Raw genomic sequence first — 70,398 nt, 5'->3', positions numbered from 1 at the left:
CACATGTCCCAGAGAGGAGCGAAGTGCTTGCAGGAAACACTTGCTGAGATAACAAGATAGTACGGAAAGCAGGGCCACTGAAAGGCCATTCAGAGGGCTGCAAAGGTGGGGGGGCCTGGCTTTATGCTGACCACTATAAGGCTGAGAATCACGAGCGCACGTATGCACAACGTCAATCTGGATGCATACGTCCCGACTTTCTTCATAAGAATGTTCAAGAGCGAAACAGTAACCAGCCACTTTTAGAGCGACACTGGTTTCTTAAGTAAATTTCCCAATATCCACTATCCATTGATGTTTAAAAAAATATTGATTTAAAAAGAGTTTTAAGGCTGAAACCAAGTTGACCAGCAACAAAATGAAAAACCAAGAACATTTGATTCAAAGCAACAACACAAATTTGAATACCCTAAACAATTTACAAGAATGTGTACAGAATTTTCGGGTAAAACACAGTTGATAACATTCAGACTAGTAGTTTCTACAGAGGATCATCACACAGTCTCGTAGCTTGTGAGTCTAAATTCGATGATTAAAACATTATGGCTGATAATCAAAATCTCTATTCAGAAATACTGGTAACACACTGCTGAGCTCTAATAACTGTAGTACTTAGTACAGGACCGTTTTACATATCACAGCTGGTTGACATGAAATTATGAATATTGTTCTAATGTCTGATTCACTCAGCTGACCATCCGTCTGTGATGTGGGAATCTAAAGCCTTGCCAGGACAAACAGAGCTTGACTGACATGATGGGGTGGCTTGGTTACGACCCCTGCAACCAAGGAGGGAGCCACTGGTGTTTGTACGGTTGTTTTTATACTAACGCTCACTTCACTGCTCCCTCCCCTGCTCCCTCCCCTGCAGACCCCAACACACACAATGCTCAGCTCTGCCTCCTGGTGAGAAAAAGCATTTTATAAAACCATGTGCATCGGCAAAGGCTGATTTTAAGTATTTAGCCGTAGATAATCATTTCTCCATCTCGTGCACGCCATTGAGTAATTACAGACGGCACCTGTGCCTGGCCCACCTGCAGGTATCACCCTTAGTGCTGAGCAGCTAATTTAACTATATTTAAATCAACTGGGGGAAAAAGGAAACATTCACTATCCAAAAATGCAGCTGCGTTTTAATCACGAGAGGAAAATGCTATTTCAGTTGGATTAATGGAATAACAAACTACCAGACACCAGTGCTTGAAAACATTTCAATACCCCGATAACCCCCCAAGGTAGATCAGTGGTTAAATCTTGCCAGCTGGGTTGTAGGGTTGAGCAATACAGGTGACACGCAGGACAACGGGATCAAGGTTATCAGTCAGGCTAATTGATGAGCCCACTTGTTTTCCAAGTATAGGCATGAGGAGGAAAAGGAAGGTAGTCGTCAAGGCTGCAGTGTTTTTGTTGTAAGGACTGAGGTGAGGGGTCAGGTGGCGCATGGTGGTTTCAGCTTATTGACTTCGCGGAGGGCGAGTTTACTTCTCTCTGCACTCATTCTGGTGGGAAAGGAGAAACGGGGAAGTGACCAGCCTTCTTAAGATCAATGGATGTGGTGAAAAAGGAGGGGCCAGGGTAAGCCAATAGGGGCTGGGCCACAGGGAGCTAAGCGGGGTGATAACGTAAACAAGGAAACCACCTGATGTGAGCGGGGGTCAGATAAAAGCTCGGCCCTCCACGCAGGCAGGTGCTTCCTGAGTCCTGCTCGCTCAATCAGTCGAGCCTTGCTGCCCTCTCCTCCTTTGCTCTCCTCCTCCTTTCTCTGTTTTCTCATTCAGTCTCAAAGAGCTTTCCTAAAAGTGTAATTCACAGCATGATGGCAAAGGTTTTAGGATCAACCCACAATCACTGCCCGTGGGGCCTGTGCTCGCAGGCAAACACTGAGGGACAGTAAAACGCTGAGAGGACGGAGAAGGTCCTACAGGCAGTAAAGATGAGACCAGCTGGCTGTTTGTTGCTGAGATAACAGTGCACAATATTAATGAATTGTCTGCAGGGGCCTGTGTGTGCAGATTAAGCACCTTTGTACCTTTTTCAGGGACAGTCAGGTGAATGCTGGAGATTCCAGCCGCAGACACACAACCCGCACAGAGTGAGAATACCCAACCGCACCTCTCCTCCTACTCTTTCGCCTTCTCGCTCTTTCTTTTTCGCTTTGCTGGTTGGTCTGGGATTGTTTTGTGCTGTCCAATGAGGAAGGAAGTCGGTGTGAGAAAGTGCCTGTTTTTTTGGGACCAACAGGAATTGGCCTCATCACAAGCGGTTCCTTTTTTTGCCGCTGGAACAATGCACTGGCGTCACACCCCTCGACTGGACCTCGGCATTTCACATGGAAAAATGTTCCCAGAATTCCGCTCCCAGGCTTCGGGGTAAGGCTGAGGATGGGGTTAGGGTGAGAGGGCGGGAGGTGGAGGGCGGAGGGTGACGGCTGTTTCGCGGAGCGGGTGACTCAAAGTGACCGATGGACGCTCGTCACCACCGCAACCAGGGAAAGTAGAGTTCCAATTCATGGCACGTCAACAAAAACAAAACAACAAAATTGATACTAAAGTATAGCAGAGTTGCTGCTGAAGACTTCACAAGACAAATTCTCTATTGTCCTTCACACAAACTGGTGCACATAGTTCCAGCAGCAGCTTTTCAAATGAAAACTTTCTAAATTAAAACCCAATCCCTTCCACTGGCAGAATTTCTTTCAGTCCACTTTCCTCCCTGAGTGACACTGCACCCCATCAGACCTCACCACGTAGCGTCGAGCCATGTCCGACCACACGGATGAAAAGGCTCAGTGAGTTGTATTGTGTGACAGGTCAGCTGAATGCTCCTCAGGGGTTACATAAGCTTCTCATAGCACCGTGTTTGTAATTACCGTGAGAGGGTACACGCTGCTGCTCTCTCAGAGCCTTATCAGCCCCAACGCATTATACAGCATTTCTGAGAATTGCACTGCATAAAAAAAATACTGTTGAAAATAGGATCTAATTCATAAAAGTTGGAAACTGATGAATAAACATTTATAATTTAGTAGCTGTTTTCTTGGTCAATCTGTTGAATGTCGTCTTTCATGCTTGCACTGATCACAGAGTAGCACTGACTTGGAAACCAGACTAGTACGACTCATTATGCTCCATTTTTCCCAGGAAATCAGGATTATGAGCCATTTTAACCCCTGAAAACATTATTTTGAAATGACGCTAGACGTTTATGTTGCGACTTGCAGACATAAGAAACCTATGTAATTTGGCTGGCATCAGTCTTTAGTTCATCTCCTATACAGCACATGGCTGCTATATAAACAAATTACTGCTGCTTAAATGTGCTAGGTCTGCACTTATATTATCAGTGTCATTCATCACCCCAACCAATAAATCAAAGTCGAGTGTGTGAGAACACAAACTCTGAACAGAAAGATTAATTTTTGCCATCTAAATCCATAAGAAATGTTCCAGCTTTGAGAGAAAAAAATCTAAAAATGTTTGCATCTAAAAGCAGCATAGCAGGCATCGTCATGTCGCTCCGCCACTGAATGGCGATGAGGAATCGCTTCTCTCACTCACTCGTTGTGCACAGTTATTCCACATAAGGAAGAAATGTGCTGTTGAAAATGCGACGTTTGCACATTTTTACAATGATGGAATATTAAAAGTATGACTATGGTCTGGAGAGTTCTTGAGAGATGTCAAATATTGGACAGAGACATGAAAATTGCCCATGAGAGCCAAGTCAAAGGATAAAGAACTGAGGCAACTGGGGACTGGTGGGGTCAAGCTGGAACAACACGCCACAGCCATTAGGCCTGGCAGCGAGGGATCTCCCCCTGCGTTACAGACCCGACTTCAGAAATTAGGCCGAATGCTCCCCTGCTGCGGACTGCTAGTTAGGCCCTGTGAGAACACATTCATCACTATAAACATAAAGGCCTGCTACATGAAGATCCAGCCTCAATGAGCCTTCACTAGACAAACAGGCTGCACCCAGACTCCTCACCACTGGGAGAATCAATCAAACGGCACCCAGGCAGCCCCTGTTGTCTCAGCGCGAGGCTTGGTAAGCATGGACAGAGGCTTGAATGATGTCAAACATGGCGTGAAGCCCACCAACTCATTAGCCACAGGAACACAAACTGGCAGTGGAAACGAATACATCTTCCATCTGTGCAGCACACTCCTGTTAACATCATGTCCAGGCCCTAAGTCGACTTGCATAACAATAACTCTGCACAAAAGGGTTTATATCTGTTTGTCCTGCAGAGTGGAGATCGGCTTGTGTGTGTGTGTACACAATCAGCAATTGTGAGGTCGGCGACAGTTCAGCTAAGTACATGGAATTCAAACAAATGGTCACATTTCACTCCGATTGCTGCTGAAAGCTTCTGATGACTCCTTGGTGGGACGATGAAGAGAAAAGTGGATTTCTGACAGTCTTTGCACTTCCAGATCCACGTGCATAGTCCTAAAACATTACTCTCCTACACCACAAGAACAAATTCACAACAATCTCATGAAATTGGATTCTTAGTTAGGAAACTGCATGTAAATAAATTAAATCATTAGATTTTCAAATGGTTTTAGGAAGAAATTATAGGCCTTCTTAAAATTGGTTTATCCATTTATATAAGTAAGACTAGAAAAGCACTCACCTAATTTTGTTTTGATTTTGATTTAATTTGTTTTAGAGATTTAAAAAAAATCCTGGCGATATCCATGCTGAAATTGACGAGTTCTTTTTTGGCCTATGTCCCATCCTTCCAGGTTTCATGAAATTCAAGTCAGTAGTTTTTTTGCAATCATGCTGACAAGCCAACCAATCAGCCAAAGAACCGACCAACCTGTACAACCAACCAACAAATCCGCTGACCAATAACTAACCAACAAACTACCAAACTGACAGGGGTGAAAACAAAGCCTCTTTGGTGCTGGTAATAATATAGTATTATGTGCTCTGGGTCATGTGCCTCTGGTCAGGAAGTGGAGGAAGAACAGCGGATAAGAGAACATTAAGTGTCTGGATAATTAAAGCAGAATCACAGGCTCTTATCAAACCAAATCACAGCATCTAACAGTGGGGCATGCCGAGGTGAAATTACTAGATGCTAATCACGATGATGGTGTTCAGTGATATGTTGAATTTCCCCTGTGGTGACACTGAGGCCAAAACCCCTTGCAACTTTGAAGATTAATATTTGCGATTACTTTGAAAGAGTCCCTGTGATTCACAAAGCCGGGTAACTTCAATAAAAGACAAAGAGGAGCCATTTAGAAAAACTCCGGCTGCGGCCCATCTGTGCTGCCTGAACCACTTGAAGACAGCAAGACACTCAGGGTGCAGCACTTAAAGGGCATGCACCTGTTCACACCTCATATTAGCAGGTAGATTAGTGTGTGAATTACTGTGCCAGTGAGGCCTGAGGATCTCAGGATGTTCCTCCTGATTGGCTGGCTGGAGGGCTCTTCACACCAGCACGCCCCTCCCCGTCCACCATTTATCTCTTTTCCTTTTTCCTGCTGTGAGGTTTTGTCTTGCGTAAACCAATGATGCTTTGACTCTGCTGAGGGAGGATTTCCTCAAGGCTACAGTCGGACACTCACGCACACACACACACACACACACACACACACACACACACACACACACACACACACACACACACAATTAGCCTTGCACTGGTAATCACTCAAGAACTGCTCAGACACAAAAACATGTTTGGCTTTTGTGCTGGGAGTGCCCTTTATGTGTTTATTCTCTGTCCAAGTGCAAAACAAACGGCAATAGCAGAGGGACAACGACATTGAGTAACTCTGGACACAGTGACAGATGTGGTGAGGCCTTTGGTCCCTGCTGTTAGTCCATGTGTCAAAGGTGGAGCTGCTCCGTTAGGATCAATACCGAGTATTGAACAAGCAGTTGTTTCTTGCTGTCCACCACAGTCCCTGAATGGTGGGAGGGAGGCATGTACTGCTGACTCCTGGCACACTGGCACACAGACAGCCATTGCACACATGGCCTCAGATCACCCTCGACATGATTTACACACTACACATGTGCCAGAAGCAGATGAAGTCATGATGCAACCCTCCATCAGACATCTTTATTCTGCTGTAGTGACACCTTGCAGGCATCACAGCATGATGCCGGTAACCAAAGTGTGTTGTTGGTTCTTTCGTAAGGGTAGAGGCGTGCTGACATGGCTGTGTTGTGCCAACAGTGTGGCACGAGGGCGGCTGGAAAGTTCCACAACAGACCACAGGCTCTTATTACCCTGACAACCGTAACGTCAGGAGCCCGAAATCCCAGCTAATGTCGGCTGAAGTTAGGGAGGTCGAAACTGAGTGAAGACAGACGTCCAGGGCAATTTTCTACACTAGATAATATATGACATATGTTTGAGAGCTTGAGCACAAGTCAGTTTTAATTTTAGGAAGAACCGTGACACATGAACTTATATTAACTGAACTTTCTGTTTCATACAGATGTGCTCAAACTTTGTACTGCAGCCAACTATGAACATACAGGCACATGTTCTCCTTTGCAGTAAAGAATTCAACATTTAATCCTCGACTCGAACGCATTAATTCTTTCTGGAAGTATTGGTAGAAAATGTCGACAGAAAAAACAAATAAAATCTCCCATTTACATATGTTCTAGAAACATTATCTCTGGATGTGGACTCCGTCTTGACATGGGAACAGCACCGTGCTGTGAGAAGAGGAAAACCCCTCGGCTCTTCTAATTGGGGCAGCAGGTGATCTCTCCTCTGAGGGCGACATGCTCCGATCTACTGGAAGCCCACATCAAAAGACCCATTGATTGGCCCGGACAGATTGAGGCATAGAGATCAACTGCGCTGTAAAGAAGAGTTAAACTGCCACGCATTTAACGGGGCAGCTTTCTGGACCAAAAGGTGCCATCTGTTTGCATTGTGGCTGAGTTCCTATTGCACTTGCCCACAATCAGGCCACACAACCCACTGACACTGGAGGCCAGAGACAGGGGAGCATGTGGTCTGATCAATCTCAGTGCATCTAAACAGACTCATACAGCTTCTCCACCAGGGCAGTTCAAGGGCCGGCTGGGAGCCAGTGCTTTCTATCTCCAACCAGATTTTTTTCTGTCTTTCGGCCAGAAATAGTGGCTCCGGAGTGGCACTTACTCGTTGCTGGTCTAGAAGAAAGAAGGCCTTACGTAATGGCCGGGGAGGGGGATATTGTGAACAACTAGACCAACCAAAACTTTGTTGTACCAGTCATTTATTTAAAGAACCTTGAGCTTTTGCTACATACAGTGTTTTCTGCAGAGAATTACGTATAACGTTATGGATGCCAAAGCTAAGCAGCAGTTCTCCTTGGAGGAAATGCCCCCGACTCCTTATTGTCGGGTCATCCACTGAGGTCCAGCGTTCGAACTTGTACAGAGTCTGAGGGCGACAGCAGGAGATGAATTGACTTAAGGGCAATTCATCGGATGTCACGTTACCTTTCCCTATTTTTACTCCAAATCATCCTAAGTAGGCGAGGGAGCGAGTAAAACTCTCTCTTACGATGACAAGGGAATCTGGAGTGCGACTTCACGTGGAGTTAAACTTTGGTCAACTTTGACCCACGACATTCACCTGCATTCGAGTATATGTGGCTGTGCCCTTTGACCGATATCGAGCCAACAGTGTATGAGAGAAGGCAAAATACTACAGAGAAGAAAAATAGAATAAAGGATCTATCTGGATTTGACAGTATAAAGCTCTTTGATATTTCTCTTTCAGGTAAATCATGTTATCTGGGTCACTGTTTAATCAAGTTAGTGTCCACCATATAAATGAACAGTAAATACATATTGACATTTAACAGGGAACAGTTCAATTACATGGTCTTTGATGCCCGGTACATTGATGAGGGAAACAGATAATTCGCATGTGTTTTGGAAATGATTAGTATCAACAACGTGTGGACTGTATTTTGAGTAAATATGTAGTGAGTCAGTCGCTTACAAAGTCCAGGATCAAACATAGACAAAACAGCATCAGCATTTTTAATGGATTAAATCAATAGTATGGAATTATTTGTATTTATTTAGCATTTTTGAGAAAAAATGTGATAAAACTATCTAGAGAACAAGCAAACAATTCCAAGTAGCCTCTTATGAATACCAACTTGCTTTATATTTCAGAGTCACTTTCATAGGCACTTTCATACCTCTTTTTTTTTCCGAATAAAAATGTTATTCTTAGGATTTGGATACGAGCTGAGAGACCATACAACAATCAGAAGTCATGCTTTACAAAACACTGTCACAAAGCAAAATGATGTCCTACACAAGACTGCAGATGAAACTGGTGGGTCTGTTTCCAAGGCCGTGTTTATCCAAGAGCAAAAGAGTGTGTTATATTATTGTTTGCACGAGCCAAGACCAGCTAACTCATACAGCTCAAATTAAATCCGACTGTGGTTTCTGTGTATTTATATACACAAACATAACAGGAGCAATAAAATCAGGAGATGAATATTAAAGCTGCGGGTGCTTCTCCATGTTCCAGTTCAAGCATCGCTGCTGGTTTAGGGCTTTACAAGGACTTGCAACCTGAGCTGCAGTCGGAAACCTTAACCACGGTCCATCAAATATTAAAGTGTATGGATGTTTTGATGTGTATCAAGGAAAGGTTCGATACACTTCTCTCCACAAAGCAGATTGATGAGACTCTAAGTATCAGATAAACCAGTAAAATGCCTTATATAAGTGAATTAATGTAATTTCTAATATGTGATCAGAGCAGGAATAATAGGGTTGAGTCACAGTACGAGGCTTCACTGATCCGCCACAATATCTGTGCGATTTCAATGGTGGGAACTCCGAATTGAATACAGCAGAGCTGTGAGATGTCTGGGCCTCTTACTCACACTGCTCCAGACTCAATGGTCTATTGTCTCTGCCCTAATGTGGAACCTCAAACCTATAAGTCAAAGGTGGGGGGTTAGAGATGAAGTCATCTCTGCAGGAGAGCCCTTCAGCCAGACACCTTCGCGGCCAGGGAACGGCTCCTGAATCCTGTTCCCTCACTGTAAATCCTCCCAGACATGTTGGCCTGCTGCAGCGGCAATAAAGGTAACAATGCCTGTGCCCAGCATATGGCTTTTGAATTTATTTGCACAGCAGCCTTTATATACTGCTTTGAGTTCATTTTTCTTTTCCCCCTTTGGAACAATTATGCATGCACTTGAAAGGAGGAGAGAGTTTTCTCAACTGGCCCGAGTGGAAGTTAGTTCAACAAACACTGTTCCGCTACATGTGGGATACAATCTGCACTTTAATTCATACAAATGCGCTTTCAATTGAGGGTATTATGAGTTGTGATTTTAAATGAAGGGCCTGAACAGCTGGGTGCTTGCACTTGTTATGGTATTTCACTCAAGAATAATAAACAGTAATGTAAAGTGAAATAATGGTCCCTTTTCCTCCCTGTGTGTAACGTGAATGAATGAACATCTCTACATGTGTGTGTATGTTTGTGTGTCAAAACTCACAAGCATTCCTAATGATAACAATTCAAGTGTTTGTGAATATGAAGGAAATATGTAAAAATGATCTTTGGAAACACAATAACTTAAATATTGATTTCAGACTCGGATGATCTTTTTTAGTCTTTAGGAAAATGCGGGCTCCTCAGCTGATTTATGAGTAACACCATATCTTTGCAACAATGTGACTCCATTATCATACAGCTGTGGAGTTATCTTTCCATCCTTTCTTTATCTAAAATAAACACAAGTAACAAGAGAGAAGGATGTAAAACCAGAAGCGTGAAAGGAGCACGGTACGTCCTGGCGCGTAGAGACCCGCCGAGAAACCGTGATCCCTGATTTTCTTATTTTCCTAATTGATTTTATATTGTTTGGATGTTTAATGTCTCTGGTAGCCAACAGCGAATTTACCAGCACGCGCCGCCTGTATGTATCTATCTATAATATTACAATAAATTGCTGTGCAGTTATAAATTAGCCAAAGAGTCATCTCTCCATTTTGTCTCTTTATCAAAATTAACACAAGAAACCAGAGAGAAGGTTGTAAAACCGGAAGAGTAAAAGGCGCACGATGCATCCAGGCGCGTAAAGACGCACTTGCTTTTCCTACTCGTAGAATTTTTCCCTTATTGTTATAATCGATAATATTACATGAATGAATATTGTTTTGCAGTATACTTTAGTTTTAGGGATTAACCATCTGCTGTAGCGCAGCAAATTGCGTTTTTTCTTCTGGACCAGTTGAATTAAAAACACGTTCTCCCCCAAACGTTATAATGACTGTTTATGCACGCTTCAAGCAAAAGGAAGGTGGAGAGGAGGGTGGGCGGTGTTTGCTGACCGACAGTGTCCGTATAATGACACCACACCGCGGTATATAAACTGGGAGGGACGTCAGACACCCTTCACTGCAGTCGCTATGCGCTGATGCTCCGCCACGCTCTCGCATCACAGTCGGCAGCACGAGCCTCGCATCGGCACATCAGCAAACTCAGAGCACGTCTGACCGCCACGATGGATGGGCAACGTAAAGACCGCAGAATGACTCACTTGTGGATATTGACGTTACTGATACTTGTCTAACCTCTGAGCACTGGATAACTCAACTTTTTTTCTGCTGGATACGGATCGTGGAGCTGGCTCTTGTCCCGCAGGCTTTTGGAGGATTATATTTATTTTGCCATCACTCCGTTTTGTGCCGTCACACTTGGAATAGGAGCGTTTTGTTTTTGTGGGAGGACTCACTGATTTTTTAGGATACGCACATCATACTCTAAAGAATGGCCGTTTGGTTCACCTCTATCCTCACAATAGTTTTATCATTATTTACTCAGGTATTCTTTTATATTTATAACTTAATATGAATTATTTCGGAATATGAAAAAATGCTGCATTGCTTTAGTTTTGCTCACAATTCGTATCTTTGTATAGGTTCTGGGATCAGGTGTGTTCGAGCTGGATCTCCATCACTTTCAGAATACTAAAGGTTTGCTGGCAAACGGACTCAGCTGCAGCATGAGCGGCTGCAGGACTTATTTCAGGGTTTGCTTGAAGAACTTTCAGAAGCCGGTGTCAACCGGACGCTACATATTCGGCCAAGCTGCCACACCTGTCCTGGGCACCGACTCCTTCAGCATCCGGCCAGACGCCAGGCTGCGTCTACCGCTCAACTTCACCTGGCCGGTAAGAGAGCACCAGCCCCGGCGCAGGGACGCATGGCTTCACACACACAGAGACAAACATATGGAGATTAATCATGGTATAATATAAATGATAATGATAATATAAAATTAATGATATAGCAATAAGCTGAACGATATGCGAAATAAATAACCAGGCGTCCTCGCAAGGTCAAGAAGTTCCACTGAAAACTCATTATTCGATTAAAATACTGGATAGTCTATTTTTTCAAATTAACATAAAACAACATGCACCACAATTAATCTCAACGTCTGTGTTACATCTCATAGAAATACATACTTATCAAAGCCAAATGTTGTACATCAGACGAAACGTGGTTTTTTGTGCTCCAGTGTTGTGCGTAAAAGTCAGATGGCAGATTTAATTCTCATATATTCAAGTATTCAGTAATCAACTAACTTATTAATAACTTTTTAACTATGAATACAACTTATATATATATGTAAATATATATTCATTTAGGTTGATGTTTATTTCTTGACTTTTTCCCCGCAGGGTGCGTTCTCCCTAGTTATTGAAGCCTGGTATTCTCCTACAGCGGACCAACCTGGAGGTGAGGACTAGTTGCACAACTCTCAGTCCACCAGTAGAGGGAGATATGCAGTATAAAGCCTATACATTGCCTATCACACATTTTAATCTGTAGCCCTCAATCAACGCATTTAAGTGCTGGCAAGTGCATCTGGCGTGTTCAGCGTCATGGATCCGTGTTTGTTAGGATGCTTTATGAGTCACACGACAATTCCTCCCAGTCACATCTGTCCAACACAATCACACTTCCCCTGTTTTATTTTTGGCCTGCATGGGAAAGTGTGCAGGCCCGAGTGAGAATGTGAAGCCCTGCCAAAAAATCCCATTGATAGCCCTTTCCTGGATCTTACACCTTTTTTTGTTTGGATGCTTCAGTGGGGGGGAAATAATGGTCACAAGTGAAGAGAAGAGGACATTTCATGAGTTCCCACGCTGTTAGATTAATACAGCACTGATTTGAATTTATAACAGCATCTTCTTCCTGTAATCATAACCTTTCTGTTGTTTTTCTTCCGAAGACCCCTCCAACCCTGATTTCTTGATTGGCTCTTATGCCATCCAAAGACAGTTGGGAATAGGGCATGAGTGGTCCCAGGATGGGACCACTCACGGGACGCAGACGGAGCTAAGGTACTCATACCGGTTCATCTGCAATGAACATTACTACGGGGACACTTGTTCCAAAATATGCACACCGAGAGACGACCATTTTGGCCACTACACCTGCAACCCTGATGGGCAAAAAGCCTGTCTGCCGGGATGGAAGGGAGCATACTGCCAAGAACGTAAGCAAGAGTAAAGACACACTATGAACACTTTCTTTTCTTTGTTTGTGATAAAGAAGATCAAGAGTCAGCTTTTGGTCAAAGGGTCCACACTGCTGCTTCATGAAGTGAATTAGGCCTGAAATGAAACTGAAACACAATGAGATCAATATAAATGACATCTTTTGTGTCTCTGATTCACATCAAAGCGACATATTTTGTAAATAAATTGTAAGCATCACAGTCCTTTACAGTTTTATTGTCGTGACCTCAGGTGTTTGTTTCCGGTAGAGCGGGCGTTCAATTGAAACACGCACGCGGAAGTGCACAGCTTTTGGCGCACTTTCTCTGCGGGCGCGCGCAGATTTAATCCGGGGCGGTGGTCGCGCAGCAGCACGCGCCGAGGTTAATCGCGGCATTATCGGTCGCCACGCGCCACTAAATTGCGGCCCTCCATTGTTGAGGCGGTGCAGAGTGGCAGCTGCACGCGGGGCTCGGACAGCCCACCGATAACAATGGGGCAGCTGTCCTGCTTTTTTTTTATTTATCTGAAAACAAGCATCTGCTCCACAACCGAGCTGCCGTTTTAACACTAGATATGAACCCATGAAAAATCACTGGCACGTAAACACAGAGCAGAGCAGTAAATTATATTTGTCCAGTGATAAGGTCAGGTAACAGCAGGGTTTTATTTGATTGTGCAAAGATAAACATCATCAGGTGATAAAATCCTTATCAACTGCCTGTTGTAAATGCAAAGTGTAAAATCGCCAGGTTTTAATAGCCATGTTGTTTTTTCCAGCAATCTGTCTTGATGGCTGCAATGAGAGGAGTGGAAACTGTACATTACCCGGAGAGTGCAAGTGAGTATTCTACTTTTTTAATTAAGATTATTGAATATTCTGTCATGGAGGAATCCTCAACCATAACATACAATGATCAAAATTTAAATTTACTAGGTCTTGAGAATATACTAAGAACCTATAAACAAATATTTAATATATTAATATTATTAATATTAGTTTATTGTTATTGGAGTTTACCTGTTTATCTGGTATGATTGTTCACACGAAAACTTTTGTTTTACAGAATAAACTATGCATAAAAGATACATATTTATTTTTATAAGTTATGTAAACATGTTTTTTTTTCTTACTTTAAATTCCATATGCTTAGTTATATCTCTTTCTTTTTATTTACAGTTATCGAAATAAAGCTTAGAATTAAACAAGCCTCACTTATACTTCTCTAATGAGTATTGCATATCATTTCCTTATTTTGTATTATGTATTTATCGGTATTAACCAGTAAGAGCCTATGTAATCATGGATAAAATATGCAACATGACCATGGGTGTGAGTCAGTGTGTGTGTGTGTGTGTGTGTGTGTGAGCCTTCAGTCATGTTGAACTGTTTAATGTGTGAACAGGTGCAGAGAGGGCTGGCAGGGACTCTTTTGTGATGTGTGTAAACTCCATCCGTCCTGTAAACATGGTACCTGTAAAGAACCGTGGCAGTGCACCTGCAAAGAAGGCTGGGGAGGCATCTTTTGTGACCAAGGTGTGTAACTATACTTTCTCTGAGCTGCAAAAATGAATGAAAGCTAACTAAGGAAACGGCATGAAATGTTTGTACTCTAAATAAAAGCCTCATTATAGCCCCTCTGCTTCCTTCAGTGATGTTTCCACGCATTTGTTTTCAGATCTGAACTACTGCACCCATCACAAACCCTGTGCCAACGGGGCCACGTGCATGAACACGGGCCACGGCAGCTACACCTGCACCTGCTTGCCAGGCTTCAACGGGGTCAACTGTGATTTCGAGGTCAGGGAGTGTCACGGCCAGCCCTGTCAAAACGGAGGCCACTGCCTGGTGAGTGCGGAAGTCTCTCTCTCTCCTTTCCCACAACACAGGCTTTCCTGTTTTTGTTTTCGCCTCAGTATATCTGCTTGTCCAGGAGGATGCTATCGATTGTCAAGTCACTGGTTGACCCAGTTCACAGAGCGTGTTCTGAAAATAGATGACAGACTGAGGATAATGGGGTTTGTTTGGGGCAGTCTGGAACAGGATGCGATTAATAAAACATCTTAAAGGGAGCATTTGGATAAACTTTATATCCTTCTCCCTGCAGGACTCTGAGGACGGCTATAGGTGTGAATGCCAGCCGGGGTTTGAAGGGACTCGCTGTGAGAACAAGATGCTGACCTGTGCAGACGCACCCTGCTTCCACAGTGGCAGGTGCAAAGAGAGGGATCATGGGAATAGCTACATTTGTGAGTGTCAAGCAGGATACACTGGACTCAACTGTGAGATGAAGGTGGATAAATGTACCGCACTGCAATGCGTCAACGGTAATACATCATTCCCTCTACATGACAATTTTTTCTTGTCTCTATGATTATTTGTGTTAGAAATAATATATACGAGTGAGGCGTCTACAATAATGTTTTGTTTTCAATAGGCGGACATTGTGTGACCCAAGGTAACCTCCGACTGTGCAGCTGCCGCTCAGGCTTCACAGGACACCGCTGTGAGATCAACATCAACGATTGCGCCCGAAACCCCTGTGCAAACGGGTCCACCTGCATCGACCGCATTAACGACTACACCTGCAACTGCCCCCCGGGGTACACGGGTCGCCACTGCGACAAGCCCACAGACCGCTGTGCCTCTTGGCCCTGCTTGAATGGAGGGACCTGCACCACGGGAGCCACAGGCCCGCCGGCCTGCATCTGCCCTGTCCATTACAGCGGACCCCAGTGCCAGTCCAGCGATGTGCCTTTAGCCAACACCCCCAGCCCAAACATAGGCTGGGAGTCCAATGACAAGCTGAGCCTGGCAGCCATCAGTTTAGGAGCAGGCCTGGTGGCTGTTCTGGTGCTCGTCTGCATGGTCGCGGTGCTCATACGTCACATCAAGAAGCAGAGAACCAAGGAGCGGAACTCAGAGACTATGAACAACCTCTCCAAGGTGGACTTTCAGAAAGACAACCTCATCTCTTCTCTAGACCTCAAGAATACTAATAAAATGATAGATCAGGAGGTGGAATGTCCCAGGGAAAAGTCGAATCACAAACAAATCAACCACTACCACCTGGACTATAAAACATCTCTGGGGTACAAGGATGAAATGTCCCTTCTGGACAAAGATGAAAACTGTGAAAAGACGAGAGAAGACAAAAAGCATCAGAGTAGAATGTACAGGTGAGTGGAGACACATTTTCATTTCAGTTCCTTTTCGTTTCAGTTGTGTTTTCTGGAATATGTATTTGTCATTGAGTAGTCACGAAGTAACCGACACAAAGATTTGAAAATGTTGATGACAGGAAAATCAATGTTCAGTGTAAGACACATACTCAGTAACTGTTCTGATGTATCTTTACTTTACAGTGAAAGACCAGAGTGTAGAGTATCGACAATATGTTCTTCCAGAGACTCGATGTACCAGTCCGTCTTTGTAATAGCAGAGGAGAAAAACGAATGCATCATTGCAACTGAGGTAAGTTTTTTTCGTAATTCATTTCATTCAGCTTGTGACCTGCATTGTTTCTGCTTGAGTGATTTTCACCTTTCATCTCATTTGTCTATCCTCTCCTCTCTCAGGTATAATACATGGAAGACATTATGTATCATCCACGTTTGGAGTTCCTTTGGACTGTTTACACGTGTGGAGAGACTGGGATTTATTTAAATGAAAGTTGCTGCTCTTGAAAAAACTTGATAACTGGATGGAGCCGGTGTGCTCGTCGAATGCAATAGTACTAAAAGCCTCTAAGCTTTGTGAGAATGTAAAGACTGAAAAAAAAAAGACGACTGCAGGAAATAATGAGCAAATCTGACTTGTGGATGCGCCTTTGATGTTTTTCCACTCAAACCCTTGTCGGCTCCGTCCAAGTTCGTCCGAGGGCAACACACTGAGACGTTCATGCCTGCGTGTTGATTGAGAAGAAAAGGACTATATCTTCACGTGCTCCTCCCCACCTTGTTGCAGTAATCAGCAATCAACAAATCAACTTACTGCCAATGAGCCTGTGGAGGAAGCCAGCCTTTTCCATGTTTCTGTGGCCTGCAACGCGCTATGCAAACAAACTGGGGGGGGGGGGGGGGAAATCAGCATTTTGCTAAATGAAAAAAGGGAAAAACAACTACTGAAAACGGTTCATTTTTGAAGAATAAGGTTAACAGTTTTCATTTTTTGTAAATCAAATCTCTTTTTTAAAAATAAAGATTGTATGAAGCCTAGATCAGAAAGCCTTATATACATGTTGAAAAAAAACATTGTGCCCCGCCTTATCTTGATTCCTTTGCACAGCAACGTGGAGATAAATGGAAGATCAAAAGATGCAATACGCTAAAGCGCCATGCAGAGAAAGTCATGATAGGGCCTTGTTTTACCTTATGCAAGATCACCCTTAGATAAAGACAAAGAAATACATGAAGTGACTATCGTACCAAGGACGCCTTCAGAGGAAATTACTGAACTAATAATGTTGTTTTGTAAGATTAGTATTCCATTAGTAATTTAAGATTATGAAGCACTGATCTCTCTCTATGTTTTATAAGATTATTTTGTATATACTGTATATTTATATGTGGAGATTAGAAGTATGATTTGTACATCTGTTTTTAAGTGGATGTCCCCAAAAAGGTGAATTTATTTTTAAAGCGTCTGTTGGTGTTTTATTCTATTGTTATTATTTTTGGGTTTTGTTATATAAAAGAAGAAAACAATGAATACATATCTGGTACACTGCTTGTTTGTTGGTCTTCGATGGTTGAGTGTACATGTGGTCAGATAGCGATCCTAATTTCAATGTTGGAATCATCTAGAAACCTTACATGTGTGTCAGCTGGTGTGGAAGTGGCTTCCACAGCGTCTATAGATGCAGTCGTATATACTGTATTCGGCCCGTTGGCAGTTCTAATGACTCCGTGCCTACTGCATGTCCTGTGTCAGTGTGATGTGAAATCAAATGTGCTAACAATCATTCAGTGGACAGTGTTGTAATTGGCCTGGAAATGTAAGGAAATACACACAAAAAAAAAAAAGATATATATTTAAAAACAATCTGTATGTGAACATGAAGAGTCTGTGTGATCTTTCTACTTTAGACTGCTTCTCGGAACATCTTTGAGTGACCGTAGCTTTTTTATACACCAGAGATGAGATATGATGCCTGGCGATAAGTGATCGGCCTGGTGCGTCTAGAGTTTTAACCAGTGAGAAAATCTGTGTATGCCCTTAAGATAAAGCATGAATGAGAGAGTCATAACAAACCAGCCAATCCCTGTCACTTTGAACACTGTGTTCTTTATTCACTTGACCCCTTCCAACTAATGTCCCGGCAAGAACAGAGCTATGTTTCTACCCACCACATGGGGGCAGTGAGCTTTGGGTGGAAGTACTCCACTGTAAAATCTTAGCTCATCAAATATCATGCACAGTGAGTGTTAGGCCGTCGGGGTCACACCGGTGGACTGGACACGTCCATGCAGAACACAGACACCTAATGAGCTTACGGGAGAACAGATATAACAGTCCCTGCTATTAATAGGTAATGTGATTATACCTGCTGGACCATCACCGACTGTTTGACCCGAGGGATATAACAGGTGCTCCCGCATTAATAAAAAGGAATAAGATGGTAATGAATTGGAAAATGAATGTTTGTTATGAGCTGGGCAGTAACTACTGTGCAATCTGCTGACTAAGGCACTTGATATTAATTTGTTTGGATCTACAGTGGGCTGCTTTCACTGCATGAAATAAGATAAGACAGGACTTTACCTGATTTCAAGATTATTGATTTTGCTCCAAAGTTTGAGTAACATAGTAAGAGGAAACCTGTGCCTGAATAAATAACAACACAGGCAAGTTCTTAAAAAAATATACAAGAATAAAGTAAAACTACACTAAAATAGTAATAGAAAAAGTACTACACGAGATAGGAAGTAAGTATTGCACATGGAAATTAATGTAAAGTTAAACATGCTATAAGATAATCCTTTAAATATCCCACAACCAGGAAATTTACTAGAATACTATACATAATTGTAGAAGTGATATTGCACATGAAATAAAACTGTAATATTGCACATGATTATTTATGAATTTCTTCGTTAGAACTTCTGTGAAACCTTTATGCACTAGAAGAAAGAAGGAAAGAAAGAAAGAAAGAAAGAAAGAAAGAAAGAAAGAAAGAAAGAAATAGAGCTGGTAAAAATCCAGTTGAACATGAAATCTCTCCTCTACTTTCCCCCAAAAAATTCCCAGCTTCATATGCTAATAATACCTGGCCCTACTAAAACGACACTGATTGGTTCATCCGTTATCTGAGCCCGCCTTTTGCGCAATTTCATTGGTCGAGACCGCCTCGCTCTGACGTCGTCTGAACAACAAATACACGTGTTATTGTAGCAGAAGGTACAGTCAGAAGAGAAACTCCTCTCATCCCGGCAGCTTTTAAACGGATCTGTGTCCGGTAACCGACTCTGCCCTCTCTAAGAAACACTAAGAAAGGGTTTGTTAAAAGGTGATTACAGACTGTGTGATGTGCTGGAATGTGTAGGGCAGCAGAAAGAAGAGTAGAAACACCACAGAGCTGCTGTCTGTAAAACACAGCCCACAATGAAGCCTCGGGACATCATGAAGGAGAAGAGCAGCCTGTGGATATTTGGATACGGATCCTTAGTGTGGAAACCTGGGTTTGCTTATAAAAGGAGCAGCATCGGTCACATTAAAGGATACAAGAGACGATTCTGGCATGGAGATGATTTCTACAGAGGGGACAAGGCAAAGGTGAGATACATACTTCATTTACCATTAAGTAATATTTTCTGATTCAATGTGATTTTCCTTATTATTTTTCTACTTATCGTGTGTTGTTATGAAGTGAATCACTTGTTGGTGTTGTGTGATTTTCACTGTGTGTGTGTCCTTGTCGTCCGCAGCCAGGCAGAGTGGTCACACTGGTGGAGGATGAGGAGGTAAGCGTGAAGCTCTCAGTCTATTTTAATACCATGCACACGACATCAGGGCGTAGAAGTGAATTCTATCCCTGTATATCCCGTCTGTAGCTTACTACATACTATTCTATTTATATTGCCTTCTATACCATTATTCTTCTATGAAAAACACAAGAGAAAGGGGATATTTCTTTAACCCCAGTCACTGGAGCTGATGAAGTTTTTGTTTTGAAAACTTCCTCGGTTCAAGAATGTCTATTTACTATAATAGCAAAGAGTTCCTTCATGAAAGCCATTTTTTACTTTGGTGTGCCACATTAAGATTCTAGATAGATAGATTAGATAGATCAGATAGATTAGACTGATCAACTTTATTGTCCACATCAGTGGAAAATTGGTTTCTCCCAGCACAGAAGTAAAAAGTACATGAAGAAACATACAAAATATTTGATGTACAATAGAGCAACATAAAAAGTGCAATGGACAGGTGGCAGATCCTTTTCAGTGGCCTCCACTGGTCACCACGATTTACAAAAAGAGGGAATCGGTACCAATCGGTGAAATAATCACTTATGTCATGAAACATTTTAGTCAAACCATAGCTATAAAAATGTATAATCAGTTTCGTTGAGTCTCAGTGATTCATCCATGCCTCTTTTATTTGTCTTTTTTTCTACCAATGGTTGTTTGCTTAATATTTGCCTGAGGTGTTTGCACAATACTCAGATGAGTTGTCCTACATTTGACTGACTCTACACGCCTCCACTACTACCATTTCATCATTGTGTGCTCTCTATTGAATCTCTTCTCTGTCTGTTCTCCCTGCAGGCTTGCACATGGGGCGTGGCCTACGAAGTCACAGACTCCCAGATTGAAGAATCCCTTCAGTACCTGAAAATGAGAGAGGTGGTGTTTGGCGGCTATATAACACAGATGGTGGAGTTCATCCCCAAGGACAAAGGCCAGGCTCCACTGCTGGCCCTCGTCTACATCGCCACCTCCAACAACCCCATCTACCTGGGGCCGGCCTCGGACAAGGAGATCGCTGCCCAGATCACCGTCTGCAGGGGCAACACGGGCCACAACATCGAGTACCTGGTCCGGCTGGCCGAGTTCATGAGGCTGTCCTGCCCCGAGGTGGAGGATGAGCACCTCTTCTCCATCGAGGCAGCGGCTCTGAACATTTTCAGTGACTGTGGGGGGATCACGCCCCCAGAACAGAAACCAATACTGTTGGGAGCCACATAGAAGAACTCCACAAGGCACTTCACAGTGTAAGAAATGGTTTTATACTGGGTTAAAGGGAAATCAGGTCCCACCAAACATGTTGAATCGGTGCTTGAAAACGGGAAACACCTGATTTGACATTTATATTCTAACTTTCAAATTTTTCTGCAGATAATTAAAAAACGTAAGTTACAAAGGTTAAATACACTACTTCATACTGTACACAGAATCCATAATCATGTGATGCTTTTAAAAGTAAGAGATTACGTTCTATGATTTACACCTTTGTTGTAAAAGGACCTCTAATGCAATTTTGTGCATAATGTATGTGTATTTAAAATAAATGTTTTAATAAAAACTACAAAGAAATCTACATGACGAATACGTGGTCTTGAATTTCCTTGGCTTGCACGTGAGCCTGAAGGAGTCTCTCGTACTTCTGTGTTTGCGGCTGACCGCTCGATCGCATACGGACACACACTCCTCCCTCATCACATGTGAGTGATGTTCAGCAGGTTAATGGAAAACGCTCACTTTACCTTGTAGATCTGTAAACTGAGCAGGCTGAGCAGCATTGAGATGTCTTTTTTTGCACTTTCACTTTTCTAACGCATATTTATTCTGGAGTCGCTGTTATTGAGTTCATGTCAGAACAGTTGCTTTAAAACATGTCCTTTCACGCCGAAACTTCTGCCATACACAGTGGTGGGTCCAGCATTTTTTAATTCCTATGGAGCTACCAGGCATTCCTCAAACCGATACGTTTTAACTTTCAAATACAGAGTGGATAGATATATTCCCAAAGACAGCAGCTATGTTCATTGTAAATTATCTACATATAAAATGATGTAGGATCTTTAATTTGATGCCATTTACATGATTTACCAGTGTAAAAAACAATAAATCCTGCACTGGATGTACAGTGCTGCTGCTGCTGCTGCTGCTGGGAGAAATCCTTGCTTTGTGTGCTGACTGTAGAGGAAACCAGAGGCCTTGGAGGACTGCCAGCTCTACAGAGTCTATAGGGGCTTATGGCTGGGAGGTGGGGGTGCAGATAGCATTTCTTTTCGCCGCCTGAACTCTGATCACATGGCAATAACATGCGCACATGCGTTTCCTCAGTGGATAAACAAGCCCACTTTTCTTTTTGCTGTACAGCTCTGTGCTCTATTTTCCTAGAAACCCGCTGAAAACTGGGTCAAAGGTATGTGGGAGCTGTTTGAGCAGCAGAGAGGTGGAGGAACAAACAGTTCACATGTGCAGAGCATGTAATGCGGAGGGACACACAAAGAGCTGTAACCTGTCATGATACAACTTAACAGAACAGTTTCCAGAGGTTCTTTACTCACAGGCAGAAGACAAACCAGCAGTGAGTCAACAACAAGGTTGGAAGTCTGTGGCCTCTTGCAACACAGAAAGGTAACATGTGGTAAAGTGGCGTCACAAACACTCGGGTATTTTGATGACTCAGAACTCGGTGTGCTTTCTGCTTCCCAGTCCACAACCTGTCATCTGTCCTCTCCTTTCATTTTGAACTGCTGACGTTGAATTATCAATAAAGTACAATAGCACTTAGGAGAGCACATATCAACAGTCCTTCCTTAATTCAATCAAGCTGCGACTAATTTCCTGTGCACAAAAGAAGAAAAAAAACGTCATATCTCGCAATCTCAAAGACAGTGAAAAACTATTTCTGGATCCAACCTCTGATCTGGATATGCACCAAAGTTGAATGGTTTCTTTCCTGATCCAATCCACATCCTTCCTTCACGTTTCGTTGAAATCTGTCCAGTAGCTTTTGTGTAATCCTGCTTACATAGAAACCAACAACAGACTAACAGACAGAGGTGAAGACTTCTCCTGATGGCTATTTTTGATATATGACAGAGAAAGTTCTGCACATAGACCCTGTGCACACTTGGTATTAACGTGGTTTTTTTGTGGTTTAATCACAAGTGGACGGCCCCGAGATCGAACAGGGAACCGATCATGCCAGACCACATTCGGAGGTGGTGTGGGCCACATGTATCCACATTCTTTTAAATGTCTTGGCCACGATGAAGAACCTCCTCCTCAGCTGACGTCCTATGCAATTTGAAATATGTGAACATGCCGTCATTCAAAACTGAAGCAACAGGCAACAGCAACAGAAGCGATTTGCTCTGCCCTGAGTGCGCCGTCTGTGGGTTATTCTGATTTCTTCTTCTTCAACTTGCTCCTTCCCACCATGCATTGCATCTTTGTGAGCGGAAAAGATTAACTTGTATATTTGCATATAGTTCGGGGGAAGTGAGATCCTATATAAATACGGAGCATTTATATTTTTAGGTAGTTTAATAGATCTTCTGTTCATTTAGTCGGCCTTTATTCTGCCCCCATACTTCACCGTCACATACCAACAACACCAAAGCTCATATTATCGGTATAATTCAACGAGATATAAAGACACAAATTCAGGGCCTTGCTAAACGTTGTCAAACAAAGTCAAAAGTCCCACGGTGTGGAGGAAACCCCATCTGCTGCTCTATATAAAGCCTCTTCTCATGTGTTAATGGGGTTGCTATTAGCATTTATCTCTTCATCTATTTTGAGGGAACTCTTTATGATTTACATCTCACTCTGGCACCTCTCATTAGGGCTCTAACAATAAAGGCAAGTCAATCAATACATGCCCCTTACCTCACTGTTGGGATCCTTGTGGGGGATGCAGAGAGGGTATGAGACCCCTGGGTCTACCAAGAAAGAAGACACTTTCTCACAACGCATGTGTCTGATTCGGTCAAATTTTTTGTGCATCCTCACCAAATATGCTATAAAACCCGTCCAAAATCATATGTCGAAACCATGTGAAATCTAATATAAAATCTCATTATGTTTGCTAACAACACATAGACATGGATAGACTGTGATCCCTGTGCACTTTGAACCCCTAATCAATATCAATACCGCTCCTGAGGTCCCTTGCACTCCAGGAAAAGATGTCAGTCATTATCTTCTCAACAGGGACACAGATTATGAGGAACACACACTACATGCCGCAAAGTGGGGGCGGAGGTCATGTCCTCAGGATGTGGGATTGCCCTACCAGCACCCAAAGCAGTGGCCATACACTCCAGAAACAATAATGCTGCTAATGCATTTCGAAGCCCCCACGCACCTGCATGCTAATGCGCACCCGGCCCGAACCCTGACCCTTGACCGTGGCTCGGCCAGTGCGGGGCTGAAGGTTACCCTGGAAGTGTGTTAAAGAGAAAGTGATTGGGCCGCTGATGGAGGCCATCCACTTTAAAGCCCTAAAGCCCCCTCAGAGAGAGGGATCAGCTCCGTCCGCAGAGGGTCACCTCACCCCTCTCTGTGGACATGAGTGCTGTGCGGTCATGGAGGCCACTTACACTGCTCATTAATGAGGCACAAACAATGGCTAAAGATTTGGCCGTAAAGCACATGCTTTCTTTCTTTCAAGCCTCTATCAATCCACGAAGCAGAAACTGAAAGTAAAGCTCCAGATGTTTTATATTTTATTAAAGGAACAGGTTTCAAAGGAGTCAGATCAAAAGACTGAATCTGGTTTCTCGCTGAGACATGAGATGCTCGTCTTGTTTCAGCGATGACGAAGGGAAACCATACAGCTCTGACTCATCCATCATCTTAAATGATAAACACTATTCTTTAATCAATTCATTCATCAACTGTGGCTAATGTGAAAACTGTTTCTTCTCGTCCAAACAGAAACATGACTCACGTCCACTGGATCTTTTAATTCAATCTGTTCGGAGCTGAAACCAGGCCTCTCAAAATTACAGCTCCGGCCAGAGAGCTGCCTCCTGCTTCATTTACATCTTCTATCCCTGAGGAATGACACTTTGGCTGCTCTTAATTTCATTTCCCTTATCTCATTTACACTCCAACCCACCGCAGCTGCCCCGGCCTGGTGGAGGGGTGTCAGGCTCTTGTGAGATCATCTGTGGGTGAACTATTTTCACCTCCACCAACTTGAAACGCTACAAACTCGAGGGTCATTTAATGTAAAGCCTGAAGGTGCAGTAGTTATCAAGTAGTGGCATCAGAGAGACATTTGTAACTGTCATTAACAAGCCAGGTGCAGGTTCAGTTTAACTTCTCTATGTAAACCACCCGACAGAAGTAAGTAAGGATGTAAGTTGATTATCATCACAGGAGCCCAAAAGGCAACAAAAAAAAAATCTAAAACAATCCAACCCCCTGTTCGCTGGCAAAGTTCATCATGCTGAGACTACTGCAGCTCAGGGATTCTTTCATTCCACTTCAGTCAGGACCCAGTTCGCCAAAATGTATTTGATTTCACGGCATCTATTGCACTTCTGTCAGTCCTGGGGAGAGAGGTCCCTCACATGTGCCTTTTGGGGTAGTTTGTCCTTACTCTTGTAGGTTAAGAGAGGATGTCGCACCTTTCTAAGCTCTATGAGACAAATAATGTGAATATGGGCTGTACAGCTAACTGCTCTGGAACCTACCTGCCCTTCCACGAGCCTTCATGGAAAGTGAGGCAGGGGGAGCAGCAGCTGAAAGACCCCGGCACAGAACAGATAAGGGACCAGTGTCAACACATGACAATGGTTAGGTTGGTTTCAGGATGAAAAGGAGGTGCAGGGTGGAGGCGGGTTGTGAAGTGACTTGCAGTGGAGGCAAGAAGAGTTGGCAGGGTTCTAACACTGTGCTCAATTAAAACCTTTGCTGTAACTAAATTTAAATGAGATTGGAGAACGTCCTTACCAGCCCAACTTTGAATGCATGGATGAAAATTACAATGACATTTACAAAGTAACAGTTTATATTTAGTTAAGGCTATAATTTGTGATGCAGAAATTAATGGTTATGTCGGGAATAAATTATCAATACCTACTTGTAAGCATAAACCTATTACTTTGAGTCTTGCAGATAATAGGAATTCATGATATAAACAAAGTTTACCTAAAAAAAACTGTTATGATACATGCAAAAAGCACACAAAAAAGAGCAAACACTGATGGTATATTGATAAATGTATTCTATGTATTACATGACCTGATTGTATGTTGTCGTCATGGAAATTATTAGTAGCCACGTATCATACGGTGTGACATACACTAATAAGACGGGAATTCCCGGTTGCATGCTACTGCTTTGTTTGCTGAAGAGTCGTCACACCCTGGAGGATCTTCCTGTTGTGACAGATTTATCCTGGGTGTTGAAATCTTCCCAGGCGTCTGTTGTGTTGTTTGAAATTAATATTTGACACAATATGAACCAAACCTTTAATTAAAATCATATTAGATTTGACAGTGGTGACGGTGGAAGGAGTGTTGACATGGTGTGGACAGGGCGAGCGCCTTTTTCGTGTTGGCTACATGATTATCACATGTTGTTGAGCCAAATCAACCTGTTGTGGTGTTAACTTTGTGACAGTCGGGGGAAGCAGGTGTCAGTGCCAGTGGCAACACCTGAGGATTTTAACCATTTTTCAACATCACTAAACACGTTTAGGTCCATTTTGTTAATCTACTGTGTGTCATTCACCTCTTTCAGTTTAGCCAACAAGCCACAAGAAATGCATGTTGATTTTAGTCCATTTGAAATTCCTCCTGTGTCACATGTATAAATCAAAGGTAAACAGTCAAACACAGTAGCTCAGCCGCACTGCTACACTGGGGGCAGGGTGTGTGTGTGTGTGGTGTTAAGGGTATCGGTGGCAGTGTGTTGTAATCACACTGTGCTGAGAGGAGCGGGTGCTTGTTATGGTAAAAAACAACACACTGAGTTTGTGTAGCACAATGATTGGACGGCTCACTGAGTACATCTTTAACATATGTACTGATCACTTAGTAAATGTCAATACTTTTCCCTGTGTTTTTTTGAACACATAAAATCATTGCACAATACCCCCCCCCCCCCCTCAGGCCCACAACAGAACTGGCGTGAGACATAGACAGCTGCTGAACACATGAGAGTGAACGGCGGTGAGCAACTGGGACGTCATGAAACCAAACTGGAACAAGAAGAGGTGGGTGTTATTATGGTGTGTTTTTTCTCATTATTTGGGTTCACACCGACCGACATGCAGTACATCTAGAAATAATAATTCCAACGTCAGTTTTTTACTTTAAATATCTTAATGTCTGACCACATTAAAAGTGTGAAAAATTATATAAGTGGAAATATTTTCCTCAGCCACTAATTCTGCTTGCAATTTTAAGGATGTGAAACAATACAGTAATTTGTTTTAAAAACAAGTACCATTATGGATGGATATATGTGAGATAATAATCAACAAATGTATCTAGTACTTGTACTACATATGTACATATGTACTACACATGTATATAATATCCGATCCAAGTACATTAATGTACATTGTGTACATGTAACTCTCTGAGCTCCAGAGGTCCTTTGAAAGTCGTATTTGATCATGTTTGAGTCTGGAGCGTCTCAGAAGAAAAGTATTGAAGCGTGGTTTTCTGTGGCAGACCAAAAAAATCTGTTTCAAATCATGGTTTTGAGCTAAATCAGGAAAAGTCACCAGGTGTGAAGGTGATCAAAACAAGCATGTTTACTGGGCTACTAGAGGGAACTCGGTGTTCCAGTTTTTAACCCATTAGAGCATTGAGGTTAATGGTTCAGTGTGTAGGATTTAGTGGCATCTAGTGGTTAGGTTGCTTGCTGTAAATAACTGAACACCTCCAACCTCCCCCTCCCATTCTAAGTGTATAGGAGAATGTTCATTGGTCTTCAGGTAACATAAAAAGTCAAAAGGTCCTCTCTAGACCCAGTGTTTGGTTTGTCTGCTATGGGCTACTGTAGAAACATGGTGTTCTGATGTGGAGGGCTATGTAGACACCGGTCTAAATATAAAGGGCTCATTCTAAGGTAACAAAAAAACAACGGCCCTTTGTTCCAAGTGATTAAACACTGATTAAAAATATCATTACGAATATTATAGTCCATTTCTGATAATAGATCCCAGTAAATCCTGCACACTGGACCTTTAAGATGATTAATTTCACTCACCGATTATTTTATTTTTTGTGATAATATGGACCTTTGGCCTCTGTCATCTGCTCTCAGTGGAATCTGGGCCTGAGGGGAGGTAATGCGGATGATGGATATGGCTCCAGCCCCCCCTGTTGGCAGAAACGAGCTACATTAGAACAGCACACACAACTTAGACGTTAAAATTGGGCATACTTGAACAATCCAAAAGCTGCAGCTGACTAGCATTGTGTGTATCCTTGTGCTGTATCCCACCCGGCAGGGAATGCAAAATCATAACAAGACCTTCTGCTCCGTGAGTCCTTTTCTTACTTGACACCATGGGAACTCCAGGCTCTCAGGTACTCTGATTGACTTTCTTAGCCTGAATCAAAAGACCCTGGAGGTTTCCTGCCATTTTTCTCTGGAGTGTTTTCTCTCAAGGAACAGGAAAGCCAGCTCTGTTTCCCACACACTCACAGAGGTTCAATATCAATGACGTTTTATTGCGGCCCACAATCGAGCAGCTGCACAGGCATTGTGACGGCAACTCACTAACAAAGCTGCGGTCTTCAGAGGAGCCTTCTCATCACCACTGATGCAATTTACCAGAAACAGTTTTTTATCTACCCACTCCCTTTCTCTGGGACTTCTCTGTTTCAATCAGGCTCCATAATCCATTAATCAACAATCGCATCGACATGACTCTGTAGGCGTTCCTCTAAAATGTTGGTCAACAAACAAATTCAAGACAACATCTTTAACAGCCAGCATGAGTCAAATGTTGTGGAATGATGTTTTGTGCTTGTTTGGATAGTTTTATCCCTTTGAAAAGATCAGGTTCTCATGTTAATCAGCCAATTGCGAGAGAGTTTCCTGTTTGAAGAGATTCTAATCGTGCTCTGCGACTACATAAGCTGCTGTGGATTGATGTGGAGCCAATTGAAACTAAAATGAGAAGAAAACACAGATGCTTCAAAGGCCAAAGGGTGAGATGCCTGTAGATATTGTTATCAGCTCCCTGTAATGCCACGGATCAAACATTCAGATGTTGAGTTTCTGATGTCTCCACGGGAATATTATTATGTCTTTAACAGCTTCTACAGTTCTTGTTATTTGTTGTATTTTTCATGCAAATCTAATTTAACCTATTATCTGTGCGATCGCACACTGATCCACTTAGAAACAACGGACATCAGATTTTTGGGTCATAAACTCTAGTGTGTAACAAACCTGTGAAATTCGAGACTTCATCAGCCACACGTGACGGTCCTGGTGATAAAAGGTGTTTGAGTTTACCATGCCCTGCTCTTGAGCTCCACAGAAAACTTAAACACAGATTCAGTGATGTTATTATTGCAAACATAGTCATGCAGGTGACACTATGTTAGATATGGAAATATACACAAATTCACCCATAACATCTTAAACAATAGGTTCCCTAACAATTGATCTTCTGTGGGAATTGAGCTTTGCAAGATGACTTTCACACTTCATATTTTAATTGTTTTATTATTAAGCCTACTTTATTGATCTGGATTCCACTGTTGTTAATTTGCTGATTATTATTCAGTTGTTTAATTTAACTGTGATCATTGTAAGGTTATTGACAAAAGATTATTTTTTTCTCCTTTTGTTGAGAGCTAGAGGATAAGATAGATAACCATGTCGTTCTTGTACAGTAACGAAGCTGAAGAAGTTTAGATTAAACCAGAGGATATAACAAGTCTGTTATGCTTTAGTCCTGCAAATAGGTGGTTTATTTTTAGATCCTCAGACAAAGACACGCTAGTTATTTCCCAATTTCCATTCTTTATCGTATAGTAACCCCACTTGCCCCAGGCTGTCACATCGTATTTACAGTAAAAACCAACTGTATATAAAGATGGACGAAATGATGGCTCCAAAAAAAGAAAGTGAAGCCTAAACATCTCAATCGCCCCCTGGTGGCTGGCTGAAAAATAAAGGCAAACGTTTTCTCAAAGAGGGTTTTTGTCATTTTAGGTCGTTTTTATCACACTGATGTAGGTTCAGTTGTTAATTCTTCTGGTAAATTTGGTTTCCTGCATAGACTCCAAAAGACTTCACCAGTGCAAGATGGTAGCAGCAATATCCCAGGATACTTGTGCTTAATTTTGTATAAACAGAGGAGGAGGAGATGTGTTCTTCATCTTTATTTACAATCTACGTGAGAGTAGTATTAATTTTCCTCTAACTAAAATTGTCTCAAATTATTCCCTAAAAACAAATTAAGTTTGATGCAATCGCCTGAATATCATTTTGTTCATGTCAATGCTATATATAAATATCTTTTTTATCACTATTAAGCAAAAAACACTCAACATATTTTGTTATTACAATTTCATTGTCATACAGCTACATTCTGTTACTTCATATGCAAAATAACAAAACAAGCCAATTGACAATAAGGTGCTTTTTAATCATAGTAATAATTATCAAATAATACAAATTATTTATTGGCTGTTAAATGTGTCGTAAGTCTATGGTTAAATCAGACAATTATAAATTCAAATGTGAATTCCTGTTCTCAGCACCAAGCAGATCCACTGAAGAGTTCCTGTCCGACAGTTTTGGAGCGAGGGTGACGTGGATCCCACAAGAAGGACTGACCTCCTGCGACGCGCATCGGAGGGTATGGGGAGATTAGCGCGCCGCTCCTGGACCCCTGCCAGGGTTTAATGGAGCAGTAGTAAATGAACTGACGGAGATGCTTGATGACCAACAACGACCCAAAACACTCAGGCTTTACTTAAAAACTGGGACAGGCTGATTTACCCTAAGCTGTTTCAGATCCAAACGATTCTATACCGGTTATGAAATTAATTCAGATTAACTGCAAATGCACCGATCAAAACAAAATTAAAAAAAAAGGCAAGGAAGCATATCCTGATTCACACAGTCACAATGTATTCACAGTCTCAGTTTATGCTTTCCTGCAATAAGCGCTGGCTACAAGTCAAGAATGTGAACAACAGGGGTCCGATAAGAGGTAGGGCAGAGGGGTGGGGGGTGAGCCACAGATCTGAATTCCCATGAATCACTTGGTGCAGTGACCATTAGGTGCTAGAATTCGAGTTGACCCGGGAAGAGGCTGTATCCTGGCACTAATGAATCGGAGAGCTACATGGTATGACCCTCTCATGGCAAAATCCCACAACACAAGCTAGTTCTCTCTGTAAAGTGAGTATCATGAGGGTGAACAGGAATCGAGTCCCGGACTGAAAAAGCTAAACAGATATTGGAGGGATTGCTATGAAACCAGATACAGGCATTCATGTTCCTCGGAGGATGATCCCCTGACTCGACCTACACAACTATTGGTAGTTGTGGGTGTTTTATTAATGCTACAGCCTCAGATCCGCTATCTTTGCTGTACACATGTACTACAAGAGTCTACAATGTGAAATTGTTAAAGAATAAATATGTAACATTTCCTAAATTATGTGTCCAAAATTCACTAGACCTATGTTTTATATTATGTGGACTTGTGTACTAACATTATCCAAATTCTCATTATCGCCCCAATTTTATTTAGGGTCAATATTTAATTTCGTCATATCTGCTTCTGCTAAAGAAATTAAAGGACTTAAAACACACATTTCAAACAACATAAGACAAAGGAAAAACCCACTGCTAGCCAGTTAGCCGCTACTAGCCAGTTAGCCAGTCAGCTTATTTCTCCTTCTGCTGTTTGTATTAGTCATGTGTAAGGATCACGATTGTTCAGTGCAACAAGCTCTGTCACTGAAGCTCTCCTAATAAATAAACCCAAGAAGATTGTGTGAAAAGAAATGTTGGGGAAGACAACAACTCCCATGATTCCACTCTACTTCACAACATCATCAAACTAGGTGACCACTAGAGGCTTAAGTCACATATTGTACATTTAAATGTGGACAATATTTTGTGGCACATGTGCCCAATAAATAAGGAGGTTAAAATGTTATTCTGTGCCTCAAGGGCATCAGCAGAACGGCATCGATGAACACAAGGCTTCGAGTTAATCCATCGTTGTCTATGATTTGTGCCAAAATCAGGCAAGCAGGTCAGAACCTCTGACCCCGGGTTCCAAACAGTGTCGGAAAGATTATGTTCAGTATACTGTATGAACAGCAAGTGACCCAGCGTGACCCTGCCATGACACTCAAGTAACATCTAGGAACTAAAGGAGACGGAGAGCTCTTCCATTATGTGGGGTCTCAGTTCATCACACTGCAGCCGAACCCAGTCTAATCCGCACCACTTAAGAGCCTCTGCAGTATCTACTTAAAGGGACATTATGCAGGAAATGTTATGCAAATGGATGTTTATCGCCTCATCCCTGCGTCAGCCACTTGTTTTGTGGCCTGTCTGCAGTGTGCCTTGCTGATTGCTGGCTTAGGGAGGAGCATAATCTTTTAACACCTATCTGACAGATTTGTCTATTGTTGTCAGATTAGACATGAGCCTGAAACTTCAGTCGGCTGCTGCATATTTTCTTTCTAACAAGCAGAGCAGTGCTTCAGGGAGACACGGGGGGGCTGCGATGTTTGAGTTTACCATAGTGCATCTTTGCATAAATTTGCAGGAGTCAGTCCAGATGAGTGGGGTGATTTCTTTGTTGGTACATTGGGGGGTCTCCTAATCTGTACACATGGAGAGACCCTTACTAAGCAGATTACCTCTATAAATCTATGTCAGGATGCATTTCTGCATGTCTAGTCATGCAAAGAGGGAGAGCGTGAGAATGCAGGCCCAAAACATGTTTACAGTACGAGATACACATCCTGATCTACTGTAGGCACCGTGCCACAATTAAAGTCGTCGTCGCGGCCCTGACATCTGCTGCACAAGTTGAGGTACATGCAGACAAGTTAAAAGCATTTGCTTTCAATGCCGGTATCTTCATTTGTGTCACAGAAGAGAAGTTTGCTGCTTGATCTTTGCTGATAAAAGAAGCTGTTTCAGGAAAAAGAATCGCTGCGTGTTGAGATATTTAGAGACCGTTTCCTGTGTTTGAAATTTACCTTGGATTAAGGAACAGCATTGTGACTCACAGCTGTCAGAGGTGCAGCATGGGAGCAGAGCTGGCAACACGACGTGTGTTTGTGGGTAGGGTAGGGCGGTGGGGACCAGATGTTGTCCGCCCCCCCCCCCCCTACGATGGGGAATAAATTCTATCACTCACACTGCAGGTGGTGGGAAAAAAGGAGGGAGGAGAAGAGGAGAAAGAGGAGAAAGAGGAGAAGAGAAGGAGTGAGTGAGAAATAACGGCAAACAGGAAGCAGGGACCTTACAACACAATGCTCGCAGAGTTTCCTGCAGGCTCAGACAGATAAGGACCAACACTTTGTTTAAAGCTGAGTTTTCACCAGCAAATGTTTCCCACTCTCTAAAAGCACTTCTTAAGACGCTTGAACAATTCTTCTGTACCACAGCTGGGACAATGTGAGTTATTGAATTTGGACAAATAATAACAAAATCCTTCACGATGCCTCAACATATTATAAGCAGACCATTTTGATAAAAGGAAAATACACAAAGGAAGAGCATGGCCATTATCACAATGTGGGGCCCTCTTCATAGGAGACATGGCCTGGGAGAAACACACTGTGATGAAGGTGTGAAGGCTCGATCACAAACAATTATCACCTCCAGCATCGTCACTTGCACATTTCTTAACACTAAACATGAATCCTGGAGATGTGCATCTGAAACTATTTCATTAAAAGAGACAGTACAACATGAGGTGTTGGAACTTGGATCAAAACTTTGTCTTTTGATGCTGCTATTATTTATATAACTATATTGCTTTAGTTCTTAGTGCTCCTAACAGTGGCATTGCAGTGCAATCTGTCTGAAAAGATGGGATGAGACTAAATAAGATAAATAACCCTTACAGTCCTACAGTAGGGAATAGGAAAGCAAAACATTAGTAAAATGTAATACACAAGTAAATATGGGATGTAAATATTAAACATGATTAAAAAACAGCAATAATGTAAACTATAATTACAATGTAAATAGGATACATATATAGTGTAAACATGACTGCATAGAGAAGATATTGAAATTGCACAGATAAACGAGTGTTAGTTGTGTATTTATGAACCCGGTCACCCTGACAGAGACAGGATGAAACATGGCACATGAAGTTTCTGCTGGTGACAGCCTAACAATGCCCCCCTCAGCTGTGCCCTTTGCCCTTTTACCCAGGAGAGTAGAGCTGCACTTTATGTGCTCAACACGTGGCAACCATGTATGGAAAAATCTAATATTTCTGTGACAATAAGTTAATTAAATGTGAAGCTTATGGAGCATGAACCAGAAAACTGGAAACTGACTTTGTGTCTGAACTACAGTGACGTCTCGACCACTTCCTGCCTGTTTCACTCATCAAACGTGCACAAAAAGAAACTTGGAGCAGGGACCGGATGAAGCACAAGGTGGAAACAAACCTGCAAATGTAGATGCTGGAGCAACACTCTCATCTACTGGTCAACTGCGGCACTGCATACAAATGTGACTTAATTCCGTGCAGGTCTGAATAGTGTTGGGCAATAAAACAATATCAACGATGGTCACAATTAAATAAATATAATAATATAAATACAACAAAAGTAAAATTTATAGTGAAATAAATGATGTTTTTATGTTTTGTTTTATGGTTTTCACTGAAATGAACGAAATAAAATAATTCAAACTGATAGGATTCTTTCAAATTGTGTAAGCCCAGTGAGGAGGTACAACACATACTTGATCTACCTTAGGTTTGTCATTCTCTGCTCATAACGTTTAAATGGTTTAAAACAACTTCACTCAGTAGCAAAAAACAGTCTTGGCCATATTGCCTATAACAATATTGTAAACATTGGAAATTCCCAAAGATTGCTAAACTGGGCTCTACTTCGTGAGATTATATTATTTGGGCTCCAGGCGGAATCATTTCTTCATACAAAATCCTAATGTGGGATATATATTTTTAAGAAAACCACACTTTCAGCTCTCATTTGTGGTTTATTCATGTAAAGTTACATTTATACACTTACACACTGTCAATGTAGGCTGTGAATGTTGGGCCTATAAAGAAAATGCACAGTATCCTTCATGATACTGAACTGTTTTGTGAGGTCAGAGGAGCTGACCTCCACCAGTGGTCAGCTCCTCTCGGTGGGAGTGACCATGTAAATCTGCATCAAAGGGAAACAGTCACAGAGCTGGGTGGGGGGGACCCCTCATCTGATTGGACGCCATTGTTCTTTCAAATCGAGGTGTCCTCCAGCTTTTATTGTCACCAACAGACCCTTGGGGGGTAGAAGACATCTTTTACAGTAACAGTGCACTGCCGCATGGAGCTGCTGGGATAATGGAGGAATAACAAGGGGGGAAACATGGCAGAGGCCTGTCAGAGACGTGATAAACCCACCAAGCTGAGGGAAGAGCTGAGCTGCATGCTGGTCGGTGATGGAGCTGTGGGGAAGACCAGCATGATCATCAGCTACATCTTCAATGGATACCGCAGCGAGTACAGGCAAACCGCTTTTGATGTTTTTACTGGTAAGTTAAGGTTATTTTTTTCTATTAAGGCCATCAGCAAATACTTGTCATACTTCTTATACTTATTTCTGCTTGACCTCCAGGTTTGGTTCATGTGAACGGCCTCCCAACTCGTATCAAACTAATAGATACAGCAGGACAGGTACATGCTCCAATCCACATCATGATTTATTTGCCACTTAGGTTTTACCACACTTATCCTCCTCTCCCATCATTTGAATTGCCAGGAGGAGTTTGGACATCTACGTTCTCTGTGCTACGCCCATGTGGACGTCTTCATCCTCTGCTTCAGCCTGGTCAACCCCGTCTCCTTCGAAAACATCACCTCCAAATGGATCCCGCAGATCCGGGCCGGCAACCCAACCTCTCCTATAGTCCTGGTTGGAACTCAGTCCGACCTCAGCCACAATGTGGACGTCCTTATTCATCTGCACCAGCTGAGCACCAAACCAGTGCACTGCAGCCGGGCCAGAAGGCTGGCACGCAGGATCAGAGCTCACGACTACGTGGAGTGTTCAGCTCTGACACAAAACAACCTCAAACATGTGTTTGACTGTGCTGTGTCTGCTGCCATTCAGCACAAGCAAACTGGCACTATACCTAAAAAGCTCAGCCTAATTAAACGTTCAAAGCTTTTTTGTGTTTGGAGGAAGATCTTTGGATACTTCTGAATCAAAGAGTGAATTGAATGTTCTCAGTGTCTTTTCAGTCATGACAAACTATGCTTTTTTCCGGATGATAATTATATTTCTTTGCAAAAAGAGGATTCTGCACTAAAAGAAAAGGACTTAAACTGTGCACTGACACCCATGCTTCGGGTCCTGCAAGAAATGTGATTATCAGTGGGCTCTTTCCCCATTGACTCTTTCTGTTTTGTCTATGTTGTTCATATTTTTGTGTGAGTATGTGAGTTTTGTATTAAATGCACTACAGTGTTACAACAATTTCCTCTTCAGTTTCTGTTTCTTTCAATCAGCGTTTTAAAAGTGTCTGTAGATCTAAACACTTTGTCTGTAGATCCTTCTGTAGCGGATACTGTCAGTGAGGAAATGGAGGGAAAACACAACGTGAGATTTGGGACAAATGGTCACCTGCTGCTGCTTTGAAGTGCTACTTTGCAAGACAAAAGCCGCTTAAATCTGGCCTCTGATTGAAAGCTCATGCTGAGGCATGCTTCCAACAATTACTTTCAAAACACCCACCCACGTGGAAAGTCCTATTTAGGCACAACTATGATAAAATACTTTTTTTAATTACAGTAATTAAGGTTTGCTCAAGATGATTGTGATTCCAGAGAAACTGTATCACACAACTCACACCACGAGAGGTAGCTAGAAAAGGTTTCTCATTTATATATTTTCTGTGGAATCATGTTTACAGTTTTTCAATAAAAGAAATATGAAATCCTGACAAAAATCATAAAGACAAAGGGTAAAGTATTCTTGACTTAATATGGCACTGACTATGTGCAGCACAAAATATGCATTATATCATATAAAATGTTAACTTTTGAAGTTAATTTAAATATACAATACAATTTCTAAAATGCTTTCCTGTCACACTGTATTTTGTTACATTGTTTATATAAATTGATAGATGGATGTACTTTATTGATCCCTGGAAAAGGGTTAGGGCTAGGGTCAATTTGTTTTTATTCATTTTATCGATGTTTCTTTGCTGTCCTCTTTTCTGCTGTAACACTGCAAATTTCCCAAAACATGTAACATTGAGGTGTTCTTTGATCATCTTGGTTTTCATTTACAAATAAGCACGAGAGTGAGATTCCTCTTAAGTTTTATATATTTTTTTTTAAATAGATATTTATACTATTTTAAAACATTTGCAGATAGTAGCTTGTTGAGTACATTTACATTTTTCTTTTATAAATCTTGATTGGTCTGTGTTGAAAATTAAACAAGTATGCACCCTCAAATATTGTGCTCAACAATTCTGAGGTGTACTTTTCTTGAGTATTTCCATTTTCTGCTTCAGATATTTATTCATTATACTATATTACTTTTATTTATTCGATAGGGGCAATGTACTTTAAAAACAAGGGAAGTTCTTCGCAGGATTGCGCAGTTCGCTTCTGCGCAGGAAGTAAATAAAAAAATAACAGAAAATAAATGAAAAGTAAATTTTCACCACTTTCACATTTTCTGCAAATTTTGGTTAGAATTTGAGCATGTTAAAGCCCTCAAAAAGCCAATTAATTTGCCTGAAAAATTATAATAATTATCCTTACAATTTTAATAGGGCCTCACTGTTTGTCAGTGCTTGGGCCCTAAATATTATATAAAAGAAAAATTATAAAGATAGAAAGACTACAGTTTTCAGAATACATGTCTGCAGATGCACTGGAAAACAAACAGGTCTTCGCAGGACTACGCTTCCCGTCATGCAGCAGCCAGTTACCCTCCTCTGACCCTGTGACTGAAAATAATCTGATCAGCTGATCTGACCTGGCAACAAAATAACGTAGCTAGAGAGAAGCTCTGCCAGGGAGGGGGCTGAAGAACAAAACAATGACACTGCTCGGACGGATCCAAACCCAGTGACACTTTTTAAAAAGAATAAAGACATTGAAACGGATCCCCGCGGGTTCAGCTCCCGGTTTGAAGAGTCCTCGGCTATTCGCAGCTCTTTGCCGTCGTGTGCTGTGTTTGTTGATGTGTTGTTCCAGCTCAGTTGACAGACAAGGAGGCTAACTGCTGCTGCTGCTGCTGCTGTGGACGGCTGCGCTCTGCCAGGACTCGCTGCCCTTGTAATAACAGACTTTATCTGGGTAATAAAACTTGAATCTGGGCGTCAGGACCAGCTAGCTGTGAACTCAGTCTTCCTGTGCGGATGCCACTTTATTTATCGAGTTTTCTAGCTAGCTACTGAGGGTGAGTTTGCTAGCCAACTAGCTAGCTAGCCTGTTGTTGTTAGCGTCAACGTTTGCACATTCATCTCTTCAGGGAGAGATTATCGTCTCGCTCGGTCTGCACAGGTGTCTGTTTTACTCTTATACTTTTATCTGATAGAACGGGATGTGTTTTAGCTAACGAGGCAGCTAAATGCTAACTTCAACAAGCTAGGTGATAGTTGTAATACTGATCTGTTGTTACCTAGGGAGACGCCTTTTGCCTACTTTATTCTAGTTGCACTACATTATATTATCAAAGCTGTTTTTGTAATTCATGATGCTAAGAGGGATTTTATAAATTGCACCCATTGTTGTTACTGTCAGCAGGTCTGTTAATATGCAGCTGTTTTAAGTAGGTTTTTGTATTTTGGAAACTTCAGTTGCCAGTATTAGTTATATGTGGTGCATTTTGCAATAATAGCAATTGGAAATAGCTGGTACTGCTGTCAAAGCTGTTCCAACAAGCACTGCTCTGTGTTCAAGTTTACCTGGTAGGAAACGATGAGCGGGCATGGCTCATCTTTAGAGAAAGGAGTAAACACCAGTCTAATATGTCAAGAAAGTTATGCTTGTGGTGGCTCTGAGGAGGCCGCCTTCGAGTGTAATGAGTGCAAAAGCCTGCAGTGTGTTCGCTGTGAGCTGGAGCTCCACAGTCAGGAGCGTTTGAAGAACCACGAGAGGGTTCAGATCGTCCCCGGGCATGTCCCGTACTGTGACAACTGTAAAGGAGGTAATGGAGACAATGGCAAGCGCCACAGGTCTGTGGTCCGCTGCCAGAATTGCAAAGTCAACCTGTGCCAGGATTGCCAGAAACGCACCCACAGTGGAGGCAACAAGAAGAAACACCAGCTCACATCTTATCCTCCACCCCCCAAACCGGCAGAGGTCATTTCTGTCCAAACACCTGTTCTGCCCACTGTTCAAATAGCAGACGAGATCAACTCCCAGAGGTCCAGACTCCTGGAGAAGGTTTCCAGCTTTCTATTGGTTGATGAGAATGAGGAAATGCAGGTGAGTTGTACAACTGTTGTTATCACAACACCCAATATTTTGTATCTTTGTGTAGATTCAAGTGATTTTTTTTTCACTTGTAAATTTCTATCTTGTTCATCCAAAGATAAAAGATGAAGCTTCCTTCATGAAGAGCCTGAGCTGCTTCCCGGACCAGCTCCTGAAGGTGGTGGCCATCTTCGGTAACACAGGAGAGGGCAAGTCTCACACCCTGAACCACACGTTCTTCATGGGGAGAGAAGTGTTCAAGACCTCTCCCACACAGGAGTCGTGCACGGTGGGCGTGTGGGCAGCGTTTGACCCCATCCACAAAGTCGTGGTCATCGATACTGAGGGTCTGCTTGGAAACAGTTCAAAACAGGGCCAGAGAACCCGTCTCTTGCTCAAGGTGCTCGCTATCTCCGACCTTATCATTTACCGCACCCACACCGACCGTCTCCACGATGACCTCTTCAAGTTCCTCGGGGACGCCTCGGATGCCTACTTGAAGCATTTCACCAAGGAGCTGAAGGCCACGACGGCCCGCTGTGGCCTGGATGTCCCGCTGTCCACCCTGGGCCCGGCGGTGGTTATCTTCCATGAAACCGTTCACACTAAGTTGCTTGGCTCAGGTAAAACATCTCAACAACACAAAACTTTAAAAGAATTCAAAAGTTTCAATAAGACCAATGCATTGAGATTGTATCCCCAAGAATGTAGGTCTTCATCACCATAAGGGAAGAGAGGGGGTGCCTTTAAAGTAAAATACAGGTTAACACTGTGGTTAATTACAGAGTTCTCAAATATAAGCCTGTAGTGTTTCTCTCTCTATCTTTTTCTGCACTGGAGGCAGCATATGGAATTCCAACTTCTTTTGAAATGTGTAAACACTCCTTGGACAAGTGAAAAATTACACATTCTAAAAACCGTTGCAACACACTTGAAAGACAATTTCAGTTTTTCATGTTTTAGTCCAGTTTCTACAGCCTTAACATCTCTGTGACCCCGTGTCTGTAGTTAACCACAAATTAAAAGGAATTTTTCTAACTTTAATGCAGCCACTGGTTTCTAGTTATGTCGCAGTGATGTGAAAACCTGCAGAGGCGCGCACATTGCCTCAATTAGGTAAATCCCCCTGAAGAGCATTGTTTCTGCTTGTTGTCAGATATGTAGTATCACTGAATGCTGCAATAAAAGAACTTACAGAAGTAAAAAAAAAAAGAATAGAGTGCAGCTCTGTAGACATTTATGAAAATTAATTAAGATATGGGCTGCTTTGCTATTTAAAGTATAATTTGTAGAAAATGTGCTAATCCCTGAAGGAACGCTGGTGTAAACCTTAAAGAACTGGCACAACAAATAACTAGCTCCATCTGTTTGCTGACTCTACAAGATTCTTGACACTTGATATTCAGGAACTATAAAAAAGGCTATCATGAGGCACAAACATGTGGTGATAGAATGTCTGCTATGTAATTGTAATATACTTTCCACCTTTCTTTCATGTTTAGATAAGTCATCTGAGTCTGTAGACCGGCTGCTGTCGGAGCGCTTCAGGAAGCTTTCCCGTTTCCCGGAGGCCTTCAGCTCTGTTCAGTACTGGGGCACGCAGACCCTCAACCCCCCCACCGACTTCCGTGGCCTGCAGAATAAACTGGAGCAGCTCCTGGATAACAACGCCACCCGCTCCCCACGCACCCCTTTGGTCATCTTCAAAGCCCTGCAGGTATGGCTGTGTAAAGTGGACCTCCATCTTGCGTCAGAATGGCTTGTGGTTGCAAATCAAAAGCAGAACTTGAATTTTGCAAGTTTTATGTTATTACCTTCTGGTTCTCTCCTGCAGGCACTGAGCGAGCGCTTCAGTGGGGAAATTGTAGGTGAGCTGACGGCCCTCAGCTGCTTCTTTCCTGATGAATACTTCACCTGCTCCTGCCTGTGCCTCAGTTGTGGGTTAGTACTTGTCTTTTTAAAACTTGTATCTCTATTTTTCTTCATTAATTCACACCCCTATCATTTTTTACCATAGTTCTGGCTGCAAAAACAGCATGAACCATTTAGGAGAGGGAGTGGGCCACGAGGCGAAGCATCGATGTCGTTATTCCGCTCAATATGATAATCGCATTTACACCTGTAAGGTAAGAACAGAGGTTCACCTGCATCAGTTAGATGGACCTCAGTCAAAGACTATGCAATTTACAATGCCTACATAGAGCCTAATATTAAAATCATTGTATGCCACATCGCCACAGGCTTGCTATGAAGGAGGAAAGGAGGTCATCGTTGTCCCAAAGACCTCGGCCTCCTCAGACTCTCCATGGTTGGGCCTCGCCAAATACGCTTGGTCTGGGTGAGTAGGCAGAGAATGACCTGCAGGGTCAAATATTACAAGAGATGGGTTAGGCTCTCATAACACTCTGGCATAAAATGTAAATTTTCTCTTCACGCCAAACCTGTATGTCCCAGACTAAATAATACCTCAAATTGCGTGTGCATTTATATATATTTTCACAGAGACTGAGTTGTACATATGTGTGTGTGTGTTCAGGTATGTTATTGAATGTCCCAACTGTGATGTGATCTATCGGAGTCGTCAGTTCTGGTATGGGAACCAGGACCCTGTGGATACAGTTGTGCGAACTGAGATCCAGCACGTATGGCCAGGGGTAAGAGTAACAGAGCTATTTTATTTATTTAACCAACCGAACTGGACTTATAAAAAATGGATAACCATTTATTCACTAATTTAAATAAATCCTTTCTTCATTTTGCAGTCGGATGGCTTTTTAAAGGACAATAGCAATGCAGCACAGCGTCTTCTGGATGGAGTCAACCTAGTGGCCCAGTCTATGTCAGAGCTCAGTGTCAAGCCTGCTAAGGCCGTCACCTCTTGGCTGACGGATCAGATCGCCCCGGCCTACTGGAAACCCAACTCCCTCATCCTGGTGAGTGACACTCAGCCCCTCCCACTCCCAACAGCCAAGTCAACACTTCAGTGTCCACAGGGATGTTTACTGTCTGTGGTTCTGCGCTGATTAAGCAGTTTGAGATAGAACTTGGATAGACTCAGTTTGGTTTCTCTTCCCTACAACAACAGCTTTTGTTCTTATTTTTGCTCCCGTACAAGGTGTGCCATAAGTGTCAGGCAGTCTTCCAGGACAACGACAACAAGCATCACTGCCGTGCCTGTGGGGAGGGCTTCTGCGATGGCTGCTCTTCCAAAGCCGCGCCCGTTCCTGAGAGAGGCTGGGGTCTCGCCCCTGTCAGAGTCTGTGATGTCTGCTTCGAGCAGAGAGCCTCGTACGAAGGTACGCACTCTCTCAATAATGTCAAATGTCTCCCTGTTTTTAATCATCTGTGTGTTGTAAAGCTATTAATGTCGGGGGAGTTGTGACCTCATTCAGGATATTTTCTTTACGCAGAGCGGCGTGAGGCAGAGCTCGATGAGGAGGAAAGTGGAACCTTGGCCAGGAAAGTTGGAGAGGCGGTTACCAACACCATTGGGGTTGTGGTGACGGCTATTGACATCCCACTTGGTGAGTGTTATCCTCAACAAAACCTTAAGAGGGTTGTTAGGCAACAGGAATTAATTGGGTAAGTGTGGGTGCCCTCTGGTGGCAGAGGTGAATTGTACAGCAAGAATGAAAAGCAGTAAATTCTTGTATCTTGTTAAACCTCACAAAGGTGGGGGCAGCATATATCTCACCTAGTAGAGCTGCCGCCTCAAACCACAGAGGCCCGGGTACGATTCGATCTGCGGCCATTTATGCATATCCTCCCTCACTCTCCCTCTGTCGCCCCTTCAGAGCTCACTCTCTGTCCTACCCATTATAAAAATCATAATATAATATCATTTAGAGTATATATATATATATATATATATATATATATATATATAATTTTTTATTTGTTATATATATAACAAATTAAAAATTATTCACAAAGCTGTAATGGGGGAGTCAAGCCAACCGAGCCTACTTATAAGGAATAGAGGAGGGCCTAGTGGCAAACTCATGGTAGACCCTGTACCATTAACAGAAAGGTCACAGGTCTCTTTTTACTCACTATAAATACTGCAAATCTCAGACATCAAGGAATCGATATATCAGATGATCTGTAACCATAAATAATGCGTTTTGAATAATCTCGGAAGAACAACTTAAAAATAATCACGTTTTATCAGTTTAATGATCAAATGCAAAATACGCATCTGCTTTTCATTTGTTATTATTCTTACATGCTACGTGTTAAAAGGCTGAAAAATGCAATAGTGTGTACTGTGTTTATTTCATGTTACGTGACTTTCTGCCAAAAACCTATAAAGGTCAGTCGTCTGGATAAATCACTTGAATCTTGAATGATTAAATCAATCAATAAAAAGTATTTGTATAGCCCATATTCACAAATGAGTTGATCTCATAGGGCTTCATTAGAAGACCATTTGTATCTAACAGCTACTATGATAAGTTTATCTCAAATTATTCACCATACATACTCAAATACACACAAGGAATCTTTGGCAATATTTTACCTTCAGGTTGTTGCTTCATGCGTGTCTTACAAATGAAACTTCAAACAGTTTGTTTTTCCGAAATATCATTATTAAAATACATCATAAAGTTACATAAGCGTACTGTAGGTCTATATTTAGTGCTAAAGGGCATAGATGAACATGTTTTTGATAACTTGATATCCTGCTGAAAACATCTCCATATCCCACACATCCCAAAAATACCCCACAGCATGGTACACTTGATTCAAAACAAATTAGGCCTTCTTATTTCCAAATCCTCGTCTTGTTTCTGAGTTTCATGTGTAACTGGAGCCTAGACAGCTTTCACGCAATGACAGACAGTAGTACGGATTGCGTGGCATCTAAAAAGCTTAATTTAAACAATGTAACCGATAATTGCAAGTGTTTTCAAGTCAGTAGCGGCCGAAGTTACTGATGTGAGTCAGGAATTTGAAATACGGTAAATTAATGTAAATACATGGAGGTACTGCAGATACCAAGTGTAAAAGAAGTGGCTAATGGAGTATTTGTACTTTTATATGAGAGTTCATGTGTGGCATCGAGTTTTCCAGGAAACCAGTAGAGAGAGGAACTATAGTTAATTTATTTAACAGATTTAAACTAAGCAAGGGCACTATGAGAGTTCGTACCTCTGCCAAATCGAATGCCCATTTAAAAGGCAAACCATTTCCTTATATTGAAACCATGTATGGATGTTATGTTACGTGTTCCCTGTAGGCCTGGTGAAAGATGCTGCCCGTCCTGCGTACTGGGTGCCTGACCAGGACATCCTGTCCTGCCACAACTGCCAACGTGAGTTCACTGCCAAACTGTCCAAGCATCACTGCCGCGCCTGTGGCCAAGGAGTGTGCGACGACTGCTCCCCGGAGCGTCGGCCAGTTCCGTCGCGTGGCTGGGACCACCCCGTGCGCGTGTGCACCAGCTGCAACCAGAAGCCCGGAGAACTTTAACGGGAACGGCCTTCCTTTCCTCAGAGCACCGGAGAGAACCACTCACCCACCCAGCTAGCAGTCTGCCACTGCTTTACCTCTGTTACTCCAATGGTTCTGTCTTGTGTCTGCGGCAAGGAAGTTTCTAGGCATATATGTATAGATATATAGGACATTTAGATGATATGGGATTTCAGAGTTCCTGTGGCCTTTTGTAGAACAGCCAGAACACGTGAGGTACTTGACTTGAGTGTGAAACCTGCCTTTCCACTCAGAGTGAATACTTTGATTCTTTATTGACACAAATCCCTAATTTTATGTTAAATAAGGCTGTTCAGCTATTTTTCTACTATCAGAAAGTATTTAAAAAAAAATGCATCATTTAAAGAATATTAGGTAGTCAAGAACCCCATGGGGTTGTGTGATTAGTTTCCAGCAATTCTTATAATCGAGTGTTGTTTCTCTGATGTAGTACGTGTAATGGCAAGGAGATATTTTATATCCGTGCAGGTATACCTGCTCCATTGCATGCTGTATTGCAACATTTTTTTGTTTTGTTATTGCACTAAGCCCTTTTCAGCTGTTATAGGCTGTTGCTTACCATGGTCAAAAAGCCAGATATCCAGATGATCAAGTCGTCTGTCCCAAACTCGGCTGATATCCAAGGTCTGGAGCGTGGATATCTGGTGTGCCAAAAGTCATTCAGGTCAATGTGTCTGTGCTGGTATGATGTTTTTATTTTTCTCATGTCATTTTTGGTTGTATGAAGACATATAACTATGTTAGAGGAGTGTATATTTGAAATCTTGAAAATTATTTATATATTGAAGAAAAACAAAAAAATGACCTATTATCACTCTGGCATGCATGACAGTCCGAGAGTTCCATGGCCTTTTAACTTGCTCAGAGGACAGGCTCTGAAGAAACCTCACTACTTCTTTTACCAAGCCGTATTTTAGTATATACATGTTATAAAATGTAGTTATTTCGTGTGTTCAGATTGTTTTTTTGACACTTTTTTTTAATTTTATTTGCTTGTGTGTAGCAAACATTATTGTTTTGCTGAACTGAATAATATCTCAATGTATCATTTTTTGTTATGTTATATTCATGCCTCCATGTCTCTGTAGACACAATGACTGTCCTCCTGACGAAGCTCAACAGATTTTTGTTCAGCTCATCAAAGCTTAGTTTTTCCTTTATTTTACATTTGATATGGAAAAGTATTGTATATTTTTGGTAGACATCAGTTACTGTATGGCTACTTATACTTTGTAGTGACCACACGTGAACCACCCTTTTTCCACATAATTTTGGTTTTGTCAATGTTACACTGAGAAAACAAAGTCTCCAATGTGGCAATGACGAAATATTCAATCATATTAAGTGACTAAGAGCTTTAACTTGTCTTGCATCATTTTTGTGTTATTTAGACACAATGTGGCTGTCATACAAAGCACAAGGTGATGCCTTTAACACATGCTTGTATTTTATTGTTAAAAGTTAGAGGGACAAAAAAAAAGGGGTTTGTGTCGATTGTAAGCTTTGTAGATAAAGTTGCTTCTCCCTTTTCTGCTTCTTACGTGGAACTTTTTGGTTCCGATGTCTGATGGGAACATGTTGTGTCTGCCTCATCTCAAAATAGATTTACCTTGTCTGAATGTTGCATCACACACACACACGTCCTCTGAGACGCTAATATTGCACAGGGGTAGAATAGGAAATACATCATGTCAGATCACTTGTGCGGGACTTTGTTCTCCTGCAAATATGTGCAGTGTGTCGCTTCAGATTTCCTTTGTGGTGTCCAGTATTTGTATTTTTTTTCCACAGATTGGTTGCAACCAGGAACACTCGCATGCACACTACAGATCGAGCGGGAATGACTGTGCGTTTTAAAAAATGTGGGGAACTAACTTGAAACGGTGGATGTGTGCTGACTTGGTGGAAGATTTGCATATGATTAAAGTTGTATCAGCTCCCTTCTGTCATAACATGGCATTGCCTCCCTGTCTTTAGTGTGTGTCTTTGTGTGCGCTTGTGTTTTAAATCTCCGTGTCACACCACTTACTGTATGTGGGAGGAATAGATCGTGTGCACGCCTCGCTTCCATTCCTCTCCCAGCACTCCAGCTCCAACATAAAGTCCCGGAAGATTATTAGCCCGGTGCTTATTAATGATGATAAAAGATTTATAATTATTTTAATAAATAATTACACCAGCTTCCATGTTGATAATTCTGTGCCACTCATCCAAAGGGGGGGGGGGTCTTCTCCTGACATGTCACCCAGCTCCAGTAAGGGTCTCTTTAAAAGTGCTGTTATTCACTTGTGCACAATTCAAATAGAAGGGAAAACCCTTTAAAATAATTTTTGACAGTTTACCCTCGTCCGGCCACGCCCCGTCCGCCTGTGCTGCACACCCATTGGTCCGCGAATTCACCCCGAGCGCCGATTGGCCAATTCCCGTAGGTTTCCCTCAGAACTGCAAGACGCCGATATTGCGTTACATGGTAGCAAAATGGCGGCTGTCATTCAGAACCCACTAAAAGCGTAAGTAATTTAGACATTGAGGAAATTGTGAATTATTACTTTGTTGCCAACTCGTGTGTTGCGGCCGGCCGCTTGTGCATGTCGTTTTGCTGTCGTGTGCACGCGTCGCATTGAGCTGTCCATGTTGTATTTAGTGCACTTCTTGCACAGCAAAGTAGCCCCGGCAGCTGACTTCTTTTATTCCGCGAAGATGTTCTGATCGTTTTAGTCTCAAACATGTGCGCGGGGCTGCCTGACATTTCCCCCGCACCGGAGGAGCCTCTCCCCGGCACGGGTTTGCACGCAACCCGGGAGACTGTCGTCCTCCCCCGGGTTGTACATTTATTTTGGGGGAAAAGCTGTCGACAGCGTGGCTGATAGTCTGCGGAGCCGCCGCCGGACCGGATCGGTAAAAGTCGATCCCCCCCTCCTCCTCCGTGCTCGGCGGCGGAACCTCAGCTGACATTCCGAAAGTGGTTTACAGTCGGTGTGAAATGTCGACATGTCAACTTTGGCTTCCTCCGAGCGCAGACGTGGTCGGGACGCGGCGGAGCGAAGGGAGGAGGCATTTTGTGTTCGCACGCTTCGCTGCTGGCGAAAACGACTAAAAAGTGTCAGCGGCGGTGTGAGTCCGCCGGTGGAAATAGGCTCCAGCAGCCCGAGCTATGGTCACCTCAGTCCCCTCAACTTCACTGAAATGCTCCACCTCATTTTGCTTTCATTTCTCCTTTGTTCCCCTTGTTGTTCCACCAATTTCTCTGGCGGACGTGTTACTGTAAGTTGCACACCGCTCGCCCCCTCCTCTGGTCGTTGCATATGGTGACCAGGTCATTTGTCTCTTAAAATGCACAGAACATGGAGCTGGACGTGTCAGGTAGTGATGGGCTGTAATGTGGCTCGCCGTGGCTCTGTGGGACTGTGTGTGTGTGTGTGTGTGTGTGTGTGAGGATCTCTCTGCTGTGCCTTTAAGTGGAGGAGTGCTGGAGATTAGCCTGGTCCAGGATCCTGGGCCCATCTGTCAGAGAGATGCTCCGACAGGGAGGAAGTGTCGGGCACAGGCAGGAGAACCATCTGCTCCTCCACAGAGGTACCCTGGCTCCTCCGTGGACCGTAGCACGAGGAGTGGACCACACAACACCTCGGATCACCCACTAGTGTTGTTACTGCACCTATAGGAGAATGCGGAGGGATGTTTTTGAATGTCTGGTTGTGCACGACCGTTTTATTTTCATTGAGCATTGCTATTTTCTGCTAAGGGTTAGTTTGCACTTTTCTAGTTTCCTAATGGACGTTATTTTTAGATTGCATTTCCCGTCTTTTTGGCCACTCAAAGAGCTTTACAGTACAAGATTCATTAACCCTTTCATGCACACATTCATACGCTATCAGTACAACTGTCAAGGGCAATTTGGTTCACTTAGAATCGGAGGAGCTGGGGATTGAACCACCGAGCTCCTGCTTAAATCTCTATAAAAAAGATTCTGCATGTGGATATGTAGACTTTGGGGCCAGAAACCTTCTGGTTTCTGTTTGTAGTTCGACCAATCGTTTTTTGAGCAAGCTTAGGTTGTTTGCAGGTAAACAGTCTGTGTGTGGAGGTAAAGAGGCGGATCACATTGACCGAGATGCATCAGATATTTGCCTTTTTGATTTATCTGTATGCAGATGCAGATCGCTGTTAATAGAGATTAACCAAAATGTTGTCTGGTCATGAAAAACCTGCAAAAAGTGTCATTGTTTTTGTTTTGTTTGGCTAATTTGTTGTCAGACGGTAGCCGATTGCCCAACTACTATCCAAAGATGAAATTAAATTATCGAACGATTAAGTGGCCCCTACAACCTCCTTTTACGTCTGTGATGACTGAAGACGGGGCGGTGTGGCCTAGCCCTAGGGGGTAGAGCGGTGGTTCTCCAACAAGAAGGTTGCCGGTTCAAACTCTTGGCCATCTGCATGCCGAAGTGTCTTTGGCAAGATACTGAAACCCTAAATGGCCCCTCATATATGTTGAGTGTACTAATTATAAGTCGCTTTGGACAAAAGCGTCAGCCAAATGACATGTAATGTAATGTAATGAAGAGTCAAGGAGACTACATGTCAAGTTGAAGTCTCCTTTACCAAAACAACTTGCTCCTTCCTTCATCCACCTGCGCAGTCTTTATATGATGCTCTGGAAGAGACTGATTGCTAATTGCTTCCCAAGAACCTTTATTTCCATGAGCTTACTGAAGCTTCTTGCACTTCTCATGCACTGACCCTGCCTTCACAATTGTTTACCCATCATTGAATGACAGGATACTATCACAGCGCCCCTCTGCAGGCACATGCACAGCAAAGCTTATGTTAAAGTGCTCGATGTAATTGTGATCTACCGTTATGTCCTGCATCAAATACTTTCCCTTATTATTGAAAAGCGCATTTCATTATAACCTCATTGGACCCTTCCCCCTGTCTTGGGTCCCAACCAGCTCTGTTGCACGTCTGCTGTCAAGCTGCTGTTTCATCTCAGAGACGTTTTAGCATTCTGATGTGAAATGTCTCCTCACTATAAGCCGTGCTTAATGAAGTGTTTCAATCTGCTATAATTAGTCTCTGTCTCGGGTTTCTGACTTCATTTCACAAGTTTGTCAGATTATAATTATACATACTTGACACTAATTGGATGTCGCTCCTGTGGACCAGTTTGACCTTTTTTTTCTATTTAGTTGATTCACTTATGAGATATGAAAACGCCGGGTTTGACTTTGTTGTGGAGATGTGGCGGCAGATGAGGCTGCAGCGCGCAAGCCTGTGCACGTCTGTGTGAGGTCCGTCCCTCTCATCCGAGCGTCGTGATGGGAGGACGGTAATCTCCACAATCTGCTGATTATAATGGAGTCTGGAATATTTAATTAATAAGGAAGCTCATAAAGCTGCTCATAACATTTTTAGCCACAGCTGGAGGTTTCTACATGTCGGACTCATCTTCCTGGTCCTTCCGCCAATTATCTTCTACCCTGTCGCCGGTGTTGAGAAACCTACACTTTGAGTGAGTCAGGCTCTTTATTGGCTCTTGAGTGTGTAGGTGTATGCTCTGGTTCTATGCCTGCCCTCAGCCAGACTGAGGTTCTGATTGGTGCAATCAGAGGTGGTTGTAAGGATGCAGTCACTCTATACGACCTCCTCCTTCCCGGCTCTTGTTATGTGGTAGCTGTAGCTTCCTGTAAAACAGACGTGCACCTGCAGATTTGAAAACCGTCCTGAACAGAGCAGACGTGACTGAAGTTATGTTTTTCTAGATCATCATGAGTCACATCTCCTCAATGCTGGCCTGTGTTAAAAGTTTATATAGAAGTTTTACTGTGGCCGCAGATCACACACTGAGCTTCTCTACTGCAAACCCTTTTTTTGTCATTAGATATGCAAAACAAGCGTTGACGCATGCTCGCATTACGGACGCAGCCATGTGACATGGCTAAGTGTTGACAGGAACACGTTGATAGCGGAGGCCCCCGCTGGCCACAAGACTTGCTTTTTGTTTTCCAAAACCTCGTGCACACACTCACCTTCTCTACTCAACTGGAAGATATAGAGGATGTGTGCCACATACTGTACCTCTGAGGCACCTTTTTGTTAAGCCCTAAAACAAGTGAAATCAGAATTTTTCTAGTTTACTCTGAGTCCTCGAGTCCTCAGGACTTTGTCACCATCTGACCATCTGATATATAAAATGTAAGTTATTGTTGTATATATTTTGTTGAGTTATGTACTTGCATGTAATTTCATTCTGTGTAACTGTGCAGTACATTTGAACTGTTAAAGGCATTGTATCCCATTTGTTTATGCCTCAGTGCTGTCAGAAATGTACTATTTATCATATGGAGTAACTTTTTTACACCTTTTTATATATTGGTATTTTTTAACTATATTTAATTATGAGATTGACTGAAGGATTGTATTCATTTGGTTCTAAAGATATTAGGGAAACAAGCTGAGCAAATATTAGCAGCAGGTTGGTTGCAGCCCCTGTATGTATTAATCTTTTTTACTGGTTATAATCATCAGGTCCATTTGATTGGCAGAGGGTTAGACTGTTGCAGATTATTTGACTCCGGCTATAAACTTCCTCAATGATAAACACTGAAGGAATCATAAACAGGAGAAGCTGACTGCAATGGTGGTCAATTCCCATGATCCCATGCTACTTTGTACTACTTCAAACTTTGTCTTTTTTTAGACTTGATTGAGAGAAAACCACATATTGTGTTCTGAAAAGAATTATCCTGGTTTATCATAAACAGCATTTCTGGTGTCTTGAATTGATTAAGAGAAGAAGGAGCCAAAATATCCTGGATACGAATGACGCTATGTTGTGCATTTGGAGCCAGAGTCTATGCAGTAGCATTGTAGGAGTAGTATCAGGAAATAGAGTGGTGGAAACATACGTTCGACCAATCACGAGTCGGACTCTGCTGTCAATCATGCCCTTTCACCCTGTTTATATAGCATCAAGTAAGCTATTAAAACCAGACTTACTGGAAAACTGAACTCTTGCACAAACATCAGTTTGAAAAGAGCAATCTAATGACAGAACCCATCCAGAAGAATTGATTTGACACTTAGCATTTTTATTGGTCCATGTCCCGTCGGGGGACAACCACCCCATAGCCCAAACACCCCATAGCCCCCAAGTACAGTAGTTCAAAGTGTACCAGAAAGCTGGGCTGTAATACATGTGATGACAGTTAGAACACCGATGGACGGGGGGACGGTCGGACGGGTGGGTGGATGCGTGTGCGTGAGGAAGATATGACTCCCTCTCCCTTCCTGTGTTGTCACACGTTCGGGTCTCATCACTCATTACAAGTGTCGGAGAAATCTCTCACCTAAGCCAGCACACCTGCTGCTCGGGGCGGCAGATTCTCGGATGGAGAGCGTGCCATGTCGCCACACAGATAGGCTTCACCCACCAGAAGACTTTCGGCACCTATACTTGCTCTCTTTCACCCTCTCCCCGCTCATCCCCCAACCCCAACCCCTGCACACTTCATTTGAGACGGGAGAGCACCCCACCACACTCTGTTGGACTCGAGTACGTTTCTTGGCACTTGCCAGTGAGCGTGCCGTTCTAGTGGGCTTCAGGGAGCATTTACAGTAGGTCAGCTGGTCTGTTTTTAGTAAGCTGATATGTCACAAAGCGTTTCATCAGGAAGGTGTGTTGATATCAGGGAATGGCAATGAGGCAGAGGGGTTAGTTTGATACGGACGTGGAAGATGTCCTACCGAATCTGTTTTTGAGTATACTCCAGTGTTATTGCCTCCAAGGAGGTTACGTTTTCACCCCTGTTTGTTTTTTTGTTTGCTTGTTTGTTAGTTGGATTATAAGCAAGTATCCGAAAAAATTACTGGCTGGAGCATCTTGTAACTAGGTGGAAGGATGTGATATGGGTTCGGGCAGCATCCATACAATTTTGGTTTATTAAGCCTATTTTTATTTTTTTTTACATTTTTGAGAATCTCTCAAGAATTAATGCAGAGATAAAAAAAAAAGCATGTGTAGGGTCCTAATATCTCAGGATTATGATTTAGCTTTTGTGAATCTAAATTCATATTTTTTATTTATATTTTTACGGGATGATCTTTATTCAGTTACTGTATGGTAACAAATATTCCTTTAAACAATATCAAATAAAGGACATTTGGCCTGGGTTTAATGTGAAGAGTTTGCAGAAGACGTCTGTGTACATGTCATGTGTCTGATCACGATATAAAGTGGCAAATCAGCCTTTGTGGAGGAATGCGCTCTCCCAGTGCCCTTTTAGTTGCGCTTGTAAAAATCCCGGCCTCTTAAAACCTGAGAAAGCTGTATGACATCTTTACAAGGTAGACCTGTAATAGTGTGATTATTGTCTACAATAAAGCTGCTACCTTTGTGCGATTGTAACACGCTGAAGGAAAAGCAATGACCCATATTTATTAGTCATAATCTGCTCTTAAGTGCTCAACCTCTCTTCTCTCCATCTTGTCTTTTGAACTGTTCTGTCTTGTTGAATTTATTTTTCTCTCTCCCTCATCGTTCTCTCGCTCAAACACCTTTCCACCCCTCCCTGCGCTCACTCTGTACCTGTGACTGTTTACTCTTCTCACTCACACTGAAATGAAGCCTCGTTTTCCCAGGAAGCCTCACACACTGTGGCTTTGTCTGGGCTTTTGTGCGGGACAGCATTCCTAACACGGCTGTTCATCTGCTGGACGTCTTCTCATGGAGGGCTAGGGGTAAAGGCGAACCTAAAGAGAAAGCGGGAGAGAGAAAGACGAGGCGCAGGATCTGGAAGACGCTGACAAATCAGCCTCCCACCTCCTGCACCTCTAGTTTAAGATTCCGGGCTTGACTCGCAGCCCGCAGCTCATTAGTTTCACTTCAAAATGGCCGTCTTCCTAATGTTGTAATTGAGAACATGTGGGGGAACTTCATTATGCGGATGTGGAGATGTTCAACTAGATGAACTGGTCTGCCCTATGATAAAACAGCACACATACAAAGTACCTTACCATGATTTTGGAGTTGAAGCCTTTACCCTCATCTTTGATGTCGTCAAATTAGAACCTGCCCTTGTACTAGACACTCTGCTGAGATTAATTAAGTAGGCTAATTACCATACCAGGCGTGTGGCACCGATCGAGGGCTTGAATGTGAAATATCCTCCCCCATTTCACTCTGAATATTAACTCTGACACCTTAAGGGACTGCCAAAATCTCAGTGGCACCAAGAAAAGTGGAACTAAAGTGTGGAGTCTTTGCTGCTCGCTCCTCTGACCATCGAGCAACAATGTTAGGCCGTGGATTCAGTGTCGTCATGATAATCTAACCGGCCAGCGCAGCTCAGAGCCAATCGAGAATCGGATCAGACAAAGAGCCCACAGAGGTAATAATATGTTTAACCTCAGGAGTGGGCGCCGCAGAGTCACTGCACTGATGGAACTGGGTTTCCTCTTTTCTTTCTACATATTTTTCCCTGATTGAAAGCCAGAAAGAGGACAGAGAGACTTAGCAGATTTTTCAGTTTGATACTTACCTTCAACAGAACTGATTAGACGGCTCATTAGATACTAACAGCATTATTTTGGTGTTGGAGTATTTCCAATCTGACAGTATTACTCTTTGTTCAAAGAAGCATCTGCTGTTTATTTCCTTATACTATTGTTTTGATCTGCTTTAAGGCATCTCTTAGCAAATAAAGTAATTTTCCGACATACACAGACACTAGAACATTAGACATTTTCTTGAGAGGCTATATCAAAGAACACAAATGTGTAAGTCGGTGGCTCTCGACATTTCCTGCTAGCGCCATAGCAAAATGTAAAACTACGCTCATGTGAGAATACAGCAGGAACATGAGCGAGCAAGTGGGAGTGTTGATGACGTCCCCAACGCACAACAGATGCAAAAGAGGAGCAATGCATGTAGACGTAGACAGCAAACGATCACATTTATCCATAGCCTCACTTCTGCTGTGTCGACCAAATCATTAAGGGTCACTGACCTCTGCTGCTCATGTTGCCCCCCCGGCAGGTTGGGCGACCAGTTCTATAAGGAGGCCATCGAGCAGTGCCGCAGCTACAATGCCCGCCTCTGTGCTGAACGCAGCGTCCGCCTGCCATTCCTCGACTCACAAACTGGTGTGGCTCAGAACAACTGTTACATCTGGATGGAGCGGCACCACCGTAGTCCTGGTGGGCAAACACACACACACACACACACACACACACACACACACATACACATACACAGAGTATTTACTGAGAGTTGTATTTGGTATATTTGTATAAAAGCAAATCTACATTATGTAGGGCTATTGACGAGAGTTTCAAATAATTATTTTCATTATTGATTAATCTTCTGATTGCTTTTTCACTGCGTTGTTAAGTCAATAAAATGCCACTTGCAATTAAACCACAATCCAAGGTGACCTTTTTAAACTTGGTTGTTAGTTGTCTAGTTTATAAAGAGGGGGGCGGTACCGCTGGAGAGTAAAACATTCCAGTTATATTGGATGATGTATACATTTTGCCCTTATGACAAAGAAATGTAATGTACAGTTTAACCATAACATGTATTATCAATAACTGAATAAACACAATTGCAATATATAGAACTTGATTTAAGAAAATTCTTTCTTTTAAAATGTAAAAATAAATGCACATATTTTCTAAAGGCTAACATCAGTGGCCAATCGACAAATCTATATTGCCCAACCTTATATGATTGTTTATTGAATATAAATGTGTTTTGTATTGGTGGTCAGACCAAACAAATTGTTAACATGTCCATTTAGCAAAATAAGTAGTAAAGCTATAAAAAAAAAAAAAAGTGTTTCAAGAGATGAAATAGTTTTTGTGTTGATGTGTATTGTGGTTATCATGCAGGGGTTTCAGCCGGGCAGATGTACACGTACCCCGCCCGCTGCTGGAGAAAGAAAAGACGACTGCACAATGCCACGGATCCCCGCCTGGGCATCTATGGTCTGCAGCTCGGTAAGACCCTGCAGTCCGTTGTCCTTAAACTACCTGCCCATCGCTTCCAGCTCACTTTCTCTTCCCGCTCATCCGTCTCTGTCTCCCTCTCTCTCTCCCTCCCTCGTCTCCCACCCACCTCCTTCAGCTCATGTGATTACTGGTGATGATCTGGAATAATCTCGCTAAAAGCATATCACTCTGTCTCCGCACACTGAGCAGAACAGGCTGCCAGTCATTTTTCAGAGGATGAAATGTGGCTGTGTTCACCCCGGCTGGTAAACTTGTTTTGTGAGAAGTAGAACATGTAATTAGATTTGCCACTGCTGGGAGCAGCGAGACGGAGTTCGGCCACTGCAGACAGTATTTAATAAATGTTATTGAATGTAGTTTGGCTTTTCTCGGGCTGCCACTTGAAACCGCTCACTCAAAACGTTTACGCTCTCGTCGACAGTACATTCTCCCTGTATCTTATTTTGTACTTACCACCTCCCTTGCTGATTGGTTTAGTCTCTTTCCCTCTGGCAGCTCCTCCATCCGTCTCTATAAATTGCGGTGCAGCCTGTGTGTGTTTTGTGGCCAGAGATCCTGAGCTTGAATAACTGTGCACAAGGCTTGTATACCCACTGGGATGTTGCACTATCCTAATGAACATGGCAACAGAGAGAAATATAATGTCACATGTTTAAGTTTTTATTAGTTTCTGATCATTCTTGAGTCATGTGGTGAAAGGACAACTGTTTTGGAAGTCGAGAAAGTAAGACAGAGGAAAAGAGCCTGGAAGGAGTAAACAAGATGGAGAGATAGTGTAGAAAAAGAGAGGATAGAAACGAGCCTTTGTTTCCAAACACATCCCATTGTAGTCTATTGTTTTCCACTGAGCTGGCGCTCGCAAAGACACCACCACCACCACCCTGCTGTCCCTTCCCTTCTCCAACAACAGTGGGTTGTATGTGCTGTCTGCCAGTGCCCATCAGAGGGGAAACATACCCTGATTTAACCTGGCGTCTCTTGCAGCATGTCCTGCAGCTGGCCAGAGGTGCCCAACACAGGGCAGCAGCCAGACTCTGTCTCGCTGCCTCGGCAAGCTCGTCTAACTCATGGTGTGCTAGAGACTGGGGCTGCATGCAGAATCAGCTCCCTGCTGCAGGCTGCTGCTGGCTCTATTTTTAGCCCCCCAGCTCCCATGGGTTGGGAGGGAGGGAAGCGGTGGTGTGAGGGGGGGGCTGTCTCGTCGCGGAGAGTTGAAAGTCAACGTGTGCAGACACAATGGTTTGGGGCTGCCGCCACATGGTGGAGGGGCCCATTTTAGAGGAGCGCGTTGGATGTGCTTGTCACGCCTACCTCTTGTGTCTGCCTCCTATACCTATGCAGTGCTCTGTTGCTTCTGCACTTCATGTTCGATATTCTGCAGAAGTCTTTCTAGTGGGCGCAGTGGTGAGATGAAGGGCTGATGGAAAGCTGCAGTCGGAGGGGCTTTGAAGTGTGTCCTCTTTCCAAACATCCACAGAGCAGCAGATCGCGCAGCTCTCCGTGGAGAGGAGATTTTGTAAATAAGACTTGCGGATCCGACCGACTGTCGAAGCTTTTATTTGCTCTGCTTTGTCAACTCGCTTCCCTCCTACACTGTTTGTTTAGGTCTTCAGCTCCCTGTAGAAGGAGATATCTGCATGATGCGTTCAGGTTAAAGAGATAAGCCACTTAACTTCACTGGCCCTCAGAGATTCCTGTGGACAGTCAGCCTACATGGTGCAGCTCACCAATGACAACGCTTTCCCTTTCAGCATGAAACCATATGCCCTGTCAGTTATATAGTGCTGTGAAGATACTTGTCGTGACACATTCGGTTCCAGGCAAAACAAGTGGTGACAGCTGATATAACAAACAGTTGCTCCAGCAATTTGCCATGTGCTTTTATTATGTCTAGTGTGAGAGGAAGAGGATAATAGATGTGTGCTTATAGAACGCTGCTCATGTACAACCCCCCAGCCGACTGAATCTTGATCTGATTTTTCAATGTGTTTGACTACGTGTCTCATACACTCTGGAGAGAATCAAACAAGAACAAAGTAATCTTCAGTACTGTACCGGTCCTAATAACTTCTGATTAGTGGTGGTGTTTATTGTTAAAGTGTAAAGTGAGTGCACGTCAGCAGGGGAGTGAGGAGGCATGCTATAGCACAGTACAAGGATAATGGACACGTAATCTCTGCCCTGATCCTGAAGCAGCATGTCGGGGTACAGCTGCAAAATGAACGTAGCGTAAAAACAGTTTGTGAATGTACGTATTGAGTATAAAGTATTAACAGAATTAACCAACATGAGCAGATTAAGTCGAGAGACGTTATGAATGTTGGTTTCCAACAAGGTGTGACATCATCTGCCCCTAACCCTCAACAAAAGAAAGGAGAAACTACAACCAAAAGAAAACGTTTTAACAGGGGAAAAAGAACGTAGAAAGCCTCATGTGAAGGATCCCTCTCCCAGGACGGAAAGTCCAAAGATGCCATGTGTTACAGAGAACAGCAGAACAATTTGAGTATTTACAGCATTGGTTAAAACACCTGTGGGACTTTTTTACCTAAAGTGAACATTAGACCGTAGATGTGTTGGCATGGCGTGATAGTATAAACACTTAGCTCATGTTTTGCTGAGTCATCATGTGTTGCTTGTTGTTGTGCAGACGGCAGCCTCATGTCCAAGGACGCCTTGCCCACCCAGAGCACCACACTGGAGGCGCTGCTGCGGGGAGAGGGTCTAGACAAGAGGAACGCGAAGAACGACGAGGATAGTCTGCTGGAGATCCAGGTCGGTTCAGTCCCTGTGTTTTTCTGGTTAAGCTCGTCAGCCAAATGTTTAAATTGTAAATGTTCAGTGGTGTCACTCAAGCGACTGAGGGCCCCGGCTCGGACAGGGAAGTGTTGCGCCCCGACTGGTTGTCAAGGCAACTTGCCAAGTTTTTCCAGCTGACCTGCGGGGCTCGTTAGCTGACCGCTGTCTCGCTGAGAGGCAGTTTGGACAAGTGAACTGCTTCAACTTTGATTTCCCAATTACTCACTGTTATATATGAAACTAATGAGTAACGTCCACACAATCATGTAAAAGATCAAAAAAAGAAACTTCAGTCAAAAAATGTCTGTCAGTCCGAGTTATTATTTCGATCTCTGTCACAAGAAGACATCGCCAGATAATTACATTCCATATAATGTACCTTTGGAATCAACATGGAAGAAAACAAAGGCTGGAGAGCCATGATTTAAATAACTTACAAATTCACCCTACTGGTACTAAACAAATTCGATCAATAAAGAATATGATGACATCAGACATTTATCTGTGTCTGTGGCTCTGTCTCCCTGTGTCTCAGAGGGTTCTGGAAGCAGACGCAGCAGAAGACGCTTTCAATGATGATGATGACTACGAGGTGAACACTCCCAAAAAGAGACATCGGGGCAAAGGCAGAGTAAGTGGACAAATGGACTCCAGTTGCACATGAGCAGGGACTCCCAAGACGTTCAGGGAGACCTATCATGTCAGTTTCTGTTAAAAAACAAGGTTTTATGTTTCTTCTCCAATCACATCAAATCACATTTAAGTTGTTTAGCTGAGGTAGTGGCTTAGGCATGCCTTTCTCATATACATACAATATTTATATATATATGATGCAGCAGCTTATTTGTTGGAAGGTTCATATATCTTTGATAAGGGTTAATGGGGTATTTTTTCCTCAGGGTCGGGGTTCAGGCCGCAGGAGGACAGACCTGGATGATGACAAGCCATACGTCTGTGACAGTAAGGCCCTGTCCCATTTCACCCCTTCTCCCTTTCCCTCCGTTTTGCGTGTTCGCATGTGGGGGGTGGGGGGGCTGTCCCGATACTTGTTAGGACAAGTGTTCCAACCCACACTTCAAACCGGGGGCTATGAGAATTTCCCAGAATGCCTTTCACCGGCAAGTAGGACTGCTCGATTAATCGAAATTTTATCGGTATTACGATTATGGGGTCAAACGATCTCTAAACTACTATAATCGAGTTGAAACGATTATTTGGCATTTTTTTCGAAAAATACACGCATGCGCAATTCAGTCCTTCCCGCAAAGCATTCAGCGGCCCAGCTGACTGGCACTCATTCTCAAGCAGCTGTAAAGTGAAGGAGGCGATTTGTGTGTGTGGTGATCGGCGGTGAAAAAACAGCACGAGTGGAAAAGCAGGGAGGGCAGCAGCAGACCATGTAGCTGCCGCGCCGCGCACAGCTATTCTCAAGCGCGCTCCCCCCTGGCTGTTCAGACCGGTCAGACCGGACCCGCATTTCTCCGCGCCAGTCAGTCGGTCAGAGAGTGGTAGGGTTGCCATCATTAAGGGTTTGAATAACCGGGCACCGATATGCTGGTTTCACGGAGGAATAAGACACGCAGCCGTCATCGGTGTTTACCGGAACCGGAAGTGATTAAAAAAATAAAACATAGACTTCAGAATAAGGGCACATATTAATAATCGTTTAAATAATCGTGATTTTGATATTGTCCAAAATAATCGTGATTATATTTTCCATAATCGAGCAGCCCTACCAGCAAGAGACCCTCAAATGTAGTATTTTCTCAATTTTTAAGGATTTAAAAATTCCAATAATACTGTTCCTCTAATAACAAAGCATCTTTGCAGGGCTTCTACAGACCCCTGCTAGTAGCCTGTGTGCTTTTGATTCATACGTGAAATATGGTAGAGCCACCAAGCTTTTAATTTTCCATTGGATGAATGGCAAATGTCATTGATTCACCTGCATTAGCATTGATGTTATTAGGATATTATAGGTTTGTCACTTTAGCGCAAGAAAAGGCATTGGTTTATTCAAAAGTTGTCGTGTATGTTTACATCGACGACTAATGATGATGTGTCGGGTTTTCACGATGACTATTGATGATGTAGCGGCTTCTTGAAGTGCATTCCCAATTTGAAGGGGAAGATTTCAACATCTAACCTTTGTGACTGTTTCAAGGGCCAAGATAACTCTTGAAAACAAGGGGTGAGGAGAATGGGTGAAATGGGATTGGGCCTTAGAGATCATTTTTTACTGATATATCCTAGTAGTTGGTGAGTTTTCAGAAAGATGAAAATTCAGTCATTATACAATACAGTTGAAGTAAATGCTGGTGGGAGTGTTCTCAACTGTGTCTGCGCACACGTGTCTGTGTGTGCTTGTGTGCGCATCAGGATTTCTAGGGAAATCTAAACGCACGATCATGTAGAGACAGAAATGACATGACGTTGTGTTATTAAGAAAAATAACATAAGTTAATTTCGTTTGTCTGATAAAAGAGCAAGCTATAGACCTGTTTTAAAGGAAAGGTAACTTTAAATTACTTTTGTTGAGATCTGGTGCTATATAAAAAAAAAATTACCTGGCCTTCAAGGGCGGGGCGTCCCCCTAATATTATAGTAGGGGAAACACTATCGGATTTAGCAGCAAAGCCGTTTACCCCTGAAACTCCAGAAGTGACTGTACCCCCCCGCCTCCATCGACATAGTGATGAGTAGATAATAAGGGAATTTCCATTTTTGTGTGAACTATCCTTGTAAGAGTCACTGTGATTTTTGCACTTAATCTTGACAAAAGAACATTCCATATATTGTACACATAATTCACAACACAAATATATATACAGTATAACTGTACCCAAATTTATCATTATCTTGTTAGTGGGATTGAAGACGGAAGCTACATTTCAAGGGCATGGTAAAATATAGATGAGATGCTTAATTTGACTTTTTCTTCAAACCTTTTTTATCTGGAATATCCACATGTCAGGAAGTTACTCTTAAACAACCTCAGGGTGGTCTTTGTGAAAAATGACCAACCAGTGTAACTTGAACACAGTTTTTACAGTTAAAAGCAGAACTAGAGTTACCATTGTCTCACTCATGAACTTTTCCCTGTTCATGCAAAATGCATGTGGAAAATCCAGTTAAGGGGTATTGGATTTTACATCAGCTGATAAAACGGATCTTGAAACGCACAATCTCATTGTGTCTTTTCTGTTTCAGACAAAAACAAACAAAAGCAGAACTCAAAATCTTCGACCTCAGGTACCTTCATTTGTTCACACTTTTGGTCTCTCGTCTTTAAAGGATTTTTATTTTGACAGATTGTTGAGCGGTTGTGTTGGCAGTCCTGGTTATTGATTCAGGCTCTAATATTAGCTTACTTTTCTCTGACTGAAACTCCCTGGTGCTGATAATCTGAGATATGGTTACTCTGCTGTCTGGGGTTTTGTTTTATTTGACTGACTGTTGCAATGAAATCCTAAAATGCTCCTTTTTTTTACCTTTTGGACCCAGACGCTGAATATTCACCTCCATCAAATGCAATGATGCCTTTTTTATTTTACCCATTTATGACAAAACTCTCATCCTATAGATAAGTGGTCAGAAAATTTACATTTATTCATATATTGTGTGACTGAACATTTGCCTATTGTTTTGTTGCAGTCTGTGCAAAGCGCTACAGGAACCGTACAGGACTCAGTTACCACTACACCCATTCCCACCTGGCGGAGGAGAACAGAGCTGGAGAGAGGAACAAGGTGGCGTCCAGATCGCCCTCTGTACCACAGACTGACAGACACAAACGTAAGAAGCCTGCCTGCTGATCCCATTTCATTTCAGTGACTGGTTTCTGAAACCAAACCAAAAATGTCATATACAAAAAGCTGCTTCATACTGCAGGGCCTGAAAATCAGGAAACAGCGATATGTCAGATCAGCCACAATCTGCTGTCAGTGCTCAAACGCAAGTTAAGTGTTCACTCTTATCGAGGCAGTACATGTTTCAACCCCCACTTGATGCACTAAGAGGACACAGGGATCTCTACCATGTCTACCATCCATCCTGTTAACTTGAGAAGCCAATCCAAAGAACTTGTTACCATAATCAGGAAGTAAACTAGACAAAAAGATACAAGTATACATGTGTCTACACAATTTAACGCCTCAGTTTCAATACTAAAGGTTTAACAAAGGCCGTGACATATCCGTATATTCAATGTGTCTTAATAATGAGACCCTTGGATCTTGCATGGCTAACGGAATGAACACACCTACAGTTTCTTTTTTTCCTTTTTTTTTATGAAATAATTAAAAAACGTTGTTTGTTGAAGGGGCACAGTTTAACCTACATGAAGTAAGGTACTAGAAAATATGATTTATTTTGCACCAACCCCTCAAATGTTTGGCCAAACCAGCTAGAGTCCAGCTCTACATCCCGACATGGCCCTTAATGATTGATACAGTTACACCAGAGGTTTGGTTGTTTCTCCATCGGCTGCTGCAAGTAGTTTCTATTATCAGACCACTTTAGTGACTTCTTTTGTAAATGACAGTCGCAAGTGGTGTCCTGTCAGAAACTCAATTCACTGAGTGTAGAGTTGTTACCCTGATGGAGACACAAACTGCCATGGCACTGAACGCTTCTCGCCATCATCCTTCTAGACACCTACAGCTGTTTGTGTGAATATCAATCTGTTGAACTGGACATTAAATGGACTTTATCCTCTCAACCCCCAGTACAAAGTCTGTTTCATGTCCGATTGATTCGATGTGCAAACAGATAAAAAGGCTGAAACCGACTGACACAAGACGGAATGTAAATATGACACAATGTTTTCATGTACCGGGTAATCGAACAATTGTGGTTGCAAAAAAACAACAACTTTCAACTAAGTCATCAGTTTTGCACATTGCCCCTGTACGGTACCACCTTATACAAGGTTTTGACCAAGTTTGCCTGCCAACTTGTTTACCTGTAAATGCCCCACAGGTCCAAAAGGTCCAGGTGGGACGAGCATTCCCAGCAACTACTGTAATAAATGCCAGGGAAAGAAAACGGGTAAATCTGGGTCTCCCTTCTCAGCCTGCCAATGCACAAGTGAGTAGATAGTTCGACGTTTTTTTGTGTGTGTTCTAACTGATTCCAAAGTGCTTCTCCACAATGGATCATTGGGAAGAAATTATGAAATGAAGAGATGTTGTAGCCTTTGTTTGGTGCTGTCTGCCATTTTTTTTACCCGTCACCTGCTCACTGACTCTATCCTGTGTCCCAGCCGCCCGCAGAGAAGAGAAGGAAGACCGGACCTTCACCGGAGCCGAGGAGCTTTTCGGCACCACCTCAGAGAGCGACACTTCCACCTTTCACGGCTTTGAAGACGACGAGCTGGAGGAGCCGGCCACAAATAGCAACGGATTAACCAATCGACACAGATAGAGCGAACCTTTAAGATTTCAAGAGACAATATTTTGTTTTATATGGATTAACCTCTGGCAAAAATTTGCTGCTTCTTTTTCAATGTTTTTTGTTTGCAGAAAGCACAAAGTGATCATTTCAGGACAGAAATGCAAGTGGTATTTTATCTACTGAACATTGTTGAATAATTTATGAACTCCCTTTTTTTATATACAAATATATATATATTAACTTTTAAGGCAATGGACGACTCAGTGTTTGTTGACGAGTGACTCGGCCTTCAATGCAAAACAGAAGATGATTTTTGGAGTTTTTTCCCCCTCACTGGAGCAGAAGAAGCATAAATATGACAAACAAAAAACACTGGAGAAATCTGAAAATGGAACAAGTGAAATTTTTCAAGACGTGGATAATTCGCGTGGGGGTTGATTGAATGTCACTGCAGACCCCTACTTGAGCTACAAGATGTTTTTGAATCACCAGTGGCTGTTGCTATGAAGGCCTCCTCTTCTGCTCTATCTTTGGATGAAACTTGTATGAAAATGAAGGAACTGCCACAGGCCACTGGAAGTGTTTGGATGAAGAAATCTATTAACTTAAGTTTTTACAGAAACCGTGTAGTTATAAAATGAAAGGTAAGCTACAGTTTCTTCTCTGATTTAGTAACAAAAGACATTTTGCAGATTGTGGATTAACAAAGAATTCATGTTTACTAAATGTGGACAAAAATGGAGGACAGCAGACTTCAAATATTTATTATCTGAAACTTTTTGTGTAATTTGTGTTTGCAAATAAAGTAATTTAATTGTCATATTTTTAAACTTCACAAACCCATCTGTCAAATTCGCATCTAAAAGGATACCTGCGCTGAAACTGAGTGGCCAATGAGGTTGTGTTTCCACCCCTTTCCATTTGTTTGTTGGATTGTTTGTTTAGTAAAAGAGGTCACACAAAAACAATGACCAATTTCAGCGTGCGTTTTTCCACATTTTCTACAGAGAGTAATTCATAGGCTCTTTTCAGGAGCTGATGTCTGAGTGTGTGAAATTTGCTGCAGCTTGATTGAAGTCAAGGCGACGGCTGGGCCTTGACGGAGGTGTGCGCTCCACCGAGTGTCATTACAGTGTCTTCAGAATTTACTCAAATGTCACCATGTTAAAGACATTGGGGACAAATCTGCCCGTTTATATTGGGATCTGGTCCAAAATGTAATGGTTTCTCCTTTAGTTCATACTTGCCCCGTTGAAATCGAATGGAAATTGGTTGACTGGTTATTGAGTTATCGTACTGACTGACGGCTATGAAAACATAACCTCCTTGGTGAAGGTAGAAATGGGAATGAAATGTAATTTTACTTTTCAGCTTAGTGAGCAGCTCTAGAGACAGTCTCATCTCCACTGAAATACAATTATTGGATGGATTTATAGTGACATTTTTTGCTTACATTCACAGATGAACCCTAAAGACTTTGTTGATCCTCAGTCTTTTCCTCTTGTACCGTCAACACATCAAATATGTTTTTATCAAGCTGCAAAAATAATGACAGTCCCATTAGCCTCAGCTGCACTTTGTTTTTAGTGCTCGTTAGCATATGTTAGCATGCAAGCTAGCTAACTATGGTTCATATTAGGAATATTATACATGCTTGTAACCCTAACTCCTATGTGCATGTTAACATGCTAGCATGCTCGATACTTTGGAGAGTTTTTTATTTTATTTTTTTTTTAATTATTATTCTTGATTTTTATTCTATTCTTAATACTGATTATCTTTTTTGATTCAATCCATGATGTGTGAGTCTAACCCATCTCCTTTGTGTTGTACAGGAGCACTCAGCACATGGGCCCAGCGGGGGGGGGGTCGACCAGTGAAGAAGAGGATTTAACCCTCAAACTAATGAGCCTTCAGCTCCCTTCTGGTTTGGGCCTGAAACAACTGACTGAAAAGGACAAACACACGTCCACCTGTTCTATAGGCCGTGTGGCTTAGTTGAACTGCTCCCTCGACGATATGTATCGATCCCTTCTCAACATTTGATCTTTGACTACATCCAGCTTCATTTTATCCTGTCCGCACTGTGTTGGAGCTCCACTGAACTATGGGAACACTAAAGGCCAGGCCTTTGGACTGTTTAGTGCCCACCGGGTACATTTGGGGCCCCCGCGGTCCAGCCGGCCCACTCCTGCTCTGTGACTGTGTGTCTGCTGTGTGATCCGATGTGACACTAAGACGTCATTATCCTCATCACTGTGCCAGCCCGCCGCTCTGCACTGGAAACCAGCCCTGACAGCCATAAACCTCCAACCTGATTTGACTAGTGACCCTCTGACCCCCAGCCATAGAGATGGTGCTCGAATCCACCACTATTACATTCAGACCTCTGGACTACTGTATTAATACTCTGACATGGACGCAAAGGTTTTCTGCTTCTGTCCCTCTGTCTGGTTTTGCTATATCTCTTCTGCCGCTCTCATCTCTTATGGGTCGCAGTAATTTAGCTTTTTTTTTTTTTTTTTCATCTTTTCTCTGTTGTATAATATTTCTATGTTTTGAACTCTTTCAAGTTTGATTAGTATGACATCTTATGTTTGTTCAGACTGTATTGATACCTCTGTCCTGATCAGGTGCACAATAGCCACAACTACTCAGGCATCTTTCATTTCCTCTGCTGTTGATTGTTCAGCCATTCAGCCCTGATTCATGTGATTGTATTCAGTTGGCGAGGAGGGACGGTAACGCCACACAAGGATCCCATTATAATCAACTTCCAGGAGGGATCCGGGACACCACAGTCTCGTGCTATAGGAAAAAAAACAACAAGCTTCAACTCTCTGTCCCATCTGTGCTGAGTTTAATCGGTGTCACGCTCGCCATCCACTTTTTGCCTAAATCTACAGCCTCAGTAGATTTTGCCAAGAGTGAAATTCATCTCAGATTCATTTAAAAACAATATTGTTGCTACAGCTACATAAACTCCTCAGATCTACGTACTTACTGAGAAGTGAAAACTGTATAAACCCAGTTATGTGACATTTCCGTTGAGTGCTTTTCGAGGGCCCATTTGCTTTATGACATTTAGAAGGTGCTTGAAGTACTGTAAAAAAAAAGAAAAGGCTTTTAGTTCTATAGGTTGCACATGCTGCATAAGAGGTCCACTTCCTTCCATGTAATTATTCAGTATCACTGCAATGTAATGATAGCTGCTCCGTTTTTGAAGCTAACCATTAATCCTATGTGTTTGTTTATGACTTTCTTGTGCATTCAAACCAACGTTCTTCATTTCCCTCAGGGACCCTCCGCATCGCAGTTTTATCTCCTCTGGACAAACAGAGGATCTGAGACCCGTCAGTTATCTCGTCTTCGTCTCTTGTGTCGGTAATGTGGCATTTCCACAGTTACAACTGTGTCTTCTATCCTCTAACGTCCCGCCAGTCAATGACAAGCATGATGTGTCATCAGTCATAACCTGCTCAATGTTACCGATTGTGTACAAACAGGCCTCGCATGGTGCAGTTCTGAACAAAAAGGAAAAGCTCCGAGATGCAAACGTCAGTGATGTCCGCTTCGAAAAACGTGTCACCAATCATTGAATAGCCTGTATACCTCGTCAAAAGACACAGCAATAGGCCCCGGTGCTCCCCTGTCAAACCTGCCACGGGCGGAGAGGGAGCTCCGGGGTGGGAACGGAGCCAGGAGGAGAGGAAATGGACATGATCGGGCATTTGTCTCATTTCAGCTATAAATACAAGGCGAACTGGAGAGAATGAAGAAGTCTTCGTTTGTTAAACTATTTTTATTGTTCTGAGAAAAATAAAGAAAAAAATAGAGAATGAATGTTGATGCTCAGCTGTGTTTTTCTGACAAAAGGTCATGGGGTCGACTTGAGAAGGCAGCTGATGAGCAGAAGAATCCCAGACAGGATCAATAGGTTGGAGTGACCCTCAGACTCGGAGCAGTCTGAGAGGAAAAAACACCACTTGAGGTTTTTTCTGAGCTGAGGTTACTCTGGACACTAATATAGGAATGAGATGTCAAAAAAGAAACTCCACTACAGGGAGTTATTATTGGTCGGTCGGTACAGAGAAGTAAGTCTGTCGAAGTCGAATCAGAGTCTGCAGGGAGGGATTCTTTTATTATTGGCAACTGCAGGATGAGTCTTTGAAAATGACTGAAGACAGCTTCAATAAGTTTTCTTTCAATACTTCCCACATCCTCTCGTCCGTCTATTCACTGGGCAGCATTTGGTTTTTAATAACTTTAAAGTGCTACTCTGGGTTTTCAGCATTGCTCTTCCATAAATTGGCAGTTGTGACCTATATTGCAGTCAAAACACTGGCTTCACTTTTGGGGGGCTGTCATGGCCTCTATCTTTATATATATATTTATATATGGGTCAAACCATCCTTTATTAAATAATCTACATTTCCTATATTGTAACTTTATATCACCTTTCATCAGAAACTCCATCCTTGCCTCCAAGTCTTCCTAACTGCTGTCACAAATTTAGTAATTTAAAATAACCACAAAAACCCTGATGACATCAGCAGGGTTTATTTTTCAGACATAATGAAAGTTCCTCCAGCACCACAGAAGATATAACGCAGCATCCATTTTGTTTTGCTTCAAGATGAGCATATCATTCTGTCAGACGGTCCAACTCTCTCATCCCGATTAAACAATTTCAACTATTGATGCCTTGACATTTGCTATATAACTATTATGTCTATGTCAAAGGAAAGTCTCCCTGGAGTATAATCCAAATCACTATGGTAACCCCTTGTCTTTATCTTGAGTGCCATCATCAGGCCACAATTAATATTTCTCTGTCTACTTACCACCAGCCTGAGCTGTACTTTCTGAGTGCTCATTAGTGAAAGAGAGAAGACACATTTTTCATGTTACATTTCATCGTTCACAGTGTAGCCGATGGAAACACCAGTGAGATCAGTGGCCACACACACAGACAGGTCCAGAGCTTTTATTATTTGGTACCCATGAACAGATAGCAGGTGCTTGAGTGTTTTAGAGCGCCAGTGGTCGTTTGGCTGATTGAGAAACTAAAAGCACAGAATGCCCTGATAATGTTACATGCATAGTTATGTGCCCATATAATAATAAAGTGTGCTTTTGGATATTGAAACGTTGCCAATTTACATCTACAATGCACTTTGTACACAGAGTCGTGTTTGTGCTGAGTAACATTTGGTACATCGACTGGAGTTGAGGGTCTCTTCTCTACCGTATAATCAAGAGGTTACTGATTCATGATTATTAATATGACCTGTACAGTGTGTCGCATCACAAAGAATAGAAAAAAAACGACAGATGATTCACTCATTCTGCAGTGTAGTCCGTCACTGTAGCAGTTGCTTGCCTCAGGGGGAGCTGTGAGATTAAAATCTCTTCAGTCTGAGCTCTTTCCTGCCCTGGAGAAGAAGGTTGGAGCCACAGTGGAGCAGAGAGGCCCTAATGTTCAGAGTGCGGCGGCCATGACGGCTCAAAAATTGTTCCCAGTTGCACTTTAGGGCTTTGATGTCCTGTCATTGAGGAGTTTTGCTTCACCTCAGGATCTGTGTGCATCTTTGGAGAATCAAGCCATCTTCCCCTAAGTTAACACTCTGTTATGATCCAATACCATGCACCATTTTCCCCACAGTCATTACAACACCAGACAATAGTAGATGGAGAGTTGTGGTTTACATTTGGCCGAGCAAGAGCGGGCAGCTTTCAGCGTTTTTAGAAATAAAAAAATGGGATAATCATGCAATACAAAAACGAAACAACCTAAATGATCGGGCAGCAGGCCTTGTAACAGCTCCATGATTGGAGAACAGATATTTTTGACATCATGACGTCCGTCAGTACGATGTGAATACATTGTTGAAGTACTCTGATGCTGTTTCTCTGGTTTCATGTCCACCAGATGAACCCATGACACTGGAAACTTTAAAAATAACATGACAGTTGGAGCATGTGGAGGCTATAACACATGTGACTGTGCACACTAGACCTACAGTAAACCTCAAGTAACTGTTTCACAGCCACGTGGGGCCATTTGTTTAAGTATCTCTGTTATTCTCCCCGGGACACAGATGATTGAATACGATTAGTTTGTAGAAGCCTGAAAAAGTTTATGAATGTGAAGTCAGGAGTCAGAGATAGGGATGCTGAGATAAATAATGCTGCCATATTAAATTCATTATTAATCTGAATGCCAAACAACATTTTATACCAGTTTTAGAATATTTTACAAAATCAGGGGTTGTCAATTCACGTCAGTCTGCATTTACAATCCACATTACATGTGTGATCAGATGGGCTACAGAGAAAATACACTTGATGCTCAACAATGAAATAAAAAAAAAGAATTGAATTGCAGTTACAGTAATTTACCAGTAGAGTCTGCTTCAGCCCCCTCAGCACCCCTTACTCCAGTGTCCTTAAAGCCCGGTGCTTAAAAACACCAATTTGCCAACTAGATATATATTCATCTTTGCCACAAGTCTCAGTGTTGTAGAGACAAAACATTGATTCTCCAACAAA

The 70,398-nt window shown here is 42.6% G+C and overlaps 5 protein-coding genes across 8 annotated transcripts; all 5 read left to right on the top strand.

Moving 5' to 3' along the window:
- Positions 1-10,426: 10,426 nt before the first annotated feature.
- LOC128451223 (delta-like protein 4) lies at positions 10,427-17,586 on the top strand. The gene is made up of 11 exons (XM_053435028.1): positions 10,427-10,846; positions 10,944-11,195; positions 11,709-11,766; positions 12,263-12,529; positions 13,311-13,371; positions 13,937-14,067; positions 14,210-14,379; positions 14,639-14,858; positions 14,969-15,710; positions 15,897-16,005; positions 16,110-17,586. Exons 1-11 carry the CDS (start codon positions 10,793-10,795, stop codon positions 16,113-16,115), a joined length of 2,070 nt encoding a protein of 689 aa, XP_053291003.1. The 5' UTR covers positions 10,427-10,792; the 3' UTR covers positions 16,116-17,586.
- Positions 17,587-18,887: 1,301 nt separating this feature from the next.
- Positions 18,888-21,072, top strand: LOC128450701 (glutathione-specific gamma-glutamylcyclotransferase 1). Of its 2 annotated transcripts, XM_053434311.1 has the most exons (4): positions 18,888-18,988; positions 19,076-19,305; positions 19,458-19,493; positions 20,301-21,072. In XM_053434311.1, the coding sequence occupies exons 2-4, from the start codon at positions 19,135-19,137 to the stop codon at positions 20,718-20,720; spliced, it is 627 nt and encodes a 208-aa protein (XP_053290286.1). In that variant the 5' UTR covers positions 18,888-18,988; positions 19,076-19,134; the 3' UTR covers positions 20,721-21,072. The 2 variants fall into 2 exon arrangements, with proteins under 2 accessions (XP_053290286.1, XP_053290285.1); XM_053434310.1 differs by having other exon boundaries at positions 18,912-19,305.
- A 5,348-nt stretch (positions 21,073-26,420) lies between these two features.
- On the top strand, positions 26,421-36,116 carry LOC128451497 (rho-related GTP-binding protein RhoV). The gene is made up of 5 exons (XM_053435360.1): positions 26,421-26,455; positions 26,615-26,718; positions 30,236-35,240; positions 35,324-35,382; positions 35,468-36,116. Exons 3-5 carry the CDS (start codon positions 35,075-35,077, stop codon positions 35,909-35,911), a joined length of 669 nt encoding a protein of 222 aa, XP_053291335.1. The 5' UTR covers positions 26,421-26,455; positions 26,615-26,718; positions 30,236-35,074; the 3' UTR covers positions 35,912-36,116.
- Positions 36,117-37,694: 1,578 nt separating this feature from the next.
- Positions 37,695-46,592, top strand: LOC128450927 (zinc finger FYVE domain-containing protein 1). The gene is made up of 11 exons (XM_053434688.1): positions 37,695-39,159; positions 39,266-39,770; positions 40,650-40,864; positions 40,982-41,088; positions 41,165-41,273; positions 41,388-41,485; positions 41,684-41,801; positions 41,910-42,080; positions 42,263-42,443; positions 42,558-42,671; positions 44,387-46,592. Exons 1-11 carry the CDS (start codon positions 38,650-38,652, stop codon positions 44,617-44,619), a joined length of 2,361 nt encoding a protein of 786 aa, XP_053290663.1. The 5' UTR covers positions 37,695-38,649; the 3' UTR covers positions 44,620-46,592.
- A 501-nt stretch (positions 46,593-47,093) lies between these two features.
- LOC128451373 (zinc finger protein DPF3) lies at positions 47,094-67,749 on the top strand. Of its 3 annotated transcripts, XR_008340094.1 has the most exons (11): positions 47,094-47,150; positions 54,680-54,840; positions 55,534-55,641; positions 58,304-58,428; positions 58,988-59,083; positions 59,352-59,412; positions 61,663-61,704; positions 62,107-62,247; positions 63,433-63,540; positions 63,716-64,490; positions 65,682-67,749. XR_008340094.1 is itself a non-coding variant. In XM_053435172.1 (10 exons), exons 1-10 carry the CDS (start codon positions 47,119-47,121, stop codon positions 63,874-63,876), a joined length of 1,035 nt encoding a protein of 344 aa, XP_053291147.1. In that variant the 5' UTR covers positions 47,094-47,118; the 3' UTR covers positions 63,877-65,593. The 3 variants fall into 3 exon arrangements, 1 of the variants encoding a protein (XP_053291147.1); XR_008340095.1 differs by lacking the exon at positions 61,663-61,704; XM_053435172.1 differs by lacking the exon at positions 65,682-67,749 and having other exon boundaries at positions 63,716-65,593.
- The last annotated feature ends 2,649 nt before the right edge of the window (positions 67,750-70,398 follow it).

The sequence above is a fragment of the Pleuronectes platessa genome, chromosome 11, assembly GCF_947347685.1.
Source record: "Pleuronectes platessa chromosome 11, fPlePla1.1, whole genome shotgun sequence".
In the NCBI taxonomy this organism is placed as follows: domain Eukaryota; kingdom Metazoa; phylum Chordata; class Actinopteri; order Pleuronectiformes; family Pleuronectidae; genus Pleuronectes; species Pleuronectes platessa.
Note: the sequence above shows the minus strand (reverse complement) of the source record. Positions and strands in the feature narration are given on the sequence as shown.

Coding starts and splice junctions, on each gene's coding strand:
- LOC128451223 (XM_053435028.1), top strand. CDS start 10,793: ATGGCCGTTTGGTTCACCTCTATCCTCACAATAGTTTTATCATTATTT. Junction 12,530..13,310: donor GGGAGCATACTGCCAAGAAC/GTAAGCAAGAGT, acceptor TGTTTTTTCCAG/CAATCTGTCTTGATGGCTGC. Junction 14,068..14,209: donor AGGCATCTTTTGTGACCAAG/GTGTGTAACTAT, acceptor ATTTGTTTTCAG/ATCTGAACTACTGCACCCAT.
- LOC128450701 (XM_053434311.1), top strand. CDS start 19,135: ATGAAGCCTCGGGACATCATGAAGGAGAAGAGCAGCCTGTGGATATTT. Junction 19,306..19,457: donor ACAGAGGGGACAAGGCAAAG/GTGAGATACATA, acceptor TGTCGTCCGCAG/CCAGGCAGAGTGGTCACACT. Junction 19,494..20,300: donor CACTGGTGGAGGATGAGGAG/GTAAGCGTGAAG, acceptor TTCTCCCTGCAG/GCTTGCACATGGGGCGTGGC.
- LOC128451497 (XM_053435360.1), top strand. CDS start 35,075: ATGGCAGAGGCCTGTCAGAGACGTGATAAACCCACCAAGCTGAGGGAA. Junction 35,241..35,323: donor CGCTTTTGATGTTTTTACTG/GTAAGTTAAGGT, acceptor CTTGACCTCCAG/GTTTGGTTCATGTGAACGGC. Junction 35,383..35,467: donor TAATAGATACAGCAGGACAG/GTACATGCTCCA, acceptor TTGAATTGCCAG/GAGGAGTTTGGACATCTACG.
- LOC128450927 (XM_053434688.1), top strand. CDS start 38,650: ATGAGCGGGCATGGCTCATCTTTAGAGAAAGGAGTAAACACCAGTCTA. Junction 39,160..39,265: donor ATGAGAATGAGGAAATGCAG/GTGAGTTGTACA, acceptor GTTCATCCAAAG/ATAAAAGATGAAGCTTCCTT. Junction 41,274..41,387: donor ATCGCATTTACACCTGTAAG/GTAAGAACAGAG, acceptor ACATCGCCACAG/GCTTGCTATGAAGGAGGAAA.
- LOC128451373 (XM_053435172.1), top strand. CDS start 47,119: ATGGCGGCTGTCATTCAGAACCCACTAAAAGC. Junction 47,151..54,679: donor ATTCAGAACCCACTAAAAGC/GTAAGTAATTTA, acceptor CCCCCCCGGCAG/GTTGGGCGACCAGTTCTATA. Junction 61,705..62,106: donor CTCAAAATCTTCGACCTCAG/GTACCTTCATTT, acceptor GTTTTGTTGCAG/TCTGTGCAAAGCGCTACAGG.